This window comes from Hemicordylus capensis, chromosome 2 (assembly GCF_027244095.1).
Source record: "Hemicordylus capensis ecotype Gifberg chromosome 2, rHemCap1.1.pri, whole genome shotgun sequence".
Lineage (NCBI taxonomy): Eukaryota > Metazoa > Chordata > Lepidosauria > Squamata > Cordylidae > Hemicordylus > Hemicordylus capensis.
In genome coordinates this window covers 188,145,016-188,217,104 of record NC_069658.1, presented here as the reverse complement: position 1 = coordinate 188,217,104, position 72,089 = coordinate 188,145,016, and the positions used below count along the sequence as shown (strand labels likewise).

At 43.2% G+C, this 72,089-nt stretch overlaps 4 protein-coding genes across 4 annotated transcripts; all 4 read right to left on the bottom strand.

Annotated features, from left to right (window-relative positions):
- Positions 1–5,576: 5,576 nt before the first annotated feature.
- On the bottom strand, positions 5,577–6,536 carry LOC128345361 (olfactory receptor 1J4-like). Its single transcript, XM_053297215.1, has one exon. The coding sequence runs from the start codon at positions 6,528–6,530 to the stop codon at positions 5,577–5,579; it is 954 nt and encodes a 317-aa protein (XP_053153190.1). The 5' UTR covers positions 6,531–6,536.
- A 9,122-nt stretch (positions 6,537–15,658) lies between these two features.
- Positions 15,659–24,154, bottom strand: LOC128345360 (olfactory receptor 1G1-like). Its single transcript, XM_053297214.1, has 2 exons — positions 24,133–24,154; positions 15,659–16,607 (listed from the first exon to the last, which is right to left on the bottom strand). The coding sequence occupies exon 2, from the start codon at positions 16,592–16,594 to the stop codon at positions 15,659–15,661; it is 936 nt and encodes a 311-aa protein (XP_053153189.1). The 5' UTR covers positions 16,595–16,607; positions 24,133–24,154.
- On the bottom strand, positions 22,954–23,895 carry LOC128345359 (olfactory receptor 1L4-like). The gene has a single exon (XM_053297213.1). The coding sequence runs from the start codon at positions 23,893–23,895 to the stop codon at positions 22,954–22,956; it is 942 nt and encodes a 313-aa protein (XP_053153188.1).
- Positions 24,155–60,158: 36,004 nt separating the features above from the next.
- On the bottom strand, positions 60,159–61,124 carry LOC128343729 (olfactory receptor 1E5-like). The gene has a single exon (XM_053293163.1). It carries the CDS (start codon positions 61,122–61,124, stop codon positions 60,159–60,161), a length of 966 nt encoding a protein of 321 aa, XP_053149138.1.
- Positions 61,125–72,089: the final 10,965 nt, after the last annotated feature.

Genomic DNA, 72,089 nt, shown 5'->3' with positions numbered 1-72,089 from the left:
TCTCCTTCCCGGATCTCCCCGCTCCAAAAACTGTCAAAGAGCAGAAAAGAGAGAAATCAATCCACTCTTTGCCTCTGGGCAGCTTTCTACAGTATTTGCATTTCATAGCTGTGACTTGCTCTTATCATGTTAATGTGACTACTAACTTCAGCACCTGCTTCAATTTATCTCCAAAAACTCCAGTGTAAAACAGAATTTTAAAAATTCGCACATAAATTGGGATGAAGTGAAATCCAGAAGAAAAAGCCCAATTTGTGTGTTGGGTGCTTCCAAAGACATGTTAATGTGACTACTAACTTTATTTATTGCATCACGCAATCAATACAAACTTCCAATAAAATGGTAAATACTGTACCTACAAGAGTATTCTTTGCCCTACAACTACTTTTCATCTTTTCCTCAACATTTTGTGAGACGTCTTTATTATTTTATGTGGTAGTATTCTTATTCAAAGTTTATTTGGCTGTGAGATTTTGTTTTGTTTTGCTTTTGCTTTTCCATACAATCAATTAATATTCACAGTTAAAATAATAGTAATGATAGTAACATAATTAATTACAATTTCCCTCTTCCATCTTTACTTCCTGATGCCCTCCAGTATTGAGCTAAATGAACCAAAGGTCTGATTTGGTATAAGACAGCTCCTGATCTGTCTCATACCATCCTATCTGTTCTGATCTATAGTACTTTTTGTGATCTGTAATTTCTAACACTCTCTGGGTAGAACAAACAATACAAGTTGTGTGGGGTGGGGGGTGTCATTCCTATTCTTTCCCCCAACTGCCATTTCTCCTTTGCAACCACCTTAAGTGGCGCAGTGGGGAAATGCTTGACTAACAAGCAGAAAGTTGCTGTTGAATCCCCGCTGGTACTATATCGGGCAGCAGCGATATAGGAAGATGCTGAAATGCGTCATCTCATACTGCATGGGAAGAGGCAATGATAAACCCCTCCTGTATTCTATCAAAGAAAAACCACAGGGCTCTGTGGTCGCCAGAAGTCAACATCAGCTCGACAGCACACTTTACCTTACCTAACGCCTGCCTAGGCCATTTTTAGCCTGGAAATTAGTCTGTCTAGTGGGGAAAAAATGTTTAGGAGGCATTCCCATAGAAAAACTGGGGTGTATGAGAAGACTTAAGCATCTTCTACTGCCTGCCAACCAATTCTCCTCTGTTTATTACTACCCTCAGTAAGAAAGAAAATGGCACCTTTCCCATTTGTGTATGGGCCTGTTTGAAGGCAGCTTCCTACTGGTTGTAACATAAGGCATTGATCAGTCTCTCAACTGGCTTTTCTGGCTTTCAACTGTGATTATTTTCAAAGTATCTGTGTGATACCTTTTCCCTTTCCCACTCTCCAGGCCCTCCACACATATCTTATATAGCAACAAAGTGCTCAGATAGATTCAGGGCTGGCAGCCAGTCCCAAATCTTAGTCCTTTGGGACTATACAATGCACAGCACAGGAAGAGTTCAGGAAGGCGGAGGAGGGGAGATGTCCTTTTATCTTCCTGCCATCCTGAAACCTCTGGCTGGAGCACACCTAACTTGTCCTTTGAATTTCAATAGGACTTTCTCAAGTAGATTTAGTCAGGAGATCAGCCAGTGGCTGCCACAAGCAGCAGATGTGGTCATGAGGATAAGCCCTTAGCCAAATTTGGCACCAGACAACAATATTGAAGGAGAGGCAGGAAGGGGTGTTTAGTCTGGGATCATCATCATACTTTATTCCCTCACTCTTTAGGGTGGAGGCCTGGAGGGGTCATCTGCGTCACTGGCAATCTGTTGTCCTCCCTTGTTTTTCCATTGCTCAGTTCAATGCTTTTCTTAATGCAGAACATCTGGAGATTTTTATTTTTTTTTGCGGGGGGGTGGGAGAATGTAACATCTTCAGGCAGTGACATTTCAGGATGTTGAGCCCTATCTCCACACCTCTTCACTAGGCACACCTTCACCATTGCATTTCTGATTGCCCTCTGCACCATTTTGCTAGTCATTTTCAAAATGTGCATTAATCTCCTACATTTTTTTTAAAAAAACACCCTTAATTTGCCCTACTTCGCTGAAGTGAAATGGCACACATTAAAAATTAAATAAAACCTGAGGAAATTGCAATTGAAATGGCAACCACAGGAAATTGTTGGGAGAAGGCAGGGGGAGGAGGAAACAAACTCCAGGAACTATTTGACTGAAACTTGCATCTACAAAGGTGGAGGGATTGACATGTTACTTGTCAGTTTCAACATTGCTACCTCTCTACTCTGTGTAGAGATGTGTGGTGTTAGTGCTCCTAGTCACTTCTCCAAATAATAGGAATTTTCAGGCAGCATTTTGCAGGGTCTGTTTTCTTGTGAGAGAGAGCTGCAGCCTTTTGCTAAGCAGAGGGAACAGGACCACACCCAGACGGTCAATACTAGCCATGTGACACACACAACAGCCAAGCCTCTAAAAGCAGCAGTCTGCCCTTGTAGCTCTCCAAGGCTGCTTCTTGCCAACCTGCCAGAAAACTCCAGCCTTCTCCCTCTTTCTCTGAGCAGACTCAGAGTACAAAGTGGTTTTCTCCAGCTACCAGACTGGCAGGTGGACGCCAATTGGAGTTGCCTTAGAATAGCCAGCCATCAAAGGTTATTAAAGAAGCACTTTCATCACTTTAGCAGCTCGAAGGTCGAGGAAGAGAGTCGTTCCTTAACAACTATGCCCAATAACAGTATTGACAGAATAAATCAGATTATGATGACATAATTTCAGCCAGCACTCACATGCCCTTTTTTCAGGACATATTAAGGTTGTGCACACAGTGAGCCCTACCACGGCTTGCAAAGCCCTACTAGGGTAGGGCTGGTTGTGTAGAGCACCAGGATCAGTCCTGATTCCAGTGTTCTCCAGCTGGGTAGCCTGGGTTTTTGACCCAGGCTAAAAGTGAGAAAGGAGGAAGCAATGCACCTCCTCCCACACTCCCAGCTCGTGTGAACGCTCTGGCTGCCTGCAAGAGCACCCAGTAGCAGGGAAATCCCCCAATGCATTGCGGTCCCTGCACAGTGCATTATGGGATGCAGGAGGCCACAGCCTGTTTCCCCTCTGCCCCCTTGCTGCTCCCAGAGCACTTGTGCACTGGTCATGTGGGCACACAGCGCTGGAAAGCCCAGGATTGGCACCAGCCCTGTGGGGGAAAGGCAAAGGGAGGGCTGCGGGAGTGGCATCAGTCCTGCTCCCCCCCGCCAGCCCTCCACAGGCCGGGTAAGTTTTGGTCGTGAGAATGACCTTATTAAGTAGTGATAAAGAACAGAGTCTTTTAGTGCATATCATGCAGGATGTCATGCCTTCCCTGATGAAAACACATAAGCAGCTTTCAGTCATCAGGAATTATAAAGCAAGTTTGCATATCAGAGAGAGTGATTTCAATCAGGCTTGAGCCCTAAGGCCTCTCTTTATAGAAATTAATAAGCATTGGCCTAAAGTGAGGGATCTCCAAGTCCACATGTACAAGAGCATCTCTTTCCCTCTTTGTGATTCTGGAAACATTACAACTCCCTGGCTTTGCACCCAGAATTAATGTCCCTACAGACATTGACAGAAATTAATCTATCAACCCTCATCACATCCTATCAGAAGTGTGGAAGAATCCACCCCAATTATTTTCAAAACTTTAATAAAGAGAGTTAAAAGATGATTTAGATGTGCTAAGGAACAAACAATGAGGCTGTTCCCACAACCAGATGAAACCGGACTAAGGGAGCCCAGCCCGGTTTCAGCTGGTCATGTGCTGCAACAGGAGCCACCCAGCAGGCAGCCCTCCTAAATGCCCCCCCCTTAAATGAGGTTAGCAGAGTGTGTGCTCCTTCACACCACGGCAACTCACAAGGAGACCCCCGCAAGCCTGCCGGCATCAGGGGGCTTGCCAGGCAACCCCCGATCCCCACTGCCTCCAGGGGCGTAGCAAGGTTGGAGTGGGCCCAGAGACGAGATTTTAAAATGGCCCCCCACTCACTGAAGCTCAGCTAATGAATGAAGTAAAGAAATTTTAAATGAGGCTGTTTTGTAAATTGTGGATGATGCAAGTCATTTAATGGTACTAGAGAAAGACATGCTGTTCTGATAGCTCCAGGTCTTAACACTCACATCAGTTTCGGAGGTTGAATACAACAGAAACAAGCCCGGGCGGCTGCGCGGCTGGGGGAGTCAGTCATGTGACTTGGCTCTGGGGGCCCCCAAGGCAATGGGCCCCCAAGACAACTGTCTCCCCTTGCCCTATTATAGTTACGCCCCTGGCTGCCTCAACTAGCTCCATGACAGAGCTGGCACTCATGTGGGCAGCCAATGCAGCCACCCAGGGCAAGCTCCCTGCTTGTGTGCGTGGAGAGTGGGTCTTAGAAGCAAGGTTCCTCCTGCTTTGCTTCCACACAATTACTTCTACCCAAGTTTCCCTCCTACCTTGCCTCCACACAACTGAGAATTGGGAGCACACACAGCTCCCAAACCTTGGGTAGAACACAGTTTTTGATTGTGTGAAGGACTTCTATACGTATTAAATGATGTTAACTATATATTCCAGTTATTATGTGGTGGTCATTATTTAGGTTGGTTCTCATGATCAATCCAACGTTTAGTAAACAAAAATCAGAGATCTCAGTAGTGTGCATGCGCTCTCGCAGAGTATGTCATGTAAATGCAGAATTTTTCTGTGATCTCAGACTGATGCCATGAAAAGCTAGCATTGTCGATATTGACAACCAGAGTTCAAATATAAGATTAATAATCTCATCTTAAATGTATTGGTATTTCACAGAAGCAGTGTAAGATTACTGAAAAATCCTGGGTTCACATGACATACTCTGCAGGAGCCTGTGCTGCCACAATATCTGGTTCTTGTTTACTAGACATTACATTGATTGCGAGAACTCTTAGTGTGAATACATCTGGAGCAAATCACATTTAATGTAGGTGGCATATAAGCACACTATCGAAAGCTCTGCAATGATTCAGTAACCATAATAATAATAACTAGCTCAGCCAGATGCAGAGCATCTGTACCTCTAGTTTTGCCTGCCTGCCGCCCACTGTCCACCACCACTTTCTTTCCCAGTCTGCCCACCGCTGCCACTTTCTTCCCCTGCCAGCCCTCCCGCCTGCTGTCAATGTTTTCCTGCCTCATCCGTCACCGCTGTTGCTGCCCCCCGCCACTGCCGTTTTGTTTCCTGCCTTGCCTCTGGCACCGCCACTTTCATCTTTGCCCTGCCGGCAGCTCACTGAGTCATGAACTCTCGCGAGAGCTGCCACACATGGGATTAGCGACGGGTATGCCTAAGAGAAATATAGAGATGGAGATGGAGATGGAGATGGAGATGGAGATGGATATATCATCATCATAGTCATAGTCATCGTCATCGTCATGTTATTGTTAACTGCCCAGAGACGAAAGTTTGGGGTGGTGTACAAATTGATAGATAGATAGATAGATAGATAGATAGATAGATAGATAGATAGATAGATAGATAGATAATCTTCCTATTGATTTCTGTGTTCATTTTCCCCCCCAACTGGCTCAGGGTTTGTTCTGTGATAATCTTAGCTCCCCTATACTCGGTTTCCCCGAAACCAAATCCTCACGAGCCTCTTCAAGGCCCCATGCATCTCACTATTCCTCAGGCTGTATATGAAAGGATTGAGTGTAGGGGTGATGACAGTGTAGAAGATAGATGCTACTTTTAACCTGGAGCCAGAGTAAGTGGATGAAGGACGGATGTAGGTGCCTATCAGAGTGCCATAGAACAAGGCCACTGTGGTGAGGTGGGCGCTGCAAGTGGAGAAGGCCTTGTATTTCCCAGAAGCTGAAGGCACCTTAAATACCTTGGACACAATGAACATGTAGGAGAGGAGAATGAGCACAAGAGGTCCAAGCATGGTTGCAGTGCCTTCAATGATGAGCAACATTTCAGCAGAGGAGGTGTCTGAGCAGGAGAGCTTGAGTAAAGGGTGGAGGTCGCAGAAGAAGTGGGGGATCTCTCGAGAGCCACAAAAGGAGAACCTAGATAATGTAAATACATACAGTAAGCCCTGGGAAAAGGACAGGAGCCAGGAGACAGCAGCCAGCATCAGACAGCGCCTGTAGCTCATTATTGTAGTATAGCGTAGAGGGCGGCAGATGGCCATGTAGCGATCATATGCCATGCAAGCCAAGAGGAAGTTATCAGTGGTGCAAAAGACCACAAAGAAAAACATCTGAGCCAAGCATCCACTGTAGGAGATGGTGTTGATCTGGGATACCAAGATCTGCAGCATCTTAGGCACTGTGTTGGAGCTAAATCCAATGTCAGCCAATGAGAGGTGGCTGAGGAAGAAGTACATGGGGGTATGGAAGAGGTTGCTGTTGGAGTAGATCAGCAAGATGATCACAAGGTTCCCCAGCAAGCTAAGTAGGTACAAAGAGAGGAAGATGGGGAAGAGCAATATCTGGAATTCTGGAGAGGAGGAGAGACCCAGGAGGATGAATCCAGCAAAGTTGGTTTGGTTCTCCTTTCCCTTTTCCATGACTCGGCTAAGAATGAGAACAAAGGAAATAGGATCATTATTTTATTTTATTTTATTTTATTTTATTTTATTTTATTTTCATGTCACTCCTGTGTTTCATCTGGTGTCAAAGATGACCGATCAGAGGTGGAGAAGAAGAGGAGACTAACTGTCACCAGCATAATTGCTAACTGGGCAAAATGGGACCATTTAAAGTTGTGGCTCTCTTGTATTAAACAGGGGAGAACAAAGGTCTGTATTCAAACCAGGATAGCGCATGATGGTTCTTTGGAAACTTTTTGTGAACTTTTTTTGTTGAAAAACAGTATAACAATACCAATAATATCAAAAAATCATCTTTATTATGGTCCAAGACCAGCATAAGATAGACCAGTAGAGCATGATTCAAAATAATAAAAACAAATTATGGAACCATAAAACTATATTACTTTAAAATTACTACTCTAATAGTGTAAAGCTATATTATAATACTATAAAGCTGCTATCCTTAGAAAAGAGGGTAGCTTTAAAATTATTAAACAGCTGTATTTTAAAAATTATGAATATACGAAATGTGAAATATATAAAATGCAAAAAGCAGTGGCTAAAACAGGGTATATAAAATAAAGCATCTAAACAGGAACACTAAAAAAAAAAAGATAAAATAGTCAGCAGTTCAAAACTATGCAGAACTGATGCAAGGGAATAGCCTGGCAGTCACGACCCGACAGATCCTACATGCTGCCACACAGAACTTGGCAGCGTTATATGTGAAGGCCGCCTCTTCATCCGAAAGCAGCAACCAGGTATAGGCATGGTTTGGGCGGCCAGGGTACTTGCAAAGTAGTGGGAATATACACTTGGCTTGTATGTCTCTATAAAAAGGGCAGAGGAGAAGTATATGTTCTATTGTTTCTACCTCCCCAATGTCTCAGGGACAGAGTCTCTCTGCAGTTGGGATCTTTCTGTATTTGCCTTCCAAGATAGAGGAGGGAAGAGCATGACAACGGGCGAAGGTCTAAGTCCTTCTTCTGTGGCTTGGGATTTCTAACTGTAACAGGTACTTGGCGGGCAATACCAATACTACTCCATGGGTCAATGGAGGTGCGGTGGGGGGGGGGGCTGTTTTGCAAGATAAGATTAAAAGGTCAGTGGACACATACTGATATCCAAGAGACCATAAATAGCCAATCAAATGGAGTAAAAGGATTCCATCCCAAGGGGTCCTTAAGTACATAGCTGAGACATGCAAATAGTGTGGACGCAGGCTCGATTCTTATGACATCACATCTAAGACAAAAGGTTGATTCACACAACCATTACGCAGGTAGGACAAGTGTCTACCCACCTTCAGGAGCTGTGCACATTCCCGGTTTGTGGTCGTGTGTCAATTAAAGCTAGGGGACAGAGATTGTGTGGGTGGCAGGCACAGGCTCCAACAGCATTGTCCTACTCAGAACTTTTAACTGGCATATTACCAAAGCAGGAGGAAATGCTGGAGCCTGCGCTTGCCTCCCACATCCTCACTTTCCCTTCCTCCAACCGAGCTTTTAACTCACACACAACCAAAAATGGGAATCCAGCACAGCTCCCAAAGCTGGGTAGGACACTTGTCCTACCCACAAAACTATCATGTGAACAAGCCTAATTGCTGTTTGTAGTGAGAGAAACCGCTTTAAGCAAAGGTTAAGCCCAAGCAAAACTGTGTTAAATCTCTGCATGAACTCCAGTTCAGTGTTGTGACAATTCCACTCCCTAAATACCTCTATATCATCTTTGCTAAAATGGCAAATTAACACAAAATGGCATTCCTTTCACCGTTCAGAAGGAACTCTTGTATCCTGGAAAGGCAGATCTTATAACACTCATCATAAAACCCTGAAGGTATGGAGATTTCTAAAACAGGGTTCCTGGTTACCGCTTGCTTGTTTTGTAGCTGTATGCCTTCACTTTTGCAGCATCAAACCATCACCTCAAAACTGAAATTGCTAATGATGTTTAGACTCACCTTGTTGAATCTCAGCAATTGCACAGAGACAGCTCAGGGGACATCCTAGATGATCAAATGTAGTGAACCACAGCAAGATGAAAACATTTTGTACTTTCCTGTATGAGACAAAGCAATCGGAGATGGTAGCAGGTAACATGAGAAGGCGATTGGTATAGAAGAGGACCTTTGGTTTCAATATGAAATAAATGATCCAACAGGAAACATGGATTCCAGTGGGGAACAAAAAAGAGAACAAGGGAATGGAGAAGCAATGCAAGTGAGAAAGCAGTGGGCTTCCAGCACGAAAGATCATATCCCTTTGCTGAAGGTCACATTAAATGGTAATAAAGATCCATACTTCCATACTTACAAAGTTCAAATGGCAGAAACAACTTGCATTGCTGAAATATTAGTGTGGCTGAAGTTAGTGTGCCCCAGGCAGCTAGTATGGAGAGGAGTACAGAAGAGCTGAAACAGGCTGGGGAGAATTTAAGTGGTGTGGGCTGCGGATGCTAAGGAGGGAAGCAGCCAGAGTACATGGCTCTCCAGGGAACTTGTTAACCAAAAATATGGGCCATTCAGTAGGTTCTGTGGCACAAAGTCCCCCAGGCCAACTGTGCAGCCAACTGGAGATTTTCCAGCCCAACATCTTCTCAACCTTCCACTCTAAATAGAGGATAACATACTGTATGCCATATCTTGGATAGGATGGAAAGGAAGAATCTAAAGGAAATTTCAGAAAACAATAACGTTTAGCATTTGTAGATCACTGTAGAATTCTTCACATACATTATTTCAGTAATGCTTACAACCCAGTCCAGTAGCTCAGTATATTGCAGATCAGGGGCTGAGACAAAGGCCTAGCATCACTGAGGTGGTATACCTGGGTCTGGGCTGTACCACTAGAGGAGCTTTTCTGAACAGGGCTTTTGCAAGGCTTTTGCATGCTGAGGCTTGGGGTGCGTTCATATGAGAGCGGGATTTAGCCCAGATTCAGTACTGAGACAGCAAGGTACCGTTCATATAGCAAGTGGAATTATTCAAATTGCTTCTCTACAGATGGAGCTTAACTCAGAGTATTTGCGTCCAAAAATAGTTGCCCTTTCCATGACATTTTCCTGGCATACTCTGTCATTCTGAAGAGTAGGATTCTGATGTGTGGAGAGACCCCCACGGATATAGCAGATCAAAACGGGATGGAGGTGTGGCTTTGTGGAGTGTCTGCTGCTGACATGAAAGCACTCTGGGCAGACATGTTTCCTGTGCCCTGGAGTTCACTTCCATTCATTCATTTCTATTTTCCCCCCCCCTTTAATTTTAAAAATTCTTGCTTCCTAAAAGCCTGACTCATTTTTTTAAAAAAATAATTTGCTGTGGGTCTTGCGCAGGGCTGCCATGTGTCTCTATAGCCAGCTACAAGGTGTTTTTTTAACATAGAGGTCGATGGAAAATTAGAAAAAGTGCATGAGTTGGAAAGGGCTGGCCATGGAGCTCTGAATCTAGGCACAGCTATAGCACAGGATAGCAGATCTCTGTGGATTAAATTCAAAGCTAATGGGTCAATTGGATGATTTTTAATTTGAAATTTAACAGGGAGAGTGCTTCACTCTCCTTCCCACCCCAACCACTGATTCACTACCTAAAGACCCGCCTCTCCCCTCCAGTTACATCCTGACTGGTTAGATCATTTCAGATGGGCCTTCTGTCAGTCCCTGATTTCCGAGATGTTTGGGGCTCTAGGACCCATGAAAGGGCCTTTTCAGTTGCTTCCCCGCTCCTTTGGAACTCTGTCCCCCTACAGATGCGGCTAGCCCCTTCTTTACCGATCTTTAAATTGCTATTGAAAACTTTTCTTTTTTTGCCAGGCTTTTGCCCTGTAGTTTATCTTTCTGTTCATTGGTAGTTATTTTAGTTTTTAATTTAGAATGTAATTTTTAATGTTGCCTGTTTGCATCTTGTTGTGCACCACCGTCTTTGGAGTGGGCGGTATATTAAATGTCTCTAATAAATAATAAATAAATAATAAATCTTGCACAAGCCTGCCATCTGGGCCCCCAAAATAAGGTGGTGGTGGTTGTTTTTTAAGGAAATATAAATTAATTTTCATGGGCAGAAATGAAAATGTTCAAAGACACAAAAATAAGCAGAAGAGTGCTACCTGCTGGCAATAGATACAATTTTTACCACAGGCTTTATGATGGGGAGAAAGTCGATGTGGTTGGTTTGGCAAGTATTTGGTTTAGCGAAAGTCTCCACCAAAATACATTTTTTTTAAAAAAGGGAATTCAAATGAATTTTCATGGGCCCAAATAAAAATTTGCAAACACACACACTATGCAGGTAGGGGGAAAAGGAGAAGCTGCATCCTGCCTACTCTAGAAAGCCATTGGTTGGAAGGGGACAGAGAAGGACCGTTTGAGGCACAAGTGGGCTAACTTGATTTGAACCAAATTTGGTACAGTTGTAGTGAGTGGCACATAGGGACACCTCAATGGTGCAGTTTGTAATGATGTTATCCACCCCAATTCAAGATGGAGGACATGTGAACATTTGAGGCACAAGTGGGCTAACCTGTGAACCATCTAACCAATTTGTACCAAATTTGCTACAGCTGTAGGGACACATAGGGACAACTCAATGGCATAGTTTGTGATGATGTCATCCACCCCAATTCAAGATGGTAGTTGCGTGAACATTTGAGGCACAAGTGAGAACTTATTTGGACCAAATTTGGTACAATTGTAGAGACACATAGAGACATCTCAAAGCATAGGCGAATCTAGGGTGGGGCAGCCAGGGCACGTGCCATAGGCATCAATGGGGGGCACCAGTGCCATGCTGCTCCCCACCCCCTCCCCAATTCACAAATGTATGTATGTATGTATGTATTAGAAAATTAACCTGTAGCCCCTTCAGGGGGCTTCCTAAAGGTCGCCGGGGGGCGGGGTCTGCAAAGGTTCCCCCTCCCCACTCCGGCCTCTTCAATCACCACCACAGCCCATCCCGGTCTGTTTTTCAGGCCTGTTCAGACCTACAAAGATCAGTGCAGCTGCCATTTTGGAGGTTGCAGCACATGCTCAAAAGACCTCTGCAAGGCCTGGCAAGGCCTAGAACCTCTCAGGGACCATTTGAGCATGTGCGGCAGCCATTAAAAAAAATAGCCACCACACATGCTCAAATGGCTTCTGTGAGGCCCTAGTCTAGTTTTTCCCCTGATCTAGGGAGTTGGAAGAATGCGAACTTGAACTTGGCAATGGACCCGAGCATTTAAAAAACAGATATAAATGGCACAAAAGTAAATGGACAAAACATCTCTTTAAAAGACAATGGTGGTTTAATACCTTGAAAGCTGGCAAAACTGAAGGATGTGGGGAGAGGCAAGGAATAAAATGGAAATATTCACTCGCATGCTGTTTAATTCTCTATACAGAGCTCTGTCTTTATCTGAATATTTGTCAAGCCATCTGACTATAAGGTTTGTGGGATTTCAAACTTGGAAAGTGCCTGCCTTTAGCTTGTGTGGTGCTTAAATTTTAAAAAATCCTGCTGTAAGAATTCACACCCAGAAATGTTGCATGTGCAATATATTGCCATCCCTGTGTTGTGCAGTCTTACCATACTGATAAATGGCTTGTCTTTTGAAATAAGTGGTTAACGTGCTGCAAATTATTCCCTTCAATTTAGCTGAGTTGTACTCGGGTTTTTATTGCCTGTGCATCCCAAGTAGATTCTCTCAAGTTTCCTTGCCTTCTAAAAAAGTTATATTTTAGAATGTCTTCTTAAAAAAAATCAATGTAATTCCCTTTTTACTTTGAAAACAATTGTTTTTTAAAAGACACATTGAATAATCATGCTGTGATTCTGATTGACTAGTGCATTTTATAAACTAGACATAAAGTTTACTGTCCAGTCTGCCTGTTGCCTGCCTCTGTATTGAACAATTTGTCTCTTTTTAATTTATTTCAGTGGCCCTTGGTGCAACTTCCCCCTTTCTCAGCCTGTAGCTACTTTGCAGGGAAGCCAGCTTGCTCTAGCTGGTAATATTTTTCCCCTCTGCATGCCAGGCAGATCTTGAGGGGATGGGGCAGGGGCAACCTTTTACAAAACCTTTGCAGTGTGGCAGAGACAGAAAATTGTTGACGGTAGTGCAGGGTAGATTATTGTTATAAATTCTTTCTCTCACATACATACACCATTTTTCTGATTCGAATATCACACTGTTTTGCTGTTCTGTGGCTAGCTGCAACTTCCACCTTCTTCCTGATCAGGCTGCTGGATCCAAGCCTATTGTAAGCTGCTGGATAAATTTCAGATTGTTTGGGGCCCCTAGGATTTCCTGTTGCTGCCATCTCCCTTTAAGGCAAAAGCTGTTTGGACAGAAAAAACCCATTCCTGAATTTCTTGGAGGCAGCAACCTGTAGTGAGGTGTGCTGAGGTGGCAGAGCATTTGCTAAAGAGAGCTTTCACTGCTTAACTCTATGGAGGCATGCCCAGCACATGGATGTGCTGCATTTCCTTGGGAAGGTGACTGGCACACGTATGTTCCACATGTGTGGTTGTATGTGTGTATGCATGTGTGTGTTGCTTACAACCTGTTTCTCCTCTAAGTGTCTGGATTCATATTTTTGAGCTGATATTATGGTAAAGTTATATGCAAGATGGGTGTCAGATGATTGGACAGGGGCGCAATTTTAGTGCTTGTCCTAGGCACTGTTTTCCCTAGATACGCCTCTGTCTCAAAGGCATAGTATGTGATGATGTCATCTACCCCAATTCAAGATGACAGATGCATGAATATTTAAGGCACAAGTGGGCTAACTTGTGAACTGCTTAACCAATTTGGACCAAATTTAGTTCAGTTATAGGGATAGAGAGAGGAAGGAAGGAAGGAAGGAAGGAAGGAAGGAAGGAAGGAAGGAAGGAAGATTAGTTCTTACCAGAACTTCTTGTTCTGTCTTTAGTACCAATTGGTTGGGTGGGGAACGGGAAGGGGAGCCCAGCATACAAATTGTGTGCATACCCACTGATCCAAACACAAAAAAACTTCTCATTTAGAAAGGCTTAGTGATCTCATCATGTAGTCAAAATGAATTGGTTATCTAACATGATAATGAGGCTGTTCCCACAAGCAGTCTAGCCGATCCCGACGCTCCTGCCCAGCCAAACATTACTTTTAAGACCAGCTCTTAGCCAAGGTTAAGGGAGCAAGGGCTCCCTTAACCCGGCTGCAAGGATCGTTCGTCTCCTTGGGCTGCATGGAGAGCACACATCTGAGGGAATCCCCCCCCCCAATGCATCACACTTAGTGTGCAGTGCATTGCGGGATGCCTGGAGACCAGAATGTGTTGTGCCGGCTTCTGGAGCTCCACACTGCCTGGCATAGTACTGCTTATCTGGGAGCATGGTCTGCCCTCCCAGCAATGTTTGGATCGACTGGAGGAACAGTAAGGTTTCACAGCCTCCCACCCCTCACCCGCCTGCCCTCCCAAACAGTCGTGGGAATCGCTCCAATATGTCGTGTATTATCTTCAATTGGCTGGACTTAGTTTTGTGACTAAATCATGAACAAGAAGATGCATTAATTTTAGGAGGGGAAAATGGTTACCAACATAGAAACAGCAACTTGTGACAGAGCATAGGACTGGGGAAAGTGTTACCAGTGAACTTTTCCTGAGTTAGGTTTGGAGTGCAAAGAAACATTTCTATATCCCCCAATCCCGAAAGCACAATCCAACTAAAAACATAAACAAGAGAACTTTCAGTCCAGTCCTAATTTGAAAATATATATATGATGAGGCAACTTCACCTCACTCAAGGCTCTTTTATATTCAACATTAACAAATTAAAGTTCTGCATTAAAGTTACTCACATTCCGCACCTTAAAAACCTGAATTCTATTACCGTTATAAATTATGTCAATCAAGCAACTTTGTTCATATTTAATTATGTTGCTCAATTCTCCTTCCATGGAGCTTCATGAGGAACAATGCAGGACACTAAAGCTCTACGCATCCTTGACCACTGGTTATCCTATTAAGCACCTGTCTAGAATCCAAGAACCCACTAGATATTGCCCACATCCTTTGAAAAGAACACTGTTGAAAAAACACACAAGGCTGAAAGGAGGTCAGAAGAGGTCCCATCCCCAGCCTGTCACTCACTCTCCCACCCCACTGTTTATGCTTAGAGCAGCATTGGTCTGAAGAGGTGGACGCTGTAAGTGAATCTGCCTTCGTTTCCATGATCAGGAGGCTGGAGCACCCCAGCAGTGTTCCCTCTAACAGGGATTCCCAGATGTTATGGACTACAACTCCCATCATCCACAAGCAAAATAATCCCCAAGATGGACAAGAGAGTGAGTGACAGGCTAGAGGCGGGACTCCTAACCTCCTTTCAGCCTGGCGATCTCTCTAACCACCTGAAAAAGTTTAATCTTTAGAGCAGGCCTACTCAACTTAGCCCCCAACTGTTTTTGGACTACAACTCCCATAATCCCTAGCCACAGTGGCCAATAGTCAGGGATTATGGGAATTGTGGGCACTTTTTGCAGGAGGGCCAATGTTGAGCAGCCCTACTTTAAAGTCATAAGAGGGCTATAAATTTTTTTATTGAAAACAAAAGCACATTTTCTCAGGAGACTCTACTATATGCCTCATATTGAATTATGTGCTGAATTATGTGTTGTGGTGTTTTGGGTTAATCCATTCCTTGATCCAGGGCAGCTTTTGAATGGTGCTTTAGTTACTTTTATTCCAGTCCTGGAGTAGAGGTGGGGCTAACTAACAGCTAGCAGCAAAAGCACTGAAGGCAGACTGCACTTGCCTCTCTGTAAATAATATCTATCTCATTAATTCGTTAATAGGCCTTTGTCTTGTAAGGACAGTGGCAGTACAAGGGCATACCACATCTCTTTCCTCAGGATTTTAAATGTGCTTCTGCCATTTTTGAGTTTTGTGTAGAATTATTACCATTATTTTAAATCAATACTTCTACAATGGTTTAATTTTGATATCTATATGCATACCAGGATGTTGCCATTAACTGTTGAGAAATCAGAAGCTGAAGCAAATTTTAGAATGTTGATTTATTTTGTTATTAAAGCAGACAACACACAATTACACTCAACCCTCTTTGGGGGTAGGCTCTGGGACTTACAGAACTACTGGAAACGCTGCCTGATGACCCTCTTCAGGGCTGCTTTCATCTCACTGTTCCTGAGGCTGTAGATGAACGGATTCAGCATGGGGGTGACCATGGTGTACATCACAGCTGCCACAGTGTCCTTGTGGCCTGAGTTCTTGGAATGTGGCTTGAAATAGACCCAGCTCACAGTGCCATAGAACAAAACCACCACAGCAAGGTGGGACCCACAAGTGGAGAAAGCCTTGCGCTTCCCAGTATCAGAAGGAATCTTCATGATGGTGTAGAAGATGTATGCATAGGAGACAACAATGAGCACAAATGGCCCCAGGATCTCCACCACCCCCTCAGTCAATAGCAGCATTTCTAGGGCACTGGTATCAGAGCAAGCGATATCCAAAAGAGGGTATATGTCACAAAAGAAATGTGGTATCTCCTCAGAGTCACAGAAGGAAATGCGAGACATCAGAAGAGTATACACTAACGAGTGGATGATGGGGATAATCCAGGACACCGTGGCCAGCAGAAGGCAATGCTTACTGCTCATCCGGACGGAATAGGACAGTGGGCAGCAGATGGCCACATAGCGGTCATAGGCCATGGCAGCCAGCAGGAAGCTGTCTGAGTTGCCAAAAGACATGTAGAAATACATCTGAGCCAGGCAACCGTGATAGGAGATGGTCTTTTCCTGAGACAATAAGTTCACTAGCACTTTGGGGACGATGCTGGAGGTAAAACCCAAGTCAGCCAGTGCAAGGTGACTGAGGAAGAAGTACATGGGGGCCTGGAGGAGCTGAACGTCAACGCGGATCAAGAGAATGATTGTTACATTCCCCAGGAGGGTGAGCAGGTACATGGAGAGGAAGAGGGGAAAGAGGAGTCCTTGAAACTCTGGCTGAGTTGGGAAACCACGGAGGAATAGTTCAGAGAGGCCAGTTGTATTTCCATGTTTCATTTGTCTGATGCAGCTGCAGGGATCAGAATAACAAGAAAACTAGTGGATACAGCCAACATTTTTGCTGATATGTGCCAACACATACAACCCAGCCTTCTAGCTACTAGTCAGCAGTCTGTGGGATAATCTCTCTCTTATTTTCCTATGTGTGGCTTTCTCTCATCCATTTCTCCCTTTCTCTGTCACCTCACCTCTCTCCTCTCTTTCTCCCTCTGGCCCCGTTCATACATTCCGTACCATTCCTAGGCAAGGATCCAGCCACCTTCATTTTAGCAGTTTAGCAGAAGGTCCAAACTAATCCCCTCTGGAATAGGAATGTGCTCCATATCGCTATTCAGTCATACCCTCTCAAACTTGGTGATATTCAAGGCACCACGGTTTTCCTCAAAAGGAACAACATTGCATAGTGGATTTTTAATGATCTGCACATACATCAATCCAGCAAATACTTCCACGGCCAGTGAATCACTGCCTAGCACTCATGAGCAAACAACAAATTACATAAAACAGTATGTATAAAAGTCCTGATGGCCTTAAAAAAAACGCTTTTTTAAAAAAATGAAAAGCAACTTCAGGCGGATGTGGCAGGCCATGTGGCGAATGCTGTCCCACCTGCCATTCTTCTGCTCCGATATGCCCACACAGAACTGCTTCTTTCCACCTGTAGAGGACAACTGTAGAGTTCCAGATGCATGTCTACAAACTGGTATAAGAGACTGTAAAGGGAGTAAAAGACTGCTTCCCGCTCTGCTGCTCCTCCACTCAAAATCATCCACTTTCCAAACTGCTTTTCATTTTTTTAAAGAATAGCCATTGGGGCCTCCCTATCCATGTTTGCTTATAACAAGAAGTGTGCTCCTTCCTATTCTCCATCCTAAGCCTCATACCAAGCAGCTTCATTGGATGACCCCTGCAATGAAAATTAGGCAAGTTAAAAAATGAGGCTCATGCTGGTCGCTGACCGAAATAAAGATATTATTAAAAAGGAGGAAAGTTGCTTGAAGGCTCTTAGTTCTCTTTCTTTTCTTCAGGATTGTTGCCAGCTTAGCTGAGGCAGAGGAGCAGCCAAAGGATCAATGTGCCAACAACCTCCCCACTCTTTAGCCAAAAGGAAACTAGCTGTACATAGCACACACACCCAATCCTAATTTTGCAATAGACCCCAACATTTCTAGAACCAGCACTGGGTAGAATTGTTGATGTTAGAAGCTTTGGATGGGTGTGTGTGTGTAGTGCTCTTACTTAAGGAAAGGAAAGGTTGTGCCGTCGAGTTGGTGTCGACTCCTGGTGACCACTGAGCCCTGCGGTTTTCTTTGTAGAATACAGGAGGGGTTTACCATTGCCTCCTCCCATGCAGTATGAGATGATGCCTTTCAGCATCTTTCTATATCACTGCTGCCCAATATAGAAGTTCTGGGAAACGCACGCCGGGGATTCGAACCAACAGCCTCTCTAGGCAGGCTGCTTCCCCGCTGCGCCATTAGGTGGCTCATAGTGTTCTTACTTACCTAGGTGATATATGCAGCCCAAAAAGATGTTCACTGTTTGCAACACCAGCAAAGTGTATGTGTGTATACACGCACACATTCTTGCTGTTACCAGTCTGAAGAATGAAAGGAGCAAAAATCAAACAGAAATATCAAGAGGCAAAGAAGACAATTTGAAGCACGTTCCTCCTGGAAAAACAGGCCTCCTTCCTCTGTGAGCAGATCTTGAGTATATTTTTACTGATGCATGAGAGGATGGTGGTATGATGGCAGCTTATATGTGTGTCTCTTTGTCCTTGAAGACCACTAGCCATGTGATCTCTATGCCCAAGGAAGAGGGATGGCTCAGTCAGGTTCTCTCTTGGGAGATGTCTGCAACAGCCTAAACCCTGGGGAAGCATTTTTCTGAGACACAAACCCAATGGTTTGGCAAATTAGCCCCTCCCTACAGTGTGCCCTCATTAGGAAGAAAAAGATTTTCCATGGAGATTTGAGAGAAGGGTCTATTGCAACTGGAGACAGGATACCGAATGGCATCCTATTGTGCCCTTCCTCAGTCTCCTTTTGGAAGTTTTCTGAAAGGATAAGTTGCTTCTTAAAGAATTTAACTTTTTTTCTTTGGTACATGCAACCCCCCACCCCCGCCAAAAAAAAACCTTTATTTGAAAGTTCCAGTAAAGAAAAATACGTTCTCCTTCCATTTTTGCTGTAACATTTGCCTATGAGGTAATATTACCATTAGAAACAATTATCCACAGTTCCATAGCATTGGGGGGCAGAGCTGCACCAACACAGCGAGGGCTGCTTCAAGCTTAGCTAAATGTTTGTTGCATGGCCAAGGAGGGGCGGGGGAGAGATTTTAGCTGCTCTCCCCTCCCTCCAAAAGTGCCCTTTGGCTTCCAGAAACATGTCCCTGAAGTGTGTGCAGCCCTCAGAGGTATATTTCTGAAAACCAATTAGCACTTTTGGAAGGAGGGGAGAGCAGCTAAAATCTCTCCTCCTTCCCTCACCATGCATGCTTGGCTGCATGACAAGCCATAAGCAACCTCAGAGCCACCCTCACTGCCAGGGTACAGCTCTTACTCTACCGACCTAATGCTACCAACCATGTGGGCCAGTATTATTATACCAACATAAATCTGGGTTGGTTTGTATGTATTTACATATTATTTATTCATTCCATTCATTCATTCATTCATTCATTCATTCATTCATTCGATTACTATACCACCCTTCCAAAAATGGCTCAGGGCGGTTTACATAGAGAAATAATAAATAAATAAGATGGATCCCTGTCCCCAAAGGGCTCACAATCTAAAAAGAAACATAAGATAGACACCAGCAACAGTCACTGGAGGTACTATGCTGGGGGTGGAGAGAGCCAGTTGCTCTCCCCCTGCTAAATAAAGAGAATCATACAATTATACAATGATGAACCATTGGGACAGCCCCTCAACCACTTTCCTAGATATTATTTTAATACCTGTGAGCTTTGAGGAAAAGAAGAAGAGTGTCCAGGTCAGAAGAGCTCATACCTGTTGGAGCTCCAGTTCCAGGTGACATTGACCTTTTGCACCAGCAACCCTAATGACCACAAGGGGCGTTGGGAGTAGAGATAGTCAGTTAGGGTCTCCTTTTCTTTCCTGCTTATCTCTGCCTCTATGATCCCTCAGTTTACAAAGTGTACTGAGGAACTTCCTGGGAGTGACTTCCTCCTTCTTCTCCCCAGAATGCTTCTACCTCTCTTTATGAGCACCACCCTTCTATAGATCTCTTCCTGGCCACCATGTAGCCAGAAGTTAGATATAGGTCTTTCCCTCTCATAAGACATTATGTAAGAATGTCAATACCATGGTTAGTAGGGGTGTGCACGGAACCAGCTGGCCTGGTTTGGTTCGGGTGTGAACTGCACCTGAACCTGACTAGGCCAGTTCAGCCCAGCACCCCCTGGTTCAGTTCGGTTTGTGGGGGGAGGGGTGGGTTCGGGAATTTTTTTAAAAAAATATTATTTACCTGTAGCCCCTTCTGGGGGCTTCCTATAGGTCATGGGGGGGGGGATCTACAAAGGTTGCCCCTCCCCCCACCACCCTCCTATCTCACCCCCACAGCCTATCCCGTGGCAAATTTTTTGCCTGTTTGGGCCTGTAAAGATTGGCGCAGTGACCATTTTGGAGATCACCGTGCATGCTTAAATGGCCTCTGCAAGGCCTGGCAAGGCCTAGGGCCTCTCAGGGACCATTTGAGCATGCACGGTGGCCATTTTGTTTTCAGCAGCCATTATATATATATAGTGTATATATACAAGTGTAGCTTGTAGGGCTGTAGCCCTGGTAGGGCTGAAGCATAGACACGTATAGAGATGGCAGAGAGGAGAACCTGTGTTGTGAAAAGGGTGGGTAGTTTTCAGTGGCTTGGGGTCTGGTCTCCAAGGCGAGAAACAAATCTACTGAGGATATGAAAGCCAGTTAGAATGTTTACTGCATACAGTAAACTTTAATCTTTGTGAAACAATTCTCAGGTCAAAAGCAACATCAGGCTCATCTGGAGTACAGCATATAGTCTGCTACAATGGCAGGACCTGTTCCTAGAAGTGGCATTTTCATCATAAATTGGCATGCCATTGGCTATTCCTGCTGTTATTGTTGGGCTTTGGTTGGGCTCAGTAATCCCTTCGTATCAGGCTGTGTCTGGCCATTTAAAGCAAAAGGCTCATTCAGACAATGATTCCCACTAAATTACATGAGGAAGAGCATACACACACTCCTCCACATCTGGCACACTCGTGGGTGGGCAGGAGGGGTGTGTGCCCACACTCCTCCCTGTGTGATTTGGTGGGGCCAGTCTGGATCATATGGACCAGCCCCGCATGAAGTTAGAATGCTGAGACGGAAGAATGAACGCCACCACTTCCCACTACAAGTAGGAGATACATTTAAGTGCTCCCCATATCAATGTAAATGTTCACCATTTAAACATGCTCCCCATATAAAAGTACCTCCCTGCACATGGAAAACTAGCACCTCAGAGAGAAAGATTCTAGTCCAGCTTTTTACTTCCTATTCTGGTTTTCTATTTGTAGAGAGATTTTCATATAGGGGAGCATTAAAAAACGTGATTCCCCCATCTGCAGTCTGAAGTGGTACAGCTCTACCATGTCAAATTGTTGACACCTCATTTTTCTGCTTGTCTAGGCCAGGCCTGATAAGCTATTTGTTGGTAACAGGGTCGTAGGGAGGTTCCCAGCAGCTGGGGGGACAAAGTTGAGCTGGGTGGTCACATTCATGTGCACAAAGCATGCAGTGACCCAAGCCATGCCCCCTGCATCTGACATCAGATGCAAGGGGGCGGGGTAACTTAGCCCGCCCAAGCCTTCCTCTCCCCTCCCCGCTTCCCTATACACCAAAACAGTTCAGTGAAGAGGGAGAGGATAGCCGCCACCAGCAAGCAGCAGTGCCAGCTAGACAGCACGGAGCCGTCCGGGCGTGGGGCCTCCAGGGGTCACCTGGAGGGAATCCTCACTGAATTCCCCATTACAAGTTTATTCTGCATGAACCACCCAAACCGGTTCAATCTAATGGACCGGACCAGACAATCGGTTCGACCAAACCAGTTTGGAGCAATGCCATTCGGTTCAAATTGGTTTGAATTCAACTTGGTTTGAATTCAAATTGGTTTGAATACATTTTTTGGTTTGTGCGCACCCCTAATGGAGAGTATGCTAACACGTTGCCCCGTCCTGTTTTCACTCCAAAAATCCCCCCTGAAATGACTGTTTTCCCTCCAAGTGGCTATTGGCTGCAAATAATGGGCTTACATTTCTGGAACATCACTAGCAAGGAAAAATGATTTTAGCTGCCACTGAAACACTACGCTACACTTCGCTGGGGAAGAAATTAATTGATTGATTTTCCTTGTGTGCTTAATTGCTTAGATGTAACCATAGCCTTAATAAAGCTTTTAAAACTACAATCGTGTGTGACGTGTCTCCTCCTCCCCCCCTCCTGACTGCCCCATGACCTCAGAACCGAACCAGGGATAGCCTCTGCTGGCTAAAGGTGGAAGGGGCTGTGTGCTCCCTCTCTCCCTTGTAGGGAGGGGCACTGCAGCCTGCTTGCAACACAGTGCCAGCCCAACATCATCAACAATTTCTGGGTTCACACAAATTGGGAGCACAGATACCACATAGAACTAGGATTTAATGTTCAACAGACATCACACGACATAGATCGTGAGAACTGACCCTAAGTTAATCATGGCTAAGCCTCTCTGAATTCAATGGGATGCTAATTTCTTCCATTGGTTTCACTGAGACTTTGTCACCACAAACTTTAGCTGGATTGGAATGATGACTACCAGGTAGGGCCTAACAGCAGGGCTCTAACTTGTCTTCAAATGCACTGGGATTGTCTTCGAATGCACTGGGAATGTCTGGGTGCAATTACATCAGTTTCTTTCCAGTTTCCAGAATTTTATTAGATGTAACCCAGTGGGCAGAGTCATGTCTCTTTTGATGTTTGTATGACCCCTAGTATAGCAACAGGCATGGTATAAGTAATGATGGAGAAGGATGAGAACTTATTAAGTCCTTCTGATCAGCAATGGGGGCAATTTTTTCCTCAATATGTTTCATTATATGTACAATATGACATTTTCCCCATTTAAAAAAACACACACAAAAAAACCAGAATTTAGCCAAAATCAGCATTGTGCCTCAATCCCAAAAAATGTTCTTCCATGCTGAAATCCTAATGTACCAAGCCTCCGTGACCATTCTAAAGAAGGGCCCAAATGTCTCTTGGAGCTATGGAATTTTCTGGAACCACAGTCCTTGACTGCATTTCAGAAAATGTCAGGAAAGTTGAGGAAATTCCCTCATCTTTCAAACTTAATCCGCAGATGCTTTCTCAGGGACTGCTGAATCTCCCTGTTCCTCAGGCTGTAGATGAAAGGGTTGAGCATGGGGGTCACAGCTGTGTAAGCCACAGACATCACTCGGACCTTGGTACCAGAGTAGCTAGAGGAGGGGCGGACATATACAGCTATCACAGTCCCAAAGAACAAAAACACAGTGGTGAGGTGAGCACCACAGGTGGAAAACGCCTTACGCTTCCCAGCAGCTGTAGGGATCTTGAGGACCTTGGAGAAAATGAGAATATAGGAGAGAAGGGTAACGGTGAAAGGCCCCACCATGGTCACTGTCCCTTCCGTGAGGGTTGTCAACTGAATTGCTGAAGTGTCTGAGCAGGAGAGCTTGATTAAGGCATGGAGGTCACAGAAGAAGTGGGGAATATCCCGGGAGGCACAAAAGGAGAGACAATACATCATCAGTGTGTAGAGCAAGGAGTGTAGAAAGCCCAGCAGCCAACAACCGAGAGCCAACAGGAGACAGCATTTCTGACTCATAAGGAGGGCATAACGGAGTGGGTGGCAGATGGCCACGTATCGGTCATAGGCCATGGTGGCCAGCAGAAAACTTTCTGTGTTTCCAAAGGCCAAGAAGAAAAACATCTGTGTAAGGCACCCACCGTAGGATATGGTTTTGGTATGAGTCAGTAGGTTCTGCAACATCTTGGGGACAGTGGAGGAGGAAAACCCCACATCGGCCAGTGAAAGATGGCTGAGGAAGAAATACATGGGGGAGTAGTAGAGCCGGACATCTGAGTAGATGAGCCTGACAATCATTAAGTTGCCCAGTAGAGTTAGCAGGTGCATGAGGAGGAAGATGGGGACAAGGAAACGCTCATGTCCTGGCTGGTCAGAGAGACCCTGCAGGATGAAGCCATTGGAATAAGTTGTGTTGCCCTGCTGAGCCATGTCTGGTAAGGAAAGGGAGAAAAAACCCAATTGCTTGCACATTCTGATTACACACATGATGACAGAGAGAATGAGAGGGAGAACAAGCATGAGTGATTTATGCTTCCAAAGGGAGGACCTTTCCCATCTCCTGTGGAAAGATGTGCATTCTCCTGATGTGGTTACAGAAGTGCATCTCCACACTTCAGACAATCAGCAGAGGCATGGGGAAAGGAAGCATGGGTCACCTGTGCTTACCTATCTGGGGAATCTTGAAAGCCAGAGCTGGTTCTCAGATTCTTTGACCCTCGGGCAAGAGGGTCCATAGTCCCACTTTGTCCCTATACATGTGAGAAAAGAAGGCAACATCCTTGAAAATGGACAAAGGGCTTACACTTCACTCTGCAAAAACCACAGCCAGCCCCAAAGTACCTGAAATTAGGGGAGGAGCACAAGTTTTTATTTCCAGGCAACTCCTTTTGTTCCATGTCATATTTATCAAATCTACACCTGTACAGTGAGGGAAATAAGTATTTGATCCCCTGCTGATTTTGTCCGTTTGCCCTCTGACACAGAAATGACCAGGCTATAATTGGAATGGTAGGTTTATTGTAGCTGTGAGAGACAGAATAACAACAAACAAACCCTCAAAAGCCCAGTGCCCAAAAGTCAGCGATGGATTTGCATTGTAGTGAGGGAAATAAGTATTCGATCCCTTCACAAAAGATGTCTTAGTACTTGGTGGCAAAACCCTTGTTGGCAATCACAGAGGTTTCTTGTAGTTGGCCACCAGGTTTGCACACAACCCAGGAGGGATGTTGTCCCACTCCTCTTTGCAGATCCTCTCCAAGTCAGAAAGGTGTTGAGGCTGATGTTTGGCAACCCGAAGCTTCAGCTCCCTCCACAGATTTTCTATGGGATTAAGGTCTGGAGACTGGCTGGGCCACTCCAGGACCTTCATGTGCTTCTTCTTGAGCCACTCCTTTGTTGCCTTGGCTGTGTGTTTTGGGTCATTGTCATGCTGGAATACCCATCCACAACCCATTCTCAATGCCCTGGCTGAGGGAAGGAGGTGCTCACCCAAGATCTGACGGTACATGGTCCCGTCCATCGTCCCTTCGATGCGGTGAAGGTGTCCTGTCCCCTTAGCAGAAAAACACCCCCAAAGCATAATGTGTCCACCTCCATGTTTGACGGTGGGGATGGTGTTATTGGGCTCATAGGCAGCATTCCTCCTCCTCCACACACGGCGAGTTGAGTTGATGCCAAAGAGCTCGATTTTGGTCTCATCTGACCACAACACTTTCGCCCAGTTCTCCTCTGGATCATTCAGATGTGCATTGGCAAACTGCAGACGGGCCTGTACATGTGCTGCCTTGAGCAGGGGGACCTTGCGGGCACTGCAAGATTTCAGTCCTTCACGGCATAGTGTGTTACCAATTGTTTTCTTGGTGACTATGGTTCCAGCTGCCCTGAGATCATTGACAAGTGTCCCCCCCCCCCCCCCGTGTAGTTCTGGGCTGCTTTGTCACTGTTCTCATGATCATTGCAACTCCACGAGGTGAGATCTTGCATGGAGCCCCAGACCGAGGGAGATTGACAGTTATTTTGTGTTTCTTCCATTTGCGAGTTATCGTGCCAACTGTAGTCACCTTCTCACCAAGCTGCTTGGCGATAGTCTTGTAGCCCAGTCCAGCCTTGTGCAGGTCTACAACCTTGTCCCTGACATCCTTCGACAGCTCTTTGGTCTTGGGCATGGTGGTGAGTTTGGAAGCTGAGTGATTGCTTGCTTCTATGGACAGGTGTCTTTTATACAGGTACTGTAACAAGTTGGGATTAGGAGCACTCTCTTACAGAGGGTGTTCCTCATCTCAGCTCGTTACCTGCATATAGTGAAAAGACACCTGGGAGCCTGAAATCTTGCTGGTTGATAGGGGATCGAATACTTACTTCCCTCACTACAATGCAAATCCATCGCTGACTTTTGGGCACTGGGCTTTTGAGGGTTTGTTTGTTGTTATTCTGTCTCTCACAGCTACAATAAACCTACCATTCCAATTATAGCCTGGTCATTTCTGTGTCAGAGAGCAAATGGACAAAATCAGCAGGGGATCAAATACTTATTTCCCTCACTGTAGTTTGCATAATGGATTCCTGATACTCATATGCATGGGAGGTTTATCATCCAAGCGTGCACATTAGCAGGCGAGTTTGTATCAGGGATTGATAATGAAACCCTTAATAGTCTCTGGGTATGGACAAATGCTCAACCCTCACCACCACTGATGCCAGCAATTTCTGAAGCTTTTCTGAGGAAAAACTGGTCTGGCAGAAAGGGAAGAAAACTGTGTGGGTATCCAATGAGTGGGTGGATGAACAGGGGAATACGGTGGCCTAGACAGAAGGATTCACCAATATTTCTGCCTGCCAGACAAGATGGCTGGGCAGGCAAAAACACTATCTGCTGATGCTGAAGGAGACTCAATTGTAATGCACACAGAACCTTCTTGTCATTGGAATGCCCAAGACTTTGGAATGCTCATCCAGAGGACAGCAACTCTTAAGTTTCCCTCAATACTTTTAAGAGGCAGGTGAAGACTTAGCTCTGTACTCTGGCCTGTGTCTTTTAAGCTTCCTTCCTTCTTTCCTTCTTTCCTTCCATCCTTTCTATGCCCTTGTAGTTCCCTGTAAATCAGCCTCCATTTGTTCCAGGTCTCTCTTTCATCTTTTACTTAACTCAAGGATGACCAACCTGAGGCTCTCCAGCTGTTGGTGCACTACAACTCCCATCACCCCATGGCTGGTAGAGCACCCACTTCACTTGGCTCAGTCATTCCTCCCCACTTGCTCGCTGCCCCAAATGCTGGTGGACTGAAGGGAAATCTTCTCGCTTAGACAATCGCCTGCCGAGGTAGAACGAACCCACAGTTTGTTCTACCTGGGTAAAATGCAGAGTAGAAGAACAGAGTTACGCTCGGCTGGGGCAGCCAGGAGCAGAGGGTTCTCAGTGTTCCAGACAACATGAGTTGCCCGGGTTACCCCAAGCAGCTCATGTCTTGAGAAAAGCCTTACTTTTTGCTGTTGTTGGGAGAACTTGCCATGTTTTGTAGTCTTCTTGAGTACGCTATTCATCCAAGTTTGGGAACAACTGGGCTAAAACACAGTTCAGAAAATAGATTTAAACACACACAACATATGAACATACAAAGAAACTTTTGTTCCATAGCTCCATTCATTGGGAGGGTCCTTGGGAAGAAAGCAAATGTCTGGTTTCCTCTACTCTTATTCTGCCGTCCCTAATCCAAATAAACTTTTTCCCTCTCCTCAAAATACCTATAACTAGACTACACAGAAATGCATTCTTGATAGCAGCCATTAATATAAACTCTTGTACACTGGAGTTCTGCTAAGCACTTGAGTGCTCTTCCGATGTTAGCCCCAAAAGGAACCCTGCTACTGTGCAGAGAGTCCAGAGAGTCTGCCAGCAAGCCTCATGCCGGAGATGAAATGCTGAAAAGCCTCACACCGCTATGCTGACATGCTCGAGAAGCCTAATACTGCTGCTCCGCCCACACTTATGGCATTTGTTTGAAGAGGCAAAGACTCCAAGCTCCATCACACATACAGCATTTGCTTCTTCAGACAAATCCCCAAAGTGTGGGCAGAGCAGCAGTGTGAGGCTTCTTGAGTGTGTCTGCACCAGGGTGGGACTTCTTGGTGAGTTCTCGAAATGTTGTACATGAATACCTCATCTTCTCTTTATAACTTTTGAAGAAGGGTTGGATGTCTTCTGAAAGAGTTTTCTAGCAGAGGCTGAAAATAAGAATTGGGATGCTCTTAGTGAATGTTTATACAATATGCAGTTCCGTTTTATGCCTTTAATGTCTTCTTTCTGATTTGGATACTATGTTATCTTCACTGCGCTTGAATAATAAATATTTTTTTAAAAAAAAAAATCTGCTCCTCTTTCCTTTTGGTCACTTTTCATACTGTCAGGGTCTCTTTTGGGTCTCTTTTCATGCATATCTAGAAAGTGTTGTTTCTTTCCATGTACACCATTCCAATACTAATGCCGTCTACACTCTGACAATTCTTCTGTGCATTGTGAAGTGTCAGAAATGTCTTGAAATAAGGAAGAATCAACTCTGCCAACCAGTCTTCCCTCTAACAGGGATTCCCAGATGTTGTTGATTACAAATCCCATAATCCCTAGTCAAAGGCCATTGGAGCTGGGAATGCTGGGAGTTGTAGTGAACAACATCTGGAAATTCCTGTTAAAGGGAACAGTGCTGCCAGCATGACTCCAAAAGTTAGTATCTGGTTCTTCTTTTTACATAAGAACATAGGAAGCTGCCATATACTGAGTCAGACCATTGGTCTACCTAGCTCAGTATGGTCTACACAGACTGGCAGCGGCTTCTCCAAGACTGCAGGCAGGAATCTCTCTCAGCCCTATCTTGAAGATGCCAAGGAGGGAACTTGGAACCTAGATGCTCTTCCCAGAGCAGCTCCATCCCCTGAAGGTCATATCTTACAGTGCTCACATGCAGTCTCCCATTCAAATGCAATGGGTGGAACCTGCTTAAGTAAGGGGACAAGTCATGCTTGCTACCACAAGACCAGTTCTTCTCTCCAAGTAATAGATGTAATAGATCAGGGATTCTCAACATTGGGTCCCCAGATGTTATTGGACTTCAACTCCCATAACCCCTAACCAAAGGCCCTTGGGGCTGGGGATTATTTATTTATCTATTTATCTATCAAATTTATACCCCGCCCAATCTTACATCTCTGGGTGGTGGATTATGGGAGTTGAAGCCCAATAACATCTGCGGACCCAATGTTGAGAATCCCTGTAATAGATGGTATTACATCTATTGAGTAATTACATTTTGAGTAATAGATGGCAGGGAGAGATCTGTCACCTGTGTACCCTTTTTATGGTTACAAAAATAGGATCCTACATCCCTTATTTAGGAATGAATTTATTTATCCCACTCTCCCTACAAAAGCGCTCAGGGCAATATGCATGGCTCTCTCCCACTCCATTTTAATCTCACAACCGTTTAAGACGTCTTCTTTGCCATGATCCCCAGTGCCCATTGAGATCATCTGGAGAGGTTCGTCTACAGTTGCCACTGGCCTGTCTGGTAGCTACTCAGGGACGGCCCTTCTCCATTGCTGCCCTGAGGCTTTGGAATGCTCTCTCTGTTGAAATAAGAGCCTCCCCATCTCTGACAAACTTTTAAAGGTCAGTCAAGACACATCTGTTCACCCAGGCTTTGAATGAGATTTCCAGTTTTAATAGTTTTTAACACTTTTAACATGCCTTAAATTTCAAATTGTTTTCATGGTTTTGTTTTGTTTTACCTGCATTTGTATTGTAAACCGCCCAGAGATGTGAGTTTTGGGGAGTATAGAAATTTGTTAAATAAATAAATAAATAAACCACCTTGTGAGGTAGGTTAGGCTGAAAGAGAGAGAGAGGGGGGGGCTTGATGTTATCCATGGAGCTTTGTGGCCAAGTGGCGATTTGAACCCAGGTCTCCCAAGTCCTAGCCCCACACTCTGACCATGCCAGCTTTCTGGACAGCTCCTGCAGTGATACAGCAAGGTTGGAGTAGGCCCTGGGACAACATGTGAAGATGGGGCCCTGCTCCACCACCTTCTTCTTCAGAGAGGCACGAAAAGGAGAGCAGAGAGGAAGCTGTTGCCCAGCAAGAGGCCCCCTTCCTTCAGGGGCCCAGGTACATTTGTGTCCCCCTCCCCTTGTTCAATTATAGATAATCCCCTGAGCTCCTGGTCTGAATGGGGCAGGCACATGAAGAACAAACAGGGCTGCCCCATCACACCTAGTTGGGCCCTTAGAGGCTCATAGAAGCGTGCTCTGAGATTCCAAAGCAGTATAATTACTATTCCTGTGGCTGCAGATAAAGAAATTAATGAAGGCCAGAGGGGTCTTGAATATGTTTTTTAAAAAATGTATGGGACTCACCTGATTAGGAGACACTGATGCTACATAAGGAGAAGTTTACACTTCCTGAGGTTATGTTCCCCTCAAAGAATGTTGAGCAAATACTAGGTTGGAGCCAATCATTAGCATCAGCAAGAAAAAGTTAGAACTCCAGATTCCATCACTAGCTGTAAATATTGATGCCAATATTACTGGGGGAAATGAGGCAACATTTCTTAAGCCATCCACTTCAGAGGCTTCCAAAGTGAGGAGTGAGGGACTATTACATCACTCCAACAGCACCATTCCTGTGCATGTTTACTCAGAAGAAAATCCTACTGTGTTCCGTGAGGCTTCTCCTCAAGAAGGTATGGACAGGAACACACCCCTTGGCTGAGAGCGGCTGTATCTCAAAGCTAAGACATTCCACATCCACCAGAAAGAGCTGGGGGTGTGTGCCAAAATTATCAAGTGGTCTTCCCTGCTCTGGTTGCAATCGTCTCTTTTTCCCCTGAGCAGCCAAAGTTGTCTTCACCTATTGAGTTGCCGATGAGCAGATTCACAGCTACATGCCTGGCTATTGAGGAGACAATCCCAATTGCATGAACCTGCAATTTCAGTGGGCTGGAAGGTTGTCCCCAGAGATGAGATCAGGTGGAGTTGTGTTCACTTGAGGCTTGTTAACATTTTGCCTTCTTGTGATTTATATCCCCCGAGGTGACCCTCCGGAAGTGGCATAGCTTGACAATGGGAATAGTATGGCGCACGAGTACAAGGTCTTCATTAGGCAGTGGAGGCTGAAGATGATGAAATCCTGCCACTCCAGGCACAAGAGGGCAGGGTGCAGAGCAGCTTTACATGGGACTGTAGTTTGACCTTCCAAACTGCCTCCATCCCAGCACTGCTGCAGCAGGCTAGATGCCTCCGTGGCCTCCTTTTGAATACCACCACCTTAGTTTTGCTAGAATTGATTGCTAACCTTTCCTGATGACAGCAAAACCAAGAATTGCTTGGTGTCTTTTTTAAACTTCTGGGGCACAACTCGTGCCCAAAACACTATTTTCTTACAAACAACACTAGAGCAGAGGCTTCTAAAACCAAAAACAAAGCACAAGACCAATGTAGCTAAGATGCAGCATTTCTCTGGCGAAACCTGCAGGCTAGAGGGAGGGGGCAAGAAAAGGCAGGCGCTTCTCTAACAAAGGCTGCACTCTGAGGAATCTTTTGGCTGCACGGACTTAGAACACTACTTCAAAGCAAACACAAAATACAACTTAAGATCGGCGCACACTTGTCTAACTGAACTTTTTTTAACTTTAAAACTTAGGCAAATACTAGTCTAACTTTCTTTAACTTTTGGGTGCTGCCCTTTGAGGCATGTGTTGGACAGGTTGTGGTGCGATGGAAACAGAAACAAGGCAGGGGAAAGTCTGTATTTCCTTTGCAAACTTTGTGTGACCAGTTTTAGGGTTCTTCGGCTTAGCCCAATTTAGGGGTCCAAGCCTACTGCCCGAACTTTCTCCACCAGAAACAGTTAGCAAAACTGCTCCGGGGTAATTGGTGAACACCTGAAAAACTACCTTTTGGGCTCACATGGGGGATTTAGCTCAGAAAGGAACAGTGTCACGTAAGGTTTAATTTGGGCAAAGTCTGGGTGCAGGAAATGACCAGACTGAGACAAAATTTAAGTTTCAAAAATTAAAAAGAAGGTAATAATTGCAGGGAGGGGTACAAAGGAGAGAGACCTGTGGTTAAAGCAATATTACTATAAAAATACATTCAACTACAATGAGGCATTTTAGCTTAAAGTCCTATTTGTGTAAGTTCCCTAGAGGTTTTACACACATGGCTTTTACTTCAAATCTCCTCTGGAATGGAGTGTGCCAGTCCATATATTAGCTGCATTTACCTAAAGTCCCTGTGGCCTATCAGGGACCAGTACAGACAGGACACTGTTTTCCCCCAAATCAAGGCTGAGCATTCTGGCTTAGCCTGAATTGTGTCCGGCTTTTAAAAAAATCCTCTATTTTCAGTGGCTTAAAAAAAACCCCCGAGGCTTCTGTTATACCCTGCCACTTCTCCCTAGATGTGTGTAGAGGCCATTGCCAGTAATTCGGCATTTTTCAAAACTCAGTGAAGAGGAGTTTGACCGCTGTGTTGGGTATGGTCTGCTCTGAGTGATTTGCAATTGCAAGCACTGGGGCAAGAGGAGTTGTGGCAGATTGGTGAAGATTGTGGCAGATTCTGGGAAAAGAGTACAGAAAGGGGAGGGGGAGGGAGAAATTCCTGGGTTAAATGCAAGCACAAACTGCAAAATGTGGGTCTTCCTATGCTTTACCTTTAGATAAAAGGTAAATGCTTTCAGCTTTAGATATGCATTCAGCTACGCATTCGGCTTTAGATACGCAGAATGGAGACTACAGTTTTGATGTAACCTGAGCCCTTTTTGTCTGAGCTGATTTGCCTGCATTTTTCTTCATGACAGAAAGAAAGCAATGGTTTCTACTTTAAACTTCCCTGCCTCTTAGATAGTCTGGGGTGTGTGGTGGTGGTGGGGAGGGGGGGACATGAGGTGATGAGGGCATTAACTCACAAAGACAAGTTCATTATAAAAACCAGCAAAGATTTGGGTCAGTTTTGGCAGGTTTGGGTTAAGTGTTCTGCTCTTTGATCCGGCTGCTTGGCAACCTTCCATAACCAGCTGTCAAAAACAAACCACCCTCTCTCGCCTCCTCCTCTGGGATGGGATTGGTTGGAGGAAAAGCCCAAAGCAAGCTTTGAGAACACACAGGGGGGAAATCTGCCAGGGATAGTGGAGAGAATCCAGCCCTATGGGAACTGTCCATTTAATCCCCTGATTTAAACATCTGCAAATCTGCTGCAAAGCAGATTCACTCTTCAGATAACCTGCGGCATGAAGCCATGTGTGAATAATACCCAGGTGGGCAAGAGAAAGAGGCTTTTTAGAGAAGAAGGGGATTGGATTTAAGAAAGGGGAACAGAGATAGATTTGGGGCCCAAGGAGGGGCAAAGGCTCATATCATCTGGTCTGGATGGGGAACTCTGTGGACCACCGATGAACTTCATTCTTCTGGGCCAGGTTGTGCACAGTGGATGCATGAGGGTTGCAGAGGCTAGCCAGTAGAGGTGATTCCAGGAGGGTGCTTCCTCCTTGGTCCCAACTTTCTGGGTTAGCAAGGAAGACTGGGCAGATCAGGCTGGGCAAGAGAGCCGATCTGGGAATTGGCAAAAAAAAATACTGAACACAGCCTGGTGTGGCCTGTGAACCATAGATCGCCCCAAAGGCTGAAGGAGTAGGTAATGAAGTCCCAAGTAGAGCGTACTAGGGAACGCTGGATGGAGTCCCTAGTGAAGTACCCAAGGGAGCACACACTGGATCATGTAACTGGGAATGTAATCCTTCTTTCACACTTACTTGAAAGAAGATCTGATTGAAACAAAAAATGCTTAAGGTTAAGTAGGCATGCATAGTCCTACTTAGCCAAAGTCTATTCTGTGGTTTTGTTTTTCCAGTGTTGAAGGTGGTGTGACAGAGCCCTCATTACCCACAAGCTGTGCACTCAACACACCATTCTATTCGGTAAGCAGGTTTTATCATCCTTCCAAAACCTATTTGACCAGAGGTGAGAGCTGGGGACCAAAGAAAGATCTGCAAATATTGTGGAAAGCAATGCCTTTCTGAAACTACATTCAGCTCTCTTAAAAATGCTTAACTGTCTGCTGCCCAAATCACCTTCTTCCTCTTCCCTTCATCATCATGTAATCACCAGTACATTGCCCAGATCAGCATCTAGGTCATGGAAGGGCAATTTGTTTAGTGATATGTACCACCCTGTATACGTGCATATTGCAACTGCATCTGAAGAACATACTATTTCTTATGCATTTCTATTTTTATGATGGATGCCAAGCTACATCTGTTGCACAATGTATCCAAAGTTAAATCCTTTTATTTCAATGTGAACATTCAGCATGTGCTTAAATGCTCCTAAAATACACTGATCTATTGGTGATATAAGTGTTGATGTGTTAAAGAGGAGGCTTGAAAGACAGGGAATAAATCCTGTTTGATCTGTATGGATTATCTCAGTTAAAAAGCCTTTCAACCTTGCCGCCAAAATCATGGTAAAAATCTTGTAGTCCACATTCAATAAAGATATAGGCCTATATGATTCAGGATGAGTAGGGTCCTTTCCTTCCTTGTGAATAAGATAAATAAATGCTTCTCACCAAGAAGATGGTAAGACATGACAATTTAATATTTCATTCATTACTTGAGTTAGTGGACCAATAAGTATTTCTTGAAATTGCTTGTAATAAATCGATGGAAGGCCATCCGGGCCTAGAGTATTATTCTTTCAAGATCGTATTGCTGCTTTTGTTTCTTCTTCTGAGATCGGTTTATTTATTTAACAGTTTCTTCTGTTCATCCGTAAACGAGGGTATATGTGTATTCTCTAAGAAGTGTGTAATTTTTTCCAGGTCTCTTTTTTCTTCTTTATATAACTTGGAGTAATATTCCACAAATTGATCCGTCATTTCATCTATAGTTAAAACAAATTCTTTCCCATTCCATATAGTTCTCTTCTCATGTTCCTTCCTCAACTGATATGACAATAATTTATCCAGTTTGTTACCTTTTTCAAAATATCTTTGTTTCACGTAGATCATATTCCTCTATGTCTCTCTGGTTTCTATAAGGTCCATCTGTTTATGGAGTTCTCAAATGCCTTGCCAAATGTCTTTTGAAGGATCTGTCTTGTGAGCTGTTTTAAGACAATTTAATTCATTTAATATCAAGTCTTTTTGCTTTTGCAAGTCCTTTTTCCTCTTTGAAGCTTCTGACATGAAAATCCATCTCATGAAAGCTTTACTTGAATCCCATACAGAGCAAACTGAAATATCCGAGGTCGTGTTTCTCTGAAAAAAGTTCACTAGTTCTTCTTTACATTTCAATGTAGTCTTTTCTTGTTGTAAGAGAAGATTGTCCAATCTCCATCTATTTGATCTAGTGGTCAGTTGATGGAATTTTATTACTAATGGGTTATGGTCCGCGTAGGTAAACAGTGCTACTCACATATTCTAGGTAATAAAGATTTTGAGCTCATGCACATATCAATTTTAGAGTATGTTTGATATGGCTGAGAAAAATAAGTAAAACCTTGTTCCAAAGGATGTTTATGCCACCACGCATGCTCTAGAGATAGAAGTTTCATATATTCCAGTACATTTCTAGACAATTTGCTAGAATTTTTCTTATATTTGCTGGTTTTGTCAAGAACCAAAGAGAAAACTGTGTTCCAGTCTCCCAAAAATCAAGATTTCACCCTCAACTACCTCCAAAAGTGATTGAAAGAACCGTTCGTAGAATTGAGTTTTACCATCATTTGGGGTGTAGATGGTAAATTTAACTTGCTGTTGGGTTCAGAACCACAGTATAATATATCATCCATTGTCATCTTGTAATTGCTGTTCTAGGGTCCAGTTCAAATTCTTGATAAAGATCGCCACTCCATTTATTTATTTTTGTCCTGAAGCAATATTACTTTGGCCCAAAGCCTTGCAGTTCAATAAATTAGCATTACTAGCTTTGATATGTGTTTCTTGAAGACAAATAATATCCGCTTTTTCTTTTTTCAATTTCAAAAAAAAAATTCCTCTTAAAGAGGCTGTTCAAACCATTAATGTTAATGGGAAATTTTTTTAAGGTCATCCATCTTGATAAATTCTTTAGTTTCTTCTATTAATCTCTCATCTCAGAAAGCAGAGGCCTGAGCTCACTTCTGTTCCTCTGGTAGATTGTCATTAGAAGTTTTATCCAAAACAGCTGTAGTATCTGTTACAGTTAACGATTCCAGAAAATGTCTTGCATCAGAAGGCGTATATATCTGTGCTTTCCCACAATCCGAGAAAACTTCCAGACAAAAAGGGATCATCCATCTGTATTTAATGTTCCTTTCCTGAAGAATGACTGTAAGAAATTTTAGTTCCCAACATTTCCTTAGAATATTACCAAGACATCCAGGAGAATTTCAAACCGTTCACCTTTGTATTCCAAAGGTGAAGTCCATTGTGCTTGAAGAATTGCTTCATTGGTTCTTCTGCTATTAAATTTTACCATGATATCTCTGGGACATTTCTCTCTCGGGCATATCTGGAATTCATTCTGTAATCCTCTTGAATATCTAAATGACCTTCTGAACCATATCCTAAAAATTCCAGCAATAAAATTTCCATCTCAGCATGCAAATCTTCTTTCCCAAATTCCTCTTTTGGTCCTCAAATTTTAAGGTTACAGGCGCGTGCTTTGGATTCAACGATTTCAATTTGGTTTTCTAAATGTCTAAAATCAGACTCTCATGAAGATTTCTCCACTGCTAACTCCTGTTGAGTCTGAGATACTTGAGAGATCAGCTCAGCTGGTCGTGTTGTGCCAATTTTTTCCCCACCACATCAAATCTTGAAGTAACAGCGGATTGAAAGTTATCAAATTTAGATTCAAAGCTGGTCATTTTGGTCTCAAAACTAGTCAGTTTGTCCTCAGTACAGCTAGAGACATTACGTAATTCTGTAAGGAAAATTTCCTGAAGCTTAGCAAGAAAAAGTGATGCTTCTTGGGAGCTAAGCCTAGAACCCACATTCTTTGAAGGTCCTGGTTCATCAACATCATTCCTTTCTTCCTGGCCATTTTTTTATTTAAGTATTTCTCCATAAAAAGAAAAAAGAAAACTTGGGAAATATTTGAATTCAGTTCACACAGTGATTTCCGTAATCCAAGCAATTCTCAAATAGTTAATCAACTATCAGGAATCAAAGGTTTGACCAATGTATAATATGTAAGTATATGTTATATACTCAATTAATTTCCCTAGTATTAAAACAACTATTCAAGCTGTTAAATCTTTTGGGACTAAAAAGGTCAACCTCTATAACAAAGCTAGTAAACAATAGGTTATTAATAAGTAATCTTTGAATACCTGTGGCATAAACTGTCTAACACTAATAACTGCTGATAATAATATGCAGATAAATTGTATACAGTTAAAATAATGCAATTATAATCAAGAAAAATAATGACAAACTGTGTATTAATGCCACATTATTCCAATATTACTGCCTTGCATCCAACAGAAAACCAACCAACTTAATAGAAAGAGGATATACTAAAACCTTTAGAGTTCTTTGAAGTTAACATTCCAATATCTGTTCCCTCCTCAGAAAGACAAACCATTAAACTAGGGCAGAAAGTACAAATGCAAATGTAAGGTCAACGGAGAAAAGAATCCAATTGAACGTTGCAGTGTAAATTCAGATTAACTGCTAACAAACTAAGTATGATATACTTATATACAATAATGTGATATATAATGTGTGTGTGTGTGTGTGTGTGTGTGTGTGTGTGTGTGTGTGTGTGTGTAGAGTAAAATATGTAATGTTCATACGTAATGATCCTAGTGTAACGAAGTTCCAGAAGCATAGATTTTCTCAGACAGGACTTTACACTTTGGATAAGGATTAAATAGTCTCTGGGCACCCTCTTGTGATAATCCTGAGAATCACTGCTAAAGGAAGAGTCTCGAGAAATGTTTATAATGAGTACGAATAGTTCCAGTGAGAGTTTCACTCCTTGTGCAGTTTATCCATCTCAGCAAGTAACTCCAGTCAAGCGTCAAAGACAAAAAGTTTCTTTCCACTTTATTCCCTTGAAAATTAAAAAAATAAAAATAAAAACAAAGCAAAGAAACAATTGTAAATCCTTCACAGAATGTTCTCTTGTAAAATCCAGCCAACTGCAAAGTAACAGATCTTTCAATCCAGCTGTTAATCCCTCCGCAATGTAATTTGACTATAAAGATCCAAAGTGAATCCAACCGTAAAAAGGCAATAAGAAAAAAGAAAAAAATAGGGGAGGAAAAGTACTCTTACCAAAGCCTAATTAATGTTTGACACTAGATCTAGATCTTATATCCAACCAACAGAAAAAATTCTCCAATCCCTTGCAATATCAACCTCATGACTCTCCAGTCAGTCTAACGTTGCAAAAACAAGTTTAATTGTAGCAGCTACACAAGTAAATTCGTTAATCTTATATAGGGTGGACCTTGAACAACTTAGATACAAAAAACAAAAAGCCTAATTAGGGTACTTCTATAGCTGTAAATCAATCCTAAAGTAAATAGTCGTGGGGGGAAAGGTTCTTAATTAAGAGCCTTGCAGCTCCAAGCCAAAGAAGAAAAGTGAAAGAAAAATCACATTATATCCAATATTTCAAAGGGAAAATATTCAGGAGTTCAAGAGAAAGTAAATATAAAGAAGAAAGAAGTCGACAGGCAGACCTTAAAGTGCAGGTGTTGATAGTTTCTCTCTCACAAGCTGAGACGTTGGCATATGATGTTGCCGAAGAAAAATTCTGGTTGAGATCGCCAGGGCTTTTTCTGACTCCCCCTCCGGGGAGTCAAAATCACTCCCAAGCTACCCTCAAATTCCAAGAATCAGCTCTTCTGCTTCAGATTTAACCTTGCACGGCTAAAATTTATGGTTTATGAGGGTTTTGTAGAGACAGCTAATCTCCTGCCTACTTTCTCAGGTCGCCATCTTGTCGAACCTCAGTTCTTTCAGAAAAGGTGTAATATGCACCAATGAGCAATTCAGAGTAGCTAAGTAGGACGGAAGGGGCTCCTGCCCTTCCTAGGAACATAAAAAGCTGCCTTGTACCGAGTCAGGCTACTGGTCCATCTAGCTCAGCGTTGTCTACACTAGGGCTGCACAACTTTGGTCTTCCAGCTGTCGTTGGATTACAACTCCCATCAGCCCATGTCCACTGTGGCTGGGAATGATGGGAGTTGTAGTCCAAACACAGCTGGAGGGCTGAGGTGGAGCCCTGGTCTACACTGACTGGCAGGGCTCTCCAAGAGTTCAGGCAGGTGTCTCTCCCAGCCCTACCTAGAGATGCCAGAGAGTGGACTAGATGGTTTCACTTTGTGCATTGGAAGACACCTTACACGGGGCCAGGTCACTGGGCCATTTAGCCTTCACGATTGTCTATACTGACTGTCAGCCGCTCTCCAAGGCTGCAGGCAGGAGTCTCTCCAAGCCCTACCTGGAAAGGCCAGGGATTGGACCTGGTGCCTTCTGCATGCCAAGGAGATGCTCTGCCACTGAACTACAGGTTCCATCCCAACTTGGAGCCCCCTTCCTCCAAGGCACTTAAGACTGGCCCACATACCGCCCAGTGCACTCCAGTGGGGCGGCGGGGAGGCTCCCTGTCCCAAAGGGGCTCACAGCCTACTAACAAACACCAGGGAGACACCAGCAACCATCACTGGCAGACAATATGCTCAGTCCTAACAGAGATGGTGGGTATTGTGGCGATGCTGCTGCAGACCCAGAAGCAGTGGCACCACTACAACGAACTTGTGGTTTCAGTAGGAGAGCAGGGCTGCCCATGTGGGAGTTGGGAGTGCACTCCCACCACCTCCTCCTGTCTCGTCTGTGGGGAAGGTAAGGTTCGCCCTGCCTTTCCTGCCCCTGCCCGCCTGTACACCCCGGTGGTCGTGGGAATTGCCTCTTTGTTTCCGTTTGTCTTAACACTGTCCATTTGCTGGCAGTTAAGGTTTCTGGCATAACTGGGCATTTAGAAAAGCTATTTCACTTAACGGCAAACTTTTGTTTCACACAGAACTGACAGAACACTCCAGGCACCATTGTGGGGTGCTGGAGAAAAGGAACCACCATGGAATTCCTACTAATCAGTCCCTGAAGGGGTTACTCATCACTACCCACTCTAATTTTCTACCCGGTTTCCTTGGAGGATTCCCTCTCCAGCTAATTATGAGTGATAAACAAACAAGAAGTTAATGAGGAGACTTTTAATAATGCCTTGACAAACTCCTTGCAATAATGGAGAGCAAGGAACTTAACTAGCCTCGAGGGAGGCAGGTCTACTTGGACAATCAGAGCAAAAGGGCAAAAGCCGCTCTTCTAGTAAAAGAAGTCTTGCATTCGTACAGTCTATGTACTGTACTCAGTTCATTGACTAATTAAGAAAGGGAGACCAAGGCTTCTTTGACATGCTCACCCAGCAGCAGAGGAGCCAGACTTTCCCTGATCAGATCCCTGGGCATGGCCTGAAGGCATATGATGTAGCCCCCTCCTCACTGAAGCTAAGCAGGTCTGGGTGTGGTCAGTGCCTCAATGGGTGGCCAACTGGGAACTCCATGTTCCCAGGAACATTGTGAGAGTTCGAAGAGCTGCCAGAGAGCGACGGGCAGGGGGAAGAAAATGGTGGCGGCAGCCATGCGGCCGGTGGGCCAGGGAGATAACGGCGGCGGTGGGCAAATGACTGAGATGGCCGGTGGCCGGAGAAGGTGGGGCTGGGTGGGAGAAAACAATGGCTGTGGCGGGGAGGGCAGGCAGGGGAGGAAATGAACTAGAAAGTACCAGCCAGGCCAGCCGGCAAGGGAAAGCACTGCCAGCAGGTGGTGAGGGAAAGCGCCAGCCAGGCCTGCAGTTAGGGAAACTTCTGGCATGGTTGGCCAGCAAGGGAAAGCAGACTGGGAGGAGGAGAACAGACTGGGGCTGAAGTGGGGAGGATGAAGATGGGGAGGAGAAACAGGGAGGGAGAACTAGGGGCACATATGCTTTCTGCTGGATCAGCTAGTACAAAATATAATGTCAGGGTCTTCATAATACCAGGAGTCTTTCCCAACCCTACCTGATGATGCCAGGGAGTGAACCTGGGAGGACCTTCTGTTAGAGGTTGTTGATTTTTACCCACAATAGGTAAAACAGCAGAGCACTAAGGAATGAGCACACACTCCAGTTACAGAGTGGGTAGCAGAGGATGGTTTGGATATTGCAGCTATTTAGAGAAAACACATGGAGATCCTTGTATGACTAAACACTAAACATTTATTGGTTAAATACACTTCGATAGGAAAGACCTATCTCTAATCTAAAGGACTACATAGTGGATAGGTAAGGGGAGAGAGAGATGTTTCCATCTGCTCTCTAGGAGGAAAGGAAGGATTTTGACTCAGCACAGGAAGTGCTGCAGAGTCAGTTCAGGGGTCATAGAGTAGGGACAGCTAGGGAGACCCTGACTCACTGTCTCTACTCCCAGTGCCCCTAGTGGTCATTAGGACAGTTGGTTCAAAAGGTCGATGCACTGGAAGTTCATCTCCAACACCCTTTCTCATCGCCTGTCGCGACTCGCACCTGGTCACGACTCCCATCTTCTTACAGAGCATCTGGAATCTGTCTCTGGATAATGGCTTGGTTAATCCATCTGCCAGCATCTCTTCTGTGGGGCAGTACCTCAGGTGGACCACCCCTTTTTCTTGTACGTCCCGAACATAGTGGTACTTTATGGGAATATGCTTAGTTCAAGATTTCATCTTCTCCATTTGGGAAATCTGGATACAACTTTGGTTGTCCTCAAACATCACTGTGGGCTTTGGTTCCTCAATGCCAAAGTCCAATAGTAGTTGGTGTATCCAATCCACACCGCCCTGCACGCTTCACTTGCTGAAATGTACTCCGCTTCTGTGGATGATTGCGCAACAAGTGACTGTTTGCGGCTACTCCAAGTTATGGCTCCACCTCCATACAGGAACAGGTGTCTACTTGTGGACTTGCGGTCTGTTCTGTCCTCGCCCCAGTCTTTTGACCGCTATCCAGTCCTTGTTTGTTGGCACACTCACTTTTCTGCTCAGGATTCCCACTGCTGTGGCAATGTCTGGCCTTGTCACTGTGGCTATGTACAAAAGATTTCCAATTGCCTTTCTGTATTGATTGTTGGCTGGTAAAGGCTGGCTGTCCTCATCTTGCTTCCAGAAATCAGCATCCATTGGCGTGCTGACTTCATTGGCATCTGTCAGTCCCAGGCATTCTAGAAGATCTTTTATCTTCTGTTTTTGGTTGAGAAGGAATGTTCCGTTCTCTTCTCTTTCTATTTGGATGCCAAGGTAATATGAGATGCTTCCGAGTTCCTTTACCTCTATTTCCTTGTTCAGGTGTTGAACAATGTCATGACTGTCTTGCCTTTCCTCGTGTGCAAGAATCAAATCATCAGCGTAAGTCAGAATGTAAGTCCATCTATTGTCTCTGAGTCTAGAATATAGGCAGGGGTCAGCTTTTCCTTGCGTGAACCCCTCCTTAAGTAGTAATTGATTCATTTTCTCATTCCATGCTCTGGCTGCCTGCTTTAAGCCATAGATGCTCTTTTGCAGTTTGCACACTAGCCCCTTCTTTCCAGGTTCCTCAAAGCCTGGTGGTTGTTGCATGTAGATGTCTTCCTCGATTTCCCCATGTAGGAAGGCAGTCTTTATATCCAAGTGTTCAACTTGCATCCCTTTGGCTGCTGCCATGCTGAGCAATGTTCTAATTGACGTGTGTTTCATGACTGGTGCAAAAGTCTCATCATAGTCCTGACCATAGATTTGGGAGTATCCTTTGGCTACTAGTCTGGCTTTATAGCGCTGTACATCCCCTTCTGCATCCTGCTTGACTTTGAAGACTCATTTGCATCCCACAGTCTTTCTTCCAGCAGGTAGTTCCACAAGTCTCCAAGTCTCATTTTTGTGCAAGGAATCAATTTCTTCCATTGCTGATTTTCTCTACTTCTCAGCTTCATCAGCTGGCAACCTTTCTATATCTTGCCATGTAGTGGGTTCTTGCATCTCCCCTCCTTTAGCCATGAGTGAGTGTCTGTTAGGAGGAACCCCCTTTTTATGCCTCTGTGAGCGCCACAGTTCGGGTTCTGGTTGTGCAGCCCCTTCTGAATCTGGCACTGATTCCTCATGATTGCTGCTTGACTCCAGATCCATATGAGCCCAATCACATGGCTCTTCATTCATCTGGATTTCTGGGGAAATCTTTGATGCTTCACCTTTGTTTGATCTTTGTCTTTCATTGAAATACACTGCATTGCATACTGTGACCTTTCCACTCTTTGGATCAAGGATTCTGTATACTCTAGATTCATAGCCAACAAAAATTCCCAGTTCACATCTGCAATTGAGTTTGGTTCTCTTTGCTTTGGGAATATATGCATAGGCCATTGATCCAAACACTTTGATGTGTCTTAGGGAAGGTTTTCTGTCACACCAAAGTTCAAATGGTGTCTTATTTGTTGCCTTGGCTGGCAATCTGTTTTGCAGGTAGTTAGCAGTCATCACTGCTTCTCCCCAGAACCTGTCTGCTAGATTGGCATCATACAGTAGACATTTGGTCATTTCCACTAGAGATCTGTTCTTTCTCTCAGCTACCCCGTTGAGCTGTCCAGTAAATGGAGGGATAGTCTGGTGAGAGATACCATTTGATTTCATAAATTCTTTCATCTGGTTTGACATATATTCCCCTCCATTGTCTGACCTCAAACACTGGGGCTTCCTTCCAAATTTGTTGTTCACCAGTGCAATATATTCTTTAAATTTCTCAAACACCTGGCTTTTCTCTCTTAGAACATATACATAGCAAAATCGGGAGTAATCATCAATGAAAGTCAGGACATACCTATTTCCTCCTGAACTCATCAGTAACAGCCCACTTTTCATTCATTCATTCAAAGTTTATTACGGTCTATGACCAATTAAAATATAAATAATTTTTTAAAAAGAAAAAAAACAAGTCAACAGTCTAACCCATCAACAATATTATAACTGAAAGGTTAGAGAGCAGCACTAAGTAACGGCCCACAAACATCTGAGTGAACCAGTTCCAAAACACTCCCGGACTGTACATTTCCCTTTGCCAGAAAAGTTGGCTTGACTCCCCTGTTAAGAATACAACACTGACATCTGCTGGCCATTTCTTGACATGCCCTTATATTAAATCCCTCGGTTAGTTCCCTCATTTGGGAGTCAGTTTTAAAGTTTAGGCTTCGGTGGCCCAATTTTCTGTGCCATAAGAAATCACAATTTTTTGTTGGCAACTACTTGCCACATTTGCTTGTGCAGTAGCACAGCCCACTTCAAAAAGTCTATTATCCCGCATGTGGGCAGTCATGATTAACTCATCACCTTTGGAGATGTAGCATGCTTCATTTTCAAAAATTGCTTTGCACCCCTTCTTGAGTCCATGCCCAATTGAGATCAAGTTGACTTGCATCTCTGACATGAAAAGTGCATCATTTATCTTAACCTCATATGCTTCAGCAGCAGAGCCACAAAGTATCTTTGCTGTCCCCTTGCCAGCCACGCTTATCTTCCTTGAATCTGCTAGCATCACATCAGATCTGTGGCTTTGGTCGAGTTCAATAAATAGACTGCGATCACAGATCATATTCTGGGATGTACCTGAGTCCAGGATGAAAGTGTGACTCCTCGTTGTCTCTTTTAAGGCAATGCTATAGCTTTTGGCATTGCTCTCCCTTTCAGATAAGCCACCTTGTCCCTGCTTCTCCTCCCCTCTTTGTTTGTCGCCATGACTCATCCCTGTGTTTACTTTATTGCCATGGTGACCAGGTCTGTGCCCTCTGAGTTTCCTGCTCTTTGAATATGCTGATGAGTCACTGAGGCCACTTCGCCTGCTAATGCTGGAATTACTTTGCCTGCTGAAATGTGCCAGAGTGCCATTGCTTTCAAATTTCTCCTGCTGCAACTTTATATTAGAATTTCTCAGACTTGACACAACATGATCAACCTTCAGTTCACAGTGAGACAGTTCAAGAGCGACAATTAGGGGTTCAAAACTTTTAGGCAGGGATTGTAGGATTGCCCCAATTAGAATAATTTCATTCAATTCACATTTGTTATTCTTCAAAAGCCTGATAATTTCTAAGATATTTGCTATGTGGGCTTCAAAGTCTCCCCCTTCCTGCAGTTTGCTTTCACATAGCCTTTTATACAAGAGAAGAGCTGCATTTGCAGAGACTTGGCCACATTGCTTTTTCAGTCTATCCCACGCTTCTGAGGCTAAATCTGTATCCCACACATAATTCAATAAATCATTGCTTATACTCAAAATTAAAAGGCCATACGCGTGTTGGTTTTTCTTGTCCCACGAGGCTTGAGCAGCTTCATCTTGGGTTGGCCGTCCCTCCAGGAGCACTTCAAAGATTCCTTTTGTCATGAAGATCACTTTCATCTTGAGGGCCCAGGTTTCGTAGTTATTGCCATCCAGTTTGGGAAAAGAAGGAGCCATTCCTGAGTAGGTCACAGGATCCATGCTGCAGTTTCTAACTAACTCATCTGGACTTTCAAAAAATGAAAAATGAAATAAACTCTGCTTGTGCCTAGAAGCCTGTTACTCCTGCTGGGCCCATAACCCTGTTAGAGGTTGTTGATTTTTACCCAAAATAGGTAAAACAGCAGAGCACTAAGGAATGAGCACACACTCCAGTTACAGAGTAGGTAGCAGAGGATGGTTTGGGTATTGCAGCTATTTAGAGAAAATACATGGAGATCCTTGTATGACTAAACACTAAACATTTATTGGTTAAATACACTTCAATAGGAAAGACCTATCTCTAATCTAAAGGACTACATAAGGATAGGTAAGCAGAGAGAGAGAGAGGTGTTTCCATTTGCTCTCTAGGAGGAAAGGAAGGATTGTGACTCAGCACAGGAAGTGCTGCAGAGTCAGTTCAGGGGTCATAGAGTAGGGGCGGATAGGGAGACCCTGACTCACTGTCTCTACTTCTAATGACCCTAGTGGTCATTAGGACAGTTGGTGCAAAAGGTCGATGCACTGGAAGTTCATCTCCCAACCTTCTGCGTGCAAAGCAGATGCTCTGCCACTGAACTACACCCCACCCCCCTTCCCCTAAGGGAAATGCAATTAATAAAGTGATTGCATTGGCTGACCCTGTCAGGAGCTAGAATGCCAGTCAGGCAGAGAAACTACATGATCGATCTTGCCTGTGCGACTGAGTTGTCCACACCACACCACCTGAGGTGTGGCAAAGGACCACATGGAAGTCAGTTTCCAGACTGTGAGATGTGCATGTGAAGGGTGGGGGCTTAGTCACTGCTTTACAAATGTGGGGAATTGAAATGTCTCAGAATTGTTCAGGGTATATGAGGGGGCCTGATCTGCACCCTTGCAAAAAGGGGTGTGTGGCTAAGGCTGCATGGCTAAGCTTCCCCACGCCAACTGCCTGCGATTCTAGCACAACATTGGACAGAAATGTGGATCGTCTCTCAGAAGTAAATCAAGATGTTTGAGGCCAGGGTTCAGTTGAGGGAGAGGTCCTGAGTTTGGTCAGAATCCGGCCAAGTCCATAGCACAGAGCCACCATAGTTAATGGGGGGAGTTGAACATGTGATCAGCTCTCAGGGGAGGTTGAGGTCAGTAAACCAGGTCAGGGGAGGTCAGTAAACCAGGGCCAGTTGCAGAATCATGTGGTAGGTTAGTAACATAGGAACACAGGAAGCTGCCATATCCTGAGTCAGACCATTGGTCTATCAAGCTCAGTATTGTCTACCTAGACTGACAGCGGCTTCTCCAAGACTGCAGGCAGGAATCTCTCTCAGCCCTATCTTGTAGATGCCAGCGAGGGAACGTGAAACCTTCTGCTCTTCCCAGAGCGGCTCTATCCCCTGAGGGGAATATCTTACAGTGCTCATACATGTAGTCTCCCATTCGAATGCAACCAGGCAGACCCTGCTTAGCTAAGGAGAAAAGTCATGCTTGCTACCAGAAGACCAGCTCTCCTCTCTCTCCTCTCATGGCCAACTCCAGAGGGTTGTACCACTTGAGGCTGCAGGATGCACCTATGTATAAGAAAAACAATAAACTGAGGCTGGGGGTGATGGGAGTTGTAGTCAAACAACAACTAGAGAGCCTGGGGTTGACCACCCCTAATATAAGGGCCTTATGTTAAACATTGTAAGGGTGTGTGTGCGTGCACACACTGAGTCAGGACATTGGCTCCCCTACCCTGGACACGTGGTTGACCCGTGTTCAAATCCCTGTTCAGCCATGAAACTCACTGGATGACTCTGGGACAGTCACTTATCTCTCAGTCTAACCTAGCTCACAAGGTTGTTGTGAGAATAAACATAACCATGTACAGTGTTCCTGGCTACTCAGAGGAAGACTGGGATATCAATGTTAAAATAAAATAAAATAAAATAAAATAAAATAAAATAAAATAAAATAAAATAAAATAAATTAAAAAGCCCCTCTCCCACAAATCTCTTCGACTGAGAAGACTACAAACAAATTTCATTAAAATGGGTTATTTAATTAAAACAGCAACAAGATACTCTCTTTATTATTTATTTGTTATTATCATTGTTGTTGTTGTTGTTCTACCATATTTACCTGAATCTAAGACTAGGAGGCTATTCTCACAACCAGCAAAAATCGGGCTAGGAGAGCCTAGCCCGATTTTTGCTGGTTGTGTAAACTGCCAGGCTCGCAGGTGAGCCCAGTGGTTTACAAGCAGATAACCCACTTGCGATGCCCTCCCCTTTGCCCAGGTTAGCGGAGCGAGCGTTCCGCTCACTGGGGTTTCTGGATCGTGTGTTGCCATGGTGTGCCTCCGTGCCACAGCAACTCATGAGGTCACCCCCGACCAGTAAGCTAAAAAGCAGCCTCCTGGCTCGGGGGTCTCTCCACCATGCTCTGTGCGCTCATGCAGGGAATGCTGGAACTTCCGGGGGCCATGCGGCCCCCAAACTCCCAAGCTCCAGCCGGCTCTGTAAAGGAGCCAGCAGTTGTTTGGGCGGCCAACCGATCCGGCTGTCCAGGGCAGACTGGATGATCGTCTGCGGGGAGAGCGGGCTAAGCCAGCTCTCCCTGCTAACCCTGTTATGGTGGGTCTCACCAATCGTGAGAACTGCCTCTAGGTTTTTTTCCCAAGTTCTTTCCTGTAAAAACTTTCTTTTGGGTAAATACAGGTATAACATAGCAGTGATACTACTATGTTTTAGGCTGAGACCTACCATTGAAACAAGCGGAAGTAGTCCTTTGCAAAGACATGAGATCAGATATGTGAATTCCAAAGCAGTTCCCAGGAGCTCTGCTGGCCTCAGGCCTTAAAAATGTCTCGCACTAGTGGTGAAATGAGTATCACTGGATGTGGCTCCCAGCACCACCAACCTGGTGGTCATGGCCAACTCCAGAGGGCAGTAGCGATGGCCCTGGGGCCAGCAGGAGGCCCACTGGGGAGGTCAGTGGAAACAACACAATCACCCCACAGTCTTTATTTCCATTTTAGTTTTAGCTAGGTTTCCCCGGGTGTGTTCTTCTGGATTCATTAATGAGGAAGCTTCCCTTTCATGGCATCCTTCTGCCAAAGGTCTCTGGGCAGCACACATGGCCTCACCCACTTTTCCTTTAGAATAAAAATCTATAGGCCAGGCCGAGAGACAGTGACTAGCCCAAGGTCACCCGGAGAGCTTAATGGCTAAGCAGTGGTTTGAACCCAGCTCTAAGCCCAGTCCTTGATGCACTACGCCACACACCACTGTCACTCTTTAATTATTGACTGCACCGATAGCCTTCCGTCATGAACTCAAGGTGGTCCTCATGGGGTTCCCAGGCAGTCATCCAGGCACAACCCAGATCTGTTTAGCTCCAGCAAGGTGAATGCATCAGGTGCCTTCATACTATAACCATGGAGCTGTGGATGGGTATGATCTGGCAAATTTAATTTAAATTAAATTAACAAAAAGACCTTGATATATGATTTGGCTGGTTTGCAAGAACCAGAGGACTCCAGTTTATCCACTCTTTGCTGGGTAAGGATGTTCATAGTTGATCTCTTGCCAGCCCAGCCCAAGTCGTGACACCGCCCGACCTGTTGGTGTGTTATCCTGACTCGGGCTCTTCACTTGGCTGCCATGTCTCTTAACGCTGTGATCAGTGGCTACCTGATCCTGACCTGATTGCTCAGTAGCAGGCATTCCCAACTTTGGGCCCACACATGTTGTTGGACTACAACTCCCATCATTCAAATGGCCATTGTGGCTGAGGATTATGGAAGTTGTAGTCCAACATAATCTGAAGACCTTAAGATGGGACTCGCTGCTCAGTTTTTCTCTATCATCATCATCATCATCATCATCATCATCATCATCCATCTATTCCATGGTGTATAATTTCAGGACAACACAAGGAGTAAAGAGCTTGATTTAAAAGTCATCGTCAGAATGGGGTAAGAGGAGAGGGTTAGCTGTTAACAGAAAAGAGAGAAAACATCTTCCATAAAAAACTCTGAGTCAATGAAATTTCCAAAACACCTAATACCGTCGTCAAGTCAAACCGGTGGACTTGAGTCTGTTCGATTAATCAGACACTGCATGAGGGTCATTTTGTTTCAAAAATTAACTTCCACTTGACAGCAGTCAACAGCACTTCGGCCTACCAGGTACAGTAATCCCTTGACCTACGAACTACTCGACTTACGTTGTTTTCGAGTTACGAGCGACAAAAAAGACCGGAAGTAGTTGCCGGTTTAGATTCAGCTTACTCGACCTACGAATGTTTAGATGCGGCTTCCTCGAATTACGAATGTTTTCAGACTTCCGTGGTGCGCTCCTCGACTTACGAAAATTTCGACCTCCGAACGTGCGTTCGGAATGGATTATTTATGTAAGTCGAGGGACCACTGTATAGTGAATGGGCTGCACAGGACACATATATGGCAAACTTATTTTCTTCTAAAATCATTTGCTGCATCCCCTTATAACGCCCAGACATGTTAGCAGCGTTGTTGTTGTAAGTTTGACCCCTGCATTTTGAAAAATTAAGTTTGAAAACTTCACATAAGTACTGCAATACCTGGTTTGCCATTTCCTCACCGGTATGGCTTTTCAGTTCCAGAAAGGTTAAAAAGCACTCAAAAGGCTGTCCATCTTTTAAGTATTGAAGTACAACACTTAACTGATCTATATGTGATAGATCTGGTGTCGAATCAACGGACAAGCTAAAATAACCAGAAGAATTTACTTCATCAACAATGAACGCATAGACCTTCTTAGCCATTAGTTCAATGAGTTCTTCACAGATGGTTTTGGACAAGTAAGAAGGATTTCCTTTTCCAGAATTTCCATATTTCAAAATGTGCCCTGCTAAAAATGGATCAAACTGACTTATGAGCTCAGGCAGTCCTAAAAAATTCCCATTCTGCAGTGAACCAAATTTTTCATCTATTCCTTGAAAAGCCAGGCCACGTTCAGCTAACGTACGTATAACAGCTATTACACGCTCTGAGACATGTTTCCAGTAATTGCACTCTTCTTTCATTTGTCTGCAAGTTAAGTATGTTAGCATAGAGCCTCAGTGAGTAGTGTTTCCTTCATGATGATCAATTACAATAGTCAGTCACTGAACCCTCCTCTTTCAACAAAACACGAGGAAAATTTAGGGGCAAAAAGTTTACAAACAAAGCAGTAAACTGACCCCGTTGATGGTGAATACAATAACCACTCTCTAAGACAAGCTTTTGCGAACAGTACCTCATTGGTTTGCCACTATTGAAAGTCCAGCAAGATTTGCCAAATGGCCCATTGTGGTGTTGACAGCCAGTGGGGCCACAAGCAATCCAATCAGCCACATCATCAGCAGAGAAATCGAGCCACAACTCTGGATCTTCTGCTTTATTTTCTTCATCTTTTGCAGACTGAAACATTTTACCATAATCCAGTAGATTATTTCAACTTCAGACTTTCAATTTCAATTATTTCGACATCAGACTTTCTTGTAGAGCAATTTGCATCAACATTAACACTAGAGATATCAGGAGAATTTGCAGGCAAAGTTAGATCAGTTGTGAGACTTGTGCCAGTTGAGCCAACCTGTGGCACCTCAACATCATCATGATGTTCTGACCTTGAATTGGACAAAGTGGTACTTGTAGGTGTGGAGCTCGGTTCAACTTCAATCTTCTGTTTTACATTTACATTTTATATCCCACTCTTCCTCCAAGGAGCCCAGAGTGGTGTACTACATATTTAGCTTTCTCCTCACAACAACCCTGTGAAGTAGGTTAGGCTGAGAGAGAAGTGACTGGCCCAGAGTCACCCAACAAGTATCATGGCTGAATGGGGATCTGAACTCAGGTCTCCCCGGTCCTAGTCCAGCACTCTAACCACTATACCACACTGGCTTTCTTGTCAGAGTCAGATGATGTACAAGTGACTTCTGTTGGTGGGGATGGGTTTTGATTTGGAAGGTCATGTTGTGTAAATTGAGAGGGGAAAATTGGTCAGCTTTTCAGTCTTCCCACCAGGGGGGAAACTCTGTGGTGCCCCCCTGCCCTTATTTTGCTTAATGGTTAATCCAGGGCTGCTTTGGATGAATTTAAAACCTGCCTGTCAGTTGCAATGTTCTCATTAAAATGACAAGAAAATAATAATGCATGTAAACCATAAAATCCAACAATAAAAAAATAGCAGCAGCAATGGAGATCCAAAATAAAACCTAATATATCAGAGCCCATGCCTTTACTGCCACAAGGACCTGGTGGAATAAAATGGGTTTTGCACATCTTTCAAGGGCTCTTACAAAACTGACTGGCCAGACCTCTCTGGGAAGGGAATCCCAAAGAGAAAACATTGCCACAGGAACATAGGAAGCTGCCATATACCAAGTCATACAATTGGTCCATCTAGCTCAGTACTGTCTACACAGACTGACAGCAGCTTCTCCAAGGTTGCAGGCAGGAATCTCTCTCAGCCCTATCTTGGAGATGCGATGGAGAGAACTTGGAACCTAGATGCTCTTCCCAGAGCAGCTCCATCCCCTGAGGGGAATAATATCTTACAGTGTTCACACATGTAGTCTCCCATTCAAATGCAACCAGGGCGGACCCTGCTTGGCTAAGGGGACAAGTCATGCTTGCTACCACAAGTAAGCCCTGTTCCATATTTCCATTAATTTAACCTCAGAACAAGATCTTGACATGTGAGAGAGGAGGATATATAAGAGAAAGCACTCCCTAGGACACCCTGGCCCCAATCCAGAGGAAATCATGTTCAACCCCCCATTGCAATCAAGGGGACAAATTAGTAAAATAGCCTAATGCGAACTAATCCCTAAGTTGCTGTTTTATTTATTTATTTATTTATTTATTTATTTATTTATTTATTATTTTGCATTTTTATATCCCGCTCTTCCTCCAAGGAGCCCAGAGCGGTGTACTAAATAATAGTAGTAGTAGTAGTAGTAATAATAATAATAATAATAAGAAGAAGAAGAAGAAGAAGTGCCCCCAGTGAGGCACTACCTTGGCGTGATTGTGGGGCTTGTGTGCTCTGATGAAGGTGAGAGCTATGCCAGAGGTCCAACCATACTGGACAGGTCTCACCAGAGGAGCCAGACAAAGAGTGCCTCTCCCATCAACAATATGGTGAGACATAACTTTAATAAATCTATACCGGATCGGTCGTCGCCCGGGTCAACAAGGACCGTGCCAGATGCTATAGTTCCTGGACAGCTGGTGGCAAGTGGGCAACAGGACTCAGGATCTTCAGTTGAGCGACCAGGGCTGGAGACAGCAAAGCTACTGGAAGAAACGTCGCTTAACCGAAAAAATATACGAAAAATGCCAAGAAGGAAATAATGGTCTGCTATTACAAGTCTAGTCCAACTAAAAGAGGTTATTTAAAAAGAATGTACCAAATTTGGAAAGAGAAGCATCCAGACACAGAAATAACAGAACAAAGGCTAGCAGACCAGAGAAGATTCATAATAAGAAATAAAGTATTCACAGGAGTTGAGCTGGAAGAACTGCAAAGAGCAACACAGACTCAAGATATGGTTGAAGAATTACCACCAATTGAAGAAGTTGCTCAGGTGCAGGTGGAGGAGGTGTTGAAAATTGAGGATGCCACTGTTACTGAACTGTTTCAAAATCAAAACCAGGCAACCGCCCCTTTGCCTTCACCTCAAAAACCCGAATGCCGTTTAACAGAAAAGCAACAAGAACTAAAGCAAAAAATAACTGAGCACATGAACCAAACAACCACCAGGGTTCGACTTCCAGCTCTAAAAACAGTTGCCAAAAAACAACTCGCTCAGGCATTAAAAGATGTCAATGCTGCACTTGCAGAAATAACAACCAAGAATTTGCAAGAAAGAAACCAACTAATGTACAGTGCAGCAACAATAACAACACAAGAGCTCAGATATAAGATCAGTGGACCTGTCAAAAAAGAAAGCAGTACATCACCTAAATGGAAGATTAGATTAGAAAATAAAATTGCCAGCCTTAGATCAGATGCTAGTAAATTGAAAGATATGAAAGACAAGAAGCTGAAGAATGAAAACACCAAACAGTATCTGATCCAAAAATACCACCTAGATTCAAGGAAAATTAGAGAAGTCCTGGAAATAATAAAGCAGCAAATAACAGCAGTGTCAAAGAAGATTAGCAGGTATGAAGCCAGAATTACACAACACAGGCAGAATCTCCAATTCCAGTCGAAACAGAGATGTTTCTACCAAAGCATAGAAGGAGAAACTGCAAGAAACCTAGAAACACCAAATAAAGAAGAAACAGTGCAATTCTGGGGGAAATTATGGGACAATCCAATAGATTATAATAAAAAAGCAGGCTGGATGAAAGAGGTCAAAAAATGTAACGAACAAATGCAAGATCTAATAATAACACCAGAATTAATAAGTGAAAGAGCAAAGAAAATTAAAAATTGGACTGCGCCAGGCGACGATGAACTGCATGGCTTTTGGCTTAAACACCTAACAAGCCTTCATAAACAACGATCAAAACAGTTCAATCACATTTTGCAAGGAGGTGATATTGAACAATGGCTAACAACAGGGAAAACTCATCTCATCATGAAAGACCCAGCCAAAGGTGCAGTTCCAAGTAATTATAGACTGATAAGCTGCCTGCCAACCATGTTCAAATTATTAACTGGAATAATAGCAGATGAAGTGATGCAACACTTATTAACTAACAAACAGCTTCCAGTTGAACAGAAAGGAAATTGCCCAAACACCAGAGGCACAAAAGACCAGCTGCTGATTGACAAAATGATTTTAGAAAATTGCAAGAGAAGGAAAACAAATCTAAGTGTTGCATGGATTGACTACAAGAAAGCCATCGATTCATTGCCTCACACATGGATACTAAAATGTTTAGAAACAACTGGTGTCAGCAAAAACATTCAGATATTTATTTTAAAAGCAATGTGCATGTGGAGTACACAGTTAACAATCAATGGCGAGGCACTTGGACAGGTTAGCATTAGAAGAGGCATTTTCCAAGGGGACTCACTATCCCCTCTGTTGTTTGTAATCTCCATGACCCCACTTTCACAAATGCTAAACAAAACAGGCCTCGGATACCAAACATCTAAAACATCCAGTAAAATCAACCATCTGCTGTACATGAACGATCTGAAGTTGTATGGAAAGTCCCAGTCAGAAACCGAATCACTGCTAAACACTGTCCGTATATTCAGTAGCGACATAGCAATGGAGTTTGGACTAGACAAGTGTGCTGCATTAATAATGAACAGAGGGAAAATAAGAAAAACAGAAGGAATAGAACTGCCCAATGGAAGCAAGATCAAGAACCTGGAAGAGAAAGAACCTTACAAATACTTGGGCATTCTCCAGGCGGATAACATCGCACACACTGAAGTTAAAAGAAAAATTGGAAGTGAATACATCAGGAGAGTTAGAAAAATCCTCAAGTCCAAACTCAATGGCGGGAACACCATACAAGCCATAAACACCTGGGCTATACCTGTTATCAGATACACTTCAGGAATAATAGATTGGACCCAAGCAGAGCTAGAGATGCTGGATCGTAAGACCAGGAAAATCATGACCATCAATCATGCTCTGCACCCCCGCAGTGATGTCGATAGGCTCCACCTCCCTCGCAGCTCAGGTGGAAGAGGAATGCTGCAAGTCCATCAAACAGTAGAGGAGGAGAAAAGAGGCCTTGAAGAATATATCAAGAACAGTGAAGAAGATGCATTTCAAATGGTCAATAACGCGAAACTATTCAACGCCAATGAAACAAAGCAGGCCTACAAGAAAGAACAAGTCAAGAACCGAGCAGAAAAATGGAAAAATAAGCCACTGCATGGTCAATATTTGCACAATATAAGTGGAAAATCAGACATCACCAAGACCTGGCAATGGCTTAAGAATGGCAACTTGAAGAAAGAAACAGAGGGTTTAATACTGGCTTCGCAAGAACAGGCACTAAGAACAAATGTAATAAGAGCAAAAGTCGAAAAATCCACAACAAACGGCAAGTGCCGCCTTTGTAAAGAAGCAGATGAAACCGTGGACCACCTAATCAGCTGTTGTAAAAAGATCGCACAGACTGACTACAAACAAAGGCATGACAAGGTAGCAGGGATGATACACTGGAACATCTGCAAAAAATACAAGCTACCTGTAGCCAAAAATTGGTGGGACCATAAAATTGAAAAAGTTGAAGAAAATGAAGATGTAAAAATATTATGGGACTTCCGACTACAAACAGACAAACATCTGCCACACAATACACCAGATATAACTGTAGTCAAGAAGAAAGAAAAACAAGTCAAAATAATCGACATAACAATACCAGGGGATAGCAGAATAGAAGAAAAAGAAATAGAAAAAAATCACAAAATACAAAGGTCTACAAATTGAAATTGAAAGGCTGTGGCAGAAGACCAGAATTATCCCAGTGGTAATTGGCACCCTGGGTGCAGTTCCAAGACCTTAAAGAGCACCTCAACACCATAGGGGCCACAGAAATCACCATCAACCAATTACAAAAAGCAACTTTACTGGGAACAGCCTATATTCTGCGACGATATCTATAACAATTGACAATAAAATTCAGCCATCCCAGGTATTGGGAAGGACTCGATGTCTGGATAAAACTAACTAGTCAATAACACCTGTCTGACTGTGTAAACAAGAAATAATATAATATAATTTTTAAAAGCAGCAAATGTTTAAACAACCCAAGGCAGCCAGCAATCACATATGACGTAAAGTCTGAATGCCCAGGCAAATAAGGACATCTTCACCTGGTGATGGGATGGCACAGATCTGTTCTGGGAGGCAGTTTCCTAATCTGGGGGCTGTCATTGGGAAGCCTTTGACCTGTGTGCATGACAAAGATGACTCCTTGGTGTCATCCATGTGAAGCAGGTCTTTTGGTGTCAGCATGTGAAGCAGGTCCTCCCAGTAAACCTTGTTTGGCTGATAAGCATATTGTCATGATATGCATTAGTGGTGTCTTATTCAGACTTTCCATTTCAAGGCATGCACTTCAATGCAATGGATGATGTGGCCCTGCATTTGGCCTGCTCCAGTGAGTATCCTGCAGACAGGCTTAATGCAACCGATAGGATCCCTAAGCCAAGAGGGGAAAGGGTTGGGCAAGCAGTGGTCGGCCACACTCCACCAAGCACATCCTCAGGCTGCAACTGCTGAAATTTACACAATAAAACAGGACCGGATGGTGCTCTGGACACACCCATTGCCTGAACTGCAGAACTAGTGGCAAGCAAAATAATAATAATAAAATACAAAGATCTACAAATTGAAACTGAAAGGCTGTGGCAGAAGAAGACCAAAATAATCCCAGTGGTAATTGGTGCTCTAGGTGCAATTCCAAAACAACTTGAAGAGCACCTCAGCACCATAGGGGCCACAGAAATCACCAGCAGCCAATTACAAAAAACAACTTTACTGGGAACAGCCTATATTTTGCGACGATATCTATAATAACCAACTGTATTGATGATAAAATTCAGCCATCCCAGGTCCTTGGGAAGGACTCGATGTCTGGATAAAACAAACCAGTCAATAACACCTGTCTGACTGTGTAAAGAAGAAATAATAATAATTATTATTATTATTAATGGAATCAAAGGATGAATACAAAAAACAGCAGATGATGAATCAGTGAGAAAAATGGCACAACAAACCATTGCATGGTCAGTTCTTTAATGACATACTAGCAAAAGTCAACAATAGCACAACATGGCAGTGGTTAAAGAAGGCGACATTGAAGAAAGAAACGTAAGATCTCATTTGTGCAGCCCAGGAACAATCACTACAAACAAATGTTATAAAAGCAAAAATTGATAAGACCCAGAAAGACAGCAAGTGTCGATTATGCAAGGAAGCGGATGAGACGGTTGAGCAACTTGTATGTTGTTGTAAGAAAATTGTGTATACTGATTACAAGGAAAGACGCAACAAAGTTGCTGCAATGATCCACTGGAACTTTTGCAACAATCACAAATTGCCAGCATGCAAGAATTTGTGGAAACATCCACTCGAGAAGGTCACAGAAAATGAAGGCAAAAATCCTTTGGAATTTTCAAAAACAAACTGATAACATTTAGCGCACAATACGCCTGATCTGACAGTTATTGAGAAGAGTAGGGTTCTGATAATTGATATTGCAATCCCAGGGGATAGCCGAGTCGATGAAAAACAATTGGAGAAAATAGCTAAATACAAGGACCTTCAGATTGAAATTGAGCGGCTCTTGAAAAAGAAAACAATCGTGGTGCCAATAGTTGTGGGTGCCCTTGGTGCAGTACCAAAAGAACTTGAACATCATCTCGATACCTTGGGCATCAATAAAATTACAACACATCAACTACAGAAGGCCACACTACTCTGGATAGCAGGAATACTACGACAATATCTTTAATTTTTCTTTACTTATCCTAGTCCCTTGGAAAGGGCCTGATAATTAAAGTACCAAATCCAGTCAATAAAATCTGGTAGACTGTGAGGCGGGTCTCACGATCCGTGAGACCTGCTTTTGTTAAAACTGCGGGCAGGCAAGGACAAGCGGGCAGGGAGCCCTGGGCGGCCAGATTGAGTGCCCACATGATGCCCGGCTCCGTGACGGAGCTGGCGGGGGGTGGGGGGAGCGGGGGCCACACGGCCCCTGCAAGCCCCAGTATGCCCTGCGCAAGAGCGCAGGGCATACTGGGGAGACCCCCTAGCCGGGAGGCGGCTTTTCACCTCCTGGCCAGGGGTCTACTCGTGAGTAGGCGCGGCATGAAGCCACGCCACGGCTACTCACGAGCCTAAAAAGCAGGGTTGCTGGAGCGCTCGCTCCGCAAGCCTGCTTTTTAGCAGGGGTTCTCGAGCGGGTTACCCGCTCAAGAACCACCAGGCTCGGCTGCGAGCCTGGTGGTTCTTACGACCAACAAAAATCGAGCTAGGCTCTCCTAGCCCAATTTTTGTTGGTTGTGAGAATCGCCCCTGCTTGTGAGTAGAATCATCAGCATCACCACCACCACCACCACCATTTCAGTGAAAAGGTTCTCAACGTGGTTAACACAGAAAAAGGAATAGTAAGATTGTTCCCTGTCCCCAAAGAATTTCTAAAAAGAAACACAAGGCAGACCCCTGCAATAGCCACACCAGATGGACGCTTTGCGGGGTTTGAATAACCTTGTCCTTGATGTTCTGAGCAAGCATGTCCCCGCTGGCTGCCAAGGGCTCATTGTTGGGTTGTGAATGAAATTTTTGACCCCCTCAATTTGTTGGAATGCTGGTGATATGTGGGGCTTCGGTAGGGGTTAATAACCATCTCCCATCTGTGGAGGGGCCTACAAAATTTTATTGAAACTTAATATGATGTAGAGGGAGTTACCTAAGTCAATGGAGGGGTTGTGGAGGTTCTTTCTGTTTCATATATTAGTGTTTGTCGCCTTTGTGATGGTAGCTGGCATAGTGTTGCCAGAAGTGCTGCTTCCCTCCCAGTCCGTACTATTTCATTTCCTGGGATCCTCTGAGGAATGATGCTACGTTTCTCTTTAAGAAAGAGAAGTGCACTTCCACGACCCTTCTGAGGACTTAAGTAGTCCCCCTCTCAAAATTCGAATCCCCTTCCCCATTGTTGCCTCCAATGAAAGCATAGGCAGAGATGGGGGATTCAATGCATTCCCAGTGCATTCACACACATTACTGTGCAGGCTGGGTTGGCGAAGTCTGCAAATCACTCAGAAGAGCTCCACTGGTTTGGAGTTCACACTTAATATTTGGAAGAGCTCCACTGGTTTGGAGTTCACACTTCAACTGGCCCTATCCACCCCCAGCACAGTACTTCCAGTGACTGTTGCTGGTGTGTGCCTTATGTCTCTTTTTAGAATGTGAGCCGTTTGGGGACAGGAGCCATCTTATTTGTTATTTCTCTTTGTAAACCACCCTGAGCCATTTTTGGAAGGGTGGTATAGAAATTGAATTATTATTATTATTATTATTATTATTATTATTATTATTAATGCTCAGGAGCCTGACAGCATCACAAGCCCTCCATTTGTACACATAGGGACAGGTCCTGAGAGATAGTCACATGTGGTCTTACATACAGCACTGCCGGTCCCCTTTAAATTATTATTTATTATTATTGTTAAGAATATGTATACATTGCTTTTCAACAGAAAAGTTCTCAGAGCAGTTTACAATTATTACGACGATTCCCTGTCTGATTACAGCTCACGGTCTTAAAAATAAAACAAAAACATCACAATGTTTTGTGGCAGATGCTGTCACAGTCTTAAAAATAAAAGAAAAACAAGGCAAAGGCTTTTTGGGATATGATATATAATGAGTTGAAGAAAATTTTTAAAATGACATTAACTAAGAGGCCAGAATCCTTCCTGCTGGGAAAAACGCAAGGAGAGTTCTCCAGAAGAAATTTAAACATTTTTAATGTATGCAACCACAGTGGCAAGAACTGTATATGCAAAGAAATGGAAAGATAATAAAATGCCCTCAAAAGAAGACTGGTTGATAAAAATTTTGGAATATGCTGAGATGGCAAAGCTTACAGCACTTATAAGGGATGAAAATCTGAAATATTTCAAAGAAGATTTGGTATCTTTTTCACTTAAAGAACTATTTTTCTAATATGGACCTTTCAGCAGGGTTTGAAATATAGCAAAAACAGCAGGTTGGGTTGGGTAAAATCGAGTAGCAATGTGGAGTATCTATGTTTTGAATTATTATAGCAATGGTTTATAGGTACAGTTAACGTGAACCGCACAGACAGGTAAGCAGGAAGTCAATATTTACTTAATTGTAAAGCTATTGTAAGAGCCAATAAAAACTTTAAAATGGAAATGAAATAAAATAAAACAAAACAAGAACACCACAATGTTTTGTGGCAGATGCTGTGCTGGGGTTGGATAAGAAGACCTGCTCTTCCTCTGCTAAATATGATATAGTGTATAAAATATCAACGGTGTTCCCAAGTGGGATTTTCAGGGCAGACTGTGTCCCTTTTTCTTTGAGGAAAGCTTTGATGGTTGCCCACCATTGTGCCGTGTTCTCCAAAGATCCATACTCCCCTGCCTGGGTCTGACAAACCCACCCTCCATCTTTGATCACCCAGGGTTGCTTCCCATCAGGGTTTGGTGTCATGTGGCTTCCCTAAAGCATTCCTTAGCTGCTCCAGAGCTCTCCGGAGGGCGGCTTTCATGTCTGCATTCCGCAGACTATAGATGAAGGGGTTGAGCATAGGGGTCACCACTGTGTACATGACAGTGGTCACCTTGTCCTTTTCTCCAGAGTAAGTGGAGAGGGGCCGGAAGTAGACCCCAATGGCGCTGCCATAGAAGAGGGTGACCACAATAAGGTGGGAGGCACATGTTTGGAAGGCCTTGCTCCGGCCTTGGGTGGAGGGCACCCGGAGCACGGCTTGGACGATACGAACGTAGGAGACGAGGATGAGGAGGAAGTTGCCAATGATGATGGTGCCACCTTCAAAGAAGCTCAGCATCTCACTGAGGCGCTTATCAGAGCAGGCCATCACGATCAAGGGCTGGAAGTCGCAGAAGAAATGGGGGATGAGGCGGTTGCCGCAGAAGGAGAGCCGGGACATCAGGATAGTGTGCATTAGGGAGTGGAGGTGGGCCAGAAGCCATGCGACCAACACCATGAAGCGACATCGTGTTGGGTTCATCACCACAGGGTAGTGTAAGGGCTGGCAGATCGCCACAAAGCGGTCCAAGGCCATTGCGCCCAGGAGGAAGTTCTCGGTGATGGCGAAAGCCATGAAGAGGTACATCTGGGCCAGGCAGCTGGTGTAAGCAATGTTCTTGTGGCCGGTGCGAAGGTTGTGCAACATTTTGGGGATGGTGGTCGAGGTGAAGCAAACATCCACCAAGGAGAGGTGACTGAGGAAGAAGTACATGGGAGCATGCAAGAGCTGGGCATCGGAGCGAATCAGGAGGATAATCAGCAGGTTCCCAAGCAGGTTCAGCAAGTAGAGAATGAGGAACACAGCCAAGAGGATGTGCTCTTGCTCTGGCTGGCTGGCCAAGCCCAGCAGGACAAAGTCAAAGTGGCTGGTGTGGTTCTCCCTTTCCATGGGTCTGGGAAGAGACAAACACAGAAAACTGCTGAGGGCAGGCACAAAGTGGACATGTGTGCCACTCTCCTACAGTGCTCCCTGTAACACTGATTCCCAGACATTGTTGACTACAACTCCCATAATCCCCAGCCAAAGGCCAATGCAGCCTGGGAGTAGTCAATAACATCTGGGAATCCCTCTTACAGGGGGCACTGCTCTCCTACCTATTTCAATCCATGACCCATCCTTCATCATGTAACCACTATGGCCACATTTCCATTCATTCCCCATCCAAGCAAGGGGTGCTCAAACACACAGCCCATTAGTGAACAGCCATAGCTCATTGGCAGAATACATGGTTTGCATGGGCACTATCTCATAGGCAGTCTTGAGCACTGGGGCTGCCAACCTGAGCCTCTACAGATGTTGTTGTGTGGCAGCTCCTGTAACCCACAGCTACAATGGGAGTCCTAGTCCAAGAACATCTGCAGAGCCTCAAGCTGGCCACCCTTGCTCTAGCATCTCCAGTTAAGGGCCTGGAGCACACTCTGCGCCAATGGAGAGCCAGTGCTGGGCAGACGAGACCAGCAGTCTTCAATAATTTTCGATCAGGACTGTAAGCTCAAGGTGAGGAGAGGAGAGCTGGTCTTGTGGTAATAAGCAGCATGACTTGTCCCTTTAGCTAAGAAGGGTCTGCCCTGGTTGCATATGAAAGGGAGACTAGAATTGTGAGCACTGTAAGATATTCCCCTCATGTGATGGAGCCGCTTTGGGAAGAGCATCTAAGTTCCAAGTTCCCTCCGTGGCATCTCCAAGATAGGGCTGAGAGAGATGCCTGCCTGCAAGATAAATAAATCAATGGTCTGACTCAGTATATGGCAGCTTGCAATGTTCCTATGTGACATTTCCTTCCTTCCTTCCTTCCTTCCTTCCTGTATTGTTCAATTTTTATACCACTTTTCATAAGACATCCCAAGGCAGTTTTCAAAAATGCAATAAAACTCCATAAAAATCACATATAAAACCTTAAAATCAGTTGCAGTAAAAACCACAACCCCCCCCCAAACACCATAGAAAAGACAGAAGCAGGAAAGCTGAGAGACCCCAGCAGTCCCTAAGGGGAAAAAGTTTGAACAAATAAAAAGGTCTTTAGTGGTTGTTTTTTAAAGCAGCCACAGATGTCACAGCATGGATGTTCACTAGAAGAGCACTCTAGAGCTTGGGGGCAACAACGGAGAAGGCCCTGTCCTGCATGGCGGACAATCTAGGCTCTCTCAAAGTTGGCACGTGGAGCAAAGGCCACTCTGATGATCTTGTTGGGCGGGCAGAAACCCTTGCGAGCGGTCCTTCAGGTCTCCAGGGCCCAGACCATTAAAGACATGATGAGACCCATGTTTAGATTTAAAAAACAAACAAACAAAAACTTTATATCAAATTTTCTCTCCCCCACCCTCATTCTCCTACTCTCTCCTTCTGTCTATTTCTCCTCTTCATCTTTTTTCCCTTAACTTTTTTGTGTGGCTACAGTTCAGCATAGAATTAGGCTTAATTTTTTAAAAGAGAGCTTTGTTCTGTAAAACTATGATGCCATCTTGTCTTTTCTGTATCCAGAGGCGTATCTAGGGAAAAGAGCGCCTAGGGCAAACACTGAAATTGCGCCCCCTGTCCAAGCATCTGACACCCATCTTTCAGATAACTTTACCATAATATCAGCTCAAAAATACAAGTCAAGCTCGTTAATCTTTTAATATTTCAAAAACTATTTAGCAGTGGACTTAACCAGACTAAAAAATGCTGGAAAACTACAAATTTCAGTATGTGGGGGCTCATGAAATACCCAAATACTATGTGGAGGTGTACTTGGAAAACTAAACAGAAGTGCCTATCTAATTCTCTACTATGCATTGTAGCATCACCATTACATAAGTTTTAAAAATCAATGGAGAATTTGACTTTTCCCAGATACTCTGTAAATAATTAAAGGATATGCAGAGTAAACTGTGTCACTGCTTGGAATATATTCTAGTCTTTCCGAAAGACAGTTAAAATGAGAGAAAGAGAGCAAGAAACTCCCAGTGGGCCTTAATATTAAGGGTTTCACACTGATTCAAAGACAAACTCACCATTAATAGCCATATTAGCAAGACATCACATTTAACTCACTTATCACAAGAAGCAAAGTAAGAGCAAATGAATACAATCCTAGCTCTTAAGCGTCAGCTCAGTATTCACAAGCCCTGATTCTCTGTACATAGTGCCAATCTGAATATGTGTACAGTGTCTTATATTATATTTTTATTATTATTATTTTTACCTGTAGCCCCTTTGGGGGGCTTCCTAAAGGCTGGGTTTTCTTGCAAAGATTCCCCCTCACCCCGCTGGCCTTTAGGGCCTCGCAGGGACCATTTGAGCATGTGCAGTGGCCATTTTTAAAAATAATCTTTTTTTTAAAAAAAGGCCACTGAAAACAAAATGGCCACTGCACATGCTCAAATGGCCTCTGCAAAGCCTGGCATGACCTAGAGCCTCACAGAGGCCATTTGAGCATGCACGGTGGCCATTTTGTTTTTGGCAGCCATTTTTTAAAAAAAGATTAATTTTACAAAATGGTGCCCCCCTTCAAGTGGCGCCCGGGGCACGTGCCCTGCCTGCCCTACCCCTAGATATGCCCCTGTCTGTATCCAGTACTTGTTAAAACTGATTGTCCATCCAACAATCATTTTAAGTTTCCTTCCCGACCTTGGTTTGACCGCGACTGTTTGCTTGCAAAGAGAAATGCGCTAAGGGCCTTTAAAATATATATGGCTGAGCCTACAAGGGTGAGGGCACAGGAGGCACATCTCACAAGATCCCAATACAAGAACCTCCTAAAGGAAAAGAAAGCCTAGGCCACTAAGAATAACTGGACAGAACTAATAGAGGCGGCTAAATCAAAAAATCAGGTCAAATTTTGGAGGTTAGTTTACCCTGTTTTAGAGAGAACGCCCTCATCACGAACATCTTTTATTCCCCCGATACTTGGGAATACCATTTCTCTCAATTATACGAGAAGGCTGATTTTTTTGTCATTTAATACTGACTGGATGAATGACAATCTTCCAAACTGGAACCCAGTCTCTTGTTCAGAGGTTCAAAAGCTTATTAAGCAATTTCAAAATGGCAAAGCCCCTGGAAGTGATTTCATTTCTATTGATGCTTTAAAGGCAAATTTAGACTGGTGGGTCCCTGTTCTTGCCTCTTTGTTTACTTACATTGATAATACCACCAAAATTCCAACCGATTGGGGCCTTGCAATAATAATTCCTATTTATAAAAAAGGTAGACAAGAGGATCCGGCAAATTATCAGCCCATTAGTTTATTTAACGTAATTAGCAAAATCTATGCAAGACACTTACTTCTTAAACTTTTGGATTAGATTGATGCTAATAATATTCTGGCTTTGGAACAGGCGAGCTTTTGGGATGTACGTTCCACCACGGAACACGCTTTCATTTTACAATCCTTAGCGGAAAAGTATACCCAAAGACCGGGTTCTGCTTTCTATGTAGCTTTTATATCAACTTAAAATCAGCTTTTGATTATGTCCCCAGAGAAAGGCTCTGGCAAAAATTGATAGAGCTCAAAATTGACAAATGTCTTCTCATGCTAATTGTTGGTTTACACATGCTCGCTTGAAGGTTTGATGCAACTTGAGTGGCCTTCTATCCTTGCAGATTCCAACGTTTAGAGGGGTGAAACAGGGATGCATTCTTGAGCCCATTTTGTTTAACATCTACATAAACTTGGTGGTCTCCTGCTTGTCTACCCCCTCTATTCAGCCCCTGAAACTAGCAAATAGGACTATAACCATATTATTATATGCATGTGACATAGCCATCATGTCATCATTTATGTATTATTTCTCTGTGTAAACCACCCAGAGCCATTTTTGGAAGGGCGGTATAGAAATTGAATTAATAATAATAATAATAATAATAATAATAATAATAATAATAATAATAATACTGTGTAAATAAAATAATAATAACTGGCTGCGCAAGAACAGGCACTAAGAACAAATGCAATAAGAGCAAAAGTAGAAAAGTCAACAACAAACAGCAAGTGCCGCCTTTGTAAAGAAGCAGATGAAACAGTGGACCACCTAATCAGCTGTTGTAAAAAGATCGCACAGACTGACTACAAACAAAGGCATGACAAGGTAGCAGGGATGATACACTGGAACATCTGCAAAAAATACAAGCGACCTGTAGCCAAACATTGGTGGGACCATAAAATTGAAAAAGTTGAAGAAAATGAAGATGTAAAAATATTATGGGACTTCCGACTACAAACAGACAAACATCTGCCACACAATACACCAGATATAATTGTAGTCGAGAAGAAAGAAAAACAAGTGAAAATAATCGACATCGCAATACCAGGGGATAGCAGAATAGAAGAAAAAGAAATAGAAAAAATAACCAAATACAAAGATCTACAAATTGAAATTGAAAGGCTGTGGCAGAAAAAGACCCAAATAATCCCAGTGGTAATTGGCGCCCTGGATGAAGTTCCAAAAGACCTTGAAGAGCACCTCAACACCATAGGGGCCACAGAAATCACCATCAGTCAGTTACAAAAAGCAGCTTTACTGGGAACAGCCTATATTCTGCGACGATATCTATAACAACTGACAATAAAATTCAGCTATTCCAGGTCCTTGGGAAGGACTCGATGTCTGGATAAAACAAACCAGTCAATAACACCTGTCTGACTGTGTAAACAAGAAAATAATAAGACTGTGTAAATAAAATAATAATAATAATAATGTTGCAGATGCCTATAGGTCTAAAACATGCCCTTAGACTCTTTACATCCTTCTGCGCCAGCAAACTAACTGAAATACATTACTGCAAAATGAAGGTAACGGTTTTTGCCAAGCGCCCAAGGCTGCATAACTGGCTCATGAACGGACATAAAATCAAACAGGTGAACTCTATTAAATATTTGGGTATAGTCTTTCACTCATTGGGTTCTAGGAATGCCCATTTTAATTCAATTAGGCATACTGCTCAACATCATAAACAAAATTAAATCATCACTCCACAAGAGGGGTATTATTTATTCCTGCTACAATTAGGCTTTTTACTGCCAAAGTGTATCCCTTACTTTTATATGGCACTCAATTGGGGCCTGTTAACAACTTTTGTCCCTTTAGAAGCCATACAAGCTAAGTTTATTAGACACATACTGTAAATCCCTCACTGACTGCCAAATGCAGTAATTAGACATAAGGAGGGACTTATTAGGCTTGAGTCATGTTATTGGCATTGTATTATTCTGTTCTGGCTAAAACTGGTTTTTGTTCAAGGGGGATTAGCCTCCTTAATAATGATGGTTGGTCACAAATTTAAATGGAAGTCTTTGGTCATAAATAAATTAACTTATTATGGACTTTCTCCAGTTGAACTAATTGACCTAGGACTAGATCAGAACATGAAGATGGTTAAACAACGCATTTTAGATATAGAACTACAGGAGGAATTGGCTGGCCTCAAGAGTGGTGTGTATGTGGGACTTCCGATTGGACTGCCAACGCAGCTGCATGCTCCTCTGTTGTGGGGAGAATGAGGAGAAGAGATTAAGGGGGTTTTGAGGCTTCAACCCCCCCCCCCATGTCACCCTAGATTAAAGGGTTGACCTAAAGATAAACCACTGTCCCCCTTTTGCCAGCTCCTTAAATCAGAGTTGTGCCGAAGGGTGCAATTTTGATTTAGGTAAAGAGCCGCGGGGGCCGGAAAATAATCAAGCTGACTTCTCCTGCGTAAATCTTATAGACCGAAGCTGGCTGGCAGCCAATTTCTACGGCTTGGATTTAATTAATTGCTAAAGTTCAAGAAGCTCACCTTTCAACGTGACTGATGATAACTTGCCGGAATTCTCCCTGCGTTTGTTGGAAAGATATCACAGAACTACAAGTTGCGGCTGTAAGTTCTTTTTGGCTATAATTAAGGAGAGGAATCCAAACTTCTTGCTAAGTGTTTAACCGATATTTAAAAGCTTTCAGAATTTGGAAAAAGATCTTATTAGTGGAAATCACTCCCCCCCCCTTTTAATTTTTCTATTACTGTTGGAAAAGTTAAGGCAAGAAGAGACATCCTGTTTGCCACTGAAGCTGTCTATTATTAATTTATCCAACCACAGCAAAGAAAGGCGTTTCACACCACCGTGAGAAAATTGAACTGCCAGTGATAAGATACAGGAGTTGTGCTACAGAACTGTTTATGTTTGGAAAATAACTACAGGCTTTTACTTTCTCTTTTGTGATCAAGGACATTAAACCCTGCTGAGAAAGTGCTCTACTCCTTTCTCCCTCCTCTGAGAAAGGGGAAGGAAGAGAAAAGAATAAGAAAGAAAGAAAGAAAGAAAGAAAGAAAGAAAGAAAGAAAGAAAGAAAGATAATGCAAAAAAACCCACACCAAAGTCAGACTTATCCACAGTCCAGGAAACTTTCGCTTCCAAGTCCAGGTGCAGGGGAAGTTAAAATGTCTGCAAATTTGGACCAAACGCTCACAGAGATGAAACAAATACTCCAGTCAAAGGCTAGTGCTCTACAACAAGTTACTTCTGATATTCAACAAATTAAACAAGATACACAGACATTAAATGATAGGACATCAAATATTGAAGAAACAGTTAAGAAATTAGCACAAGATAATAAAGAATTCAAAACAAGGGTTGATACTTTGGAAAGTGAAGTGGGGTCACTGAAGGATGACAAGGAGAAATTATTGGATCAAATGGCATTGTTGGAACTTAGACAAAAAGAGAGATTTTTAAGGTTCAGAGGCATTCCAGAAAGAGCTGGCCAAAATATCAAAAAATTGCTTGGAGAGGAGCTTGCATTACTTTTGGGAATTTCAGTTGAAGAGATGGAGCCACAGATTGAGACAGCTTTTCGTTTAAACTCGGATTTTGCTACAAAGAATTAATTAATTAAAGATTGTCTGGTCCAATTTACTTCAAAGGCAATTACTGAGAGAATTGTTCAGGCTCATTTTGCTACAGCTCTTACCATTGAAACTCAGCAGATAAAAATTCTGAAAGAAATACCAGCCAGAATTCTAAGGAAACGTAAGGATTATAAATTTTTGACAGATGCCTTGAATTCCAATGGAATACGTTTTAGGTGGGAATTACCAGAGGGAGTTTCTTTTTTCTATAAGGGTAAGAAGAATAGATTTACTGAGCCTCTCAAAGAGCAAGAATTCTGGCGGAAATACAAAAAAACCTTATCTTCTGAGCATCCAGCTCCCTCAACACATAATTCAAATTAGACCAAAAATGGCTAACAGAGATTATAAGATTCTCTCTTGGAACATTAATGGGTTAAACTCAAAATCAAAAAGAAATAGAATCTTTCACTTTCTTAAGAAACAAAATTTGGATATAGTGTGTTTACAGGAGACACATATTAGAAAACAAGATAAAAAAATTTTAGTTAACAAGGCTCTTGGACAAGAATTTGTTTCCTCAGACAAGAAAAAAAGAGGGGGGGTAGTTTTTTATGTTAAACAACAATTTGAACCTAAATTGATTTTCAAAGATGAAGAAGGTAGGCTACTAGCACTGGAAGTTCAAATATCTGGTATTAAAACGGCGATAATTGGAATCTACACCCCTAACGAAAAGAAAGTGGATTTTTATAATTATTTGGATCAAAAGATGGCTGAGTTAGCGAATGTTAACTTGATTTTATTGGGAGACTTTAATGGTGTTGTCTTTACATCTTTGGACAGAAAATCAGATATATTGGTAAGGAACTCACAAAGCAGACTTCCTAAAGTATTCTTTGATTTAGCAGAACATATGGACCTTTATGATTTGTGGAGAATTAAAAACTCAAATGCAAAAGAATATACTTATTTCTCTGAAAGGCATCAATCGCATTCAAGGCCCTAAAATTGGGAAACAGGATTACAAGCTTAGAGCCTTTGCGGATGATATTGTACTTTTTTTAGAAAATCCTATGGACAAAATTGAAAGGCTCCTGGAAAAAATACAACAGTTTGGACAGTTGGCCGGATTCTATATAAATAAGGCCAAAACTAAAGTTTTGACTAAAAACATGGATCAGAAATCTAGGGACAGACTTTCTGAAATAAGTGAACTGAAAGTGGAGAAGAAAGTTAAATATTTGGGGGGTCTGGCTAACAAACAATAATTCTTTGTTGTTTATAAATAATTATGTTAAAATATGGAATACAGTGAAAATTGATTTACAAAGATGGTCTAAAATGAATCTGTCTTTAATGGGAAGAATCTCAGTGGTGAAAATGAATGTCTTACCTAAAATGTTATTTCTCTTTCAGACTATCCCTATAATCAATACTTTAACTTGTTTTAAGCAATGGCAGAAAGATTTAACTAAGTTTGTATGGCAAGGGAAAAGACCAAGAATCAATTTTAAGAATTTAACTGATGCAAAGGAGAGAGGTGGTCTTACTTTACCAGATCTAAGGTTGTATTTTGAGGCTGTGTGTTTGACGTGGTTAAAAGAATGGATAACATTAAGAAACCATAGAATACTGGATTTGGAAGGATTTGATAGGCGATTTGGATGGCATTCTTATCTGTGGTACGAAAAAAGCAAAATACATAAAGATTTTTTGAATCATTATGTGAGAAGGAGCTTAATGAGGGTGTGGCTAAAATATAAAAATTGGTTGGAACCTATAACTCTGTTGTGGGTATCTCCAACTGAAGCCTTATCGCATAAAGAAGTAAATATGCAAAGGTATTGGGGTACCTATAGGGATTTGTTATATTTCCAGGAAAAGGAATGTAAGTTAAAGAGTTTAACTGAAACGCAGAACTTGGTTAAAGATTGGTTTCATTATTATTAGTTAAATGAAATATATAAGAAAGACTGTAAAGTTGGATTTGTGGATCAGATTTCAAGTTTTGAGAAGGAATTATGTGAAAATGATGAAAAATTAATTTCTAAAATGTATAAACTGTTACTTCTGGAGGAAACAAGAGAGGAAGTGGTTAAAACGGTTATGATAAAGTGGGCTCAAGATGTGGGGCATAATATAGCAATGGCAGCCTGGGAAAAACTATGGAAAACTGACTTAAAATTTACTGCATGTTATGCTTTAAAAGAAAACTATTATAAAATGATGTATAGATGGTATCTGACACCAAAAAAATTGGCATTGATGTATAAAAATGTCTCAAACAAGTGCTGGAAGTGTGGATATTCTGAAAGTACTTTTTTCCACATGTGGTGGACCTGTGGGAAGGCTAAGGCCTATTGGGGTATGATATATATTGAGTTAAAGAAAATATTCAAAATGACATTTCCTAAGAAGCCAGAATCCTTCCTGCTGGGAATAACACAAGGAGCAATTTCTACAAATAATTTGACATTTTTTATGTATGCTACTACAGCGGCTAGAATAATATATACACAGAAATGGAAAAGTAATGAACTGCCTTCAAAAGAAGATTGGTTGATAAAAACTTTGGAATATGCGGAGATGGCAAAACTTACAACACTGATAAGAGATCAAAATTTAGAATGCTTTAAAGAAGATTGGAAACCTTTTTTGTTGTACCTAAAAAATTATTTTCCTACTATGGATCTTACAGCAGGATTTAAATTTAGAAGAAGAAAGAAGGGGGGGGGAAAATAATGCAGGTTGGGTAGATTAATTGTTCTTTTAAAGGTTTAAATTTGTGTTTTGTACTTTTATTATAGCAAGGGTAAATTTTATAGTTGGATGTCTCACGAAGAGAGGTGCGCGGGAAGTCAATTTTTGTCTATTATGTTTGTTATGATTACTATTGTTAAAACCAATAAAAATTGAATTTGCAAAAAAAAAAGAAGAGTGGTATGTTTGTGTGTGTGTGTGTGTATATATATATATATATATATATATATATATATATATATATATATATATCACACCAAACTATCAATTTTAAACCAGCAGAATATTTAAGTGAGATATCTCTGCCTAAAATTTAGATGTGCCCTCACTTTAGCGCGTGCTAATGCACTATCTACGGCGGTTCTTGAAGGCAGGTTTGGAGGGATAGCTTTTTCCTCCTGACTGTGTCCATGTGGCACTGGACATAGTGCCATGGAAACCACTTCACATGTTATCCTATATTGTGCTTTCTATAAGGATATGCATTTAAGATTAATTTCCCCTCTATTGGAAAACCTCCCTGGACGTCCTGATGACTTTTATTTAATTTTTTTTATTAGCAAACACTAATAAGGAGATTATTTGTAGAATGGCTAAGTTTTGTTATATTGCCTGTAAAATGTGTTCTGTGTAACGGTATTCTTTAACTGGTCAATAACTGAAATAAAATTTATCTATCTATTCATTTTTCTGAACTATTTTGGGGATGGGGACAAAGCTAAGTAGTAGAGAAGTTGTAGACCTTCTGCATGCAGAAAGTCCCAAGTTCAATCCCCAGCATCTTCATATATAGGGCTGGAAGAAAACTCCTGCCTGGAACTTTGGAGAGCCGTTGCCAGTCAGTGTCGATAATACAGAACTAGATGGACTAAAAGACACCAAATGGCGCAGTGGGGAAGTAACTTGCCTAGGGAGCAAAAGGTTGCTGGTTTGAATCCCCACAGGTAAACACCTATATTGGGAGGCAGCGATACAGGAAGATACTGAAAGGCATCATCTCACACTGCGCAGGAGATGGCAAGGGTGAACCTCTCCTGTATTCTACCAAAGAAAGCCACAGGGCTCTGTGGGAGCCAGGAGTCGACACCAACTCAATGGCCCAACTTTAACTTTAATTTTAGATGGACTAAGGGTCTGACTTGAAATAAAACAACTTCCTATGTTTCTATCTGGGGGGATCCACAAAATTACAGAGTAGGCATGGCCAATTCCAATGACAGAAATGAGTCTAAGCTGCCAAATCTCTTTTGGGTTGAGGCTACTCCCCCTGCAAATAAGAAAACAGAA

Excerpts from the sequence above, each read along its gene's own strand:
- LOC128345361 (XM_053297215.1), bottom strand. The coding sequence starts at position 6,530 with ATGGAAAAGGGAAAGGAGAACCAAACCAACTTTGCTGGATTCATCCTC.
- LOC128345360 (XM_053297214.1), bottom strand. The coding sequence starts at position 16,594 with ATGAAACATGGAAATACAACTGGCCTCTCTGAACTATTCCTCCGTGGT.
- LOC128345359 (XM_053297213.1), bottom strand. The coding sequence starts at position 23,895 with ATGGCTCAGCAGGGCAACACAACTTATTCCAATGGCTTCATCCTGCAG.
- LOC128343729 (XM_053293163.1), bottom strand. The coding sequence starts at position 61,124 with ATGGAAAGGGAGAACCACACCAGCCACTTTGACTTTGTCCTGCTGGGC.